At 37.7% G+C, this 72,089-nt stretch overlaps 1 pseudogene; it reads right to left on the bottom strand.

Moving 5' to 3' along the window:
- Window positions 1–49,612: 49,612 nt before the first annotated feature.
- LOC114630937 lies at window positions 49,613–49,954 on the bottom strand (annotated as a pseudogene).
- Window positions 49,955–72,089: the final 22,135 nt, after the last annotated feature.

Here is a 72,089-nt window from a genome sequence, read left to right as displayed (position 1 = left end):
AACTTGCATTCACTGTTTTTAGCTATATTGTAGTTGCCCTTAGCTCTGGAAGCACAAAGCATTGCTTTTCAGAAATCTTTCCTGTAGGAATTCTCAATAGGTTGTATTGCAAAAAGTGCTTTTAGCTGTATTGCAGCTGCCTTTAGCTATGGAAGTCAGATTGCATTGCTTTTCATGTTTCATTACAGTTGGTTTTCTCAATAGGTTGTATTGTTCATTTCTGCTGGAATCTAGCAATTTACTTGGTCAATCCATGCAAAACAATGAAATATGCGTGGCTGGGAGTTACAAGTGTTTATGTTTCTAAACAAACAATGTTCCTAACTGAAACACAACATGTAACTTGCATTCAATGTTTTTAGCAGTATTGTAGTTGTCTTTAACTCTGGAAGTAAGAATGCATTGCTTTTCGCAAATCTTTACAGTAGGTTTTTCTAAATAGGTTGTATGGTGCTTTTCTGCTGGAATCTAGCAACTTGCATGGATACTCTGTACAAACAATGAAATATGCATGGCTGGTTGATACATGTGTTTATATTTCAAAACAAACACAAAACCTACCTGAATCATCACATGTAACTTGAATTCATTGTTTTTAACTGTGTTGTAGTAGCCTTTACTCTGGAAGTAGGAATGCGTAGCTTTCCAAGAATCTTTACAGTAGGATTTCTCAAAAGGTTGTATGGTGCTTTTCTGCTGATATCAAGATACTTACTTGGACATTATATACAAAACAATGAAATTTTCATGGCTGGGGTGTAAAAATGTTTATGTTTCAAAACAATCACAGTTCCAGGATGAAACATCACAAGTGGCTTGCATTCTGTGTTTTTAGCTGTGTTTTAGTTGTCTTTAGCTCTGGATAAGAATGCATTGCTTTTCACAAATCTTTACAGTAGGTTTTCTCAATAGGTTGTATGGTGCTTTTCTGCTTGGATCTAGCAACTTACATGGACACTCTATACAAAACAATGAAATATGCATGGCTGAGTGATACAAGTGTTTATATTTCAAAACAAACACAGTTCCTCGCTGAATCATCACATGTAACTTGCATTCAGTGTATTTATCTGTATTGTAGTAGCCTTTAGCTCTGGAAGTAGGAATGCATAGCTTTTCAAGAATCTTTACAGTAGGATTTCACAATAGATTGTGTGGTGTTTTTCTCCTGGAATCAAGAAACTTAACTGAACATTATATACAAAACAATGACATTTTCATGGCCAAGGTGTAAAAGTGTTTATGCTTCAAAACAATCTCAGTTCCAAGTAGCTTGCATTCTGCGTTTTTAGCTGTGTTGCAGTTGTCTTTAGCTCTGGAAGTAAGAATGCATTGCTTTTCATATATCTGTACAGTAGGTTTTTTCAATAGGTTGTAAGGAAGCTTTTCTACTGGAATATACCAACTTACATGGACACTCCATACAAAACTGTGAAAAGAGCATGGCTGGGTCTTACAAGTATTTATATTTCAAAACAAACACAGTTCCTAGCTGAATTATCACATGTAACTTGCATTCAGTGTTTTTAGCTGTATTGTAGTTGCCTTTAGCTTTGGAAGTAAGAATGTATTGCTTTTTATATATCTTTATTGTAGGTTTTCTCAATAGGTTGTACGGTGCTTTTCTTCTGTAATCTAGCAACTTACTTGGACAATCTATACAAACAGTGAAATACGCATGGCTGGTTGGTGAAAGTGTTTATGTTTCAAAACAAACACAGTTCCTATCTGAATCATCACATGTAACTTGCATTCAGTGTTTTTACCTGTATTGTAGTTGCCTTTAGCTCCGGAAGTAGGAATGCATAGCTTTTCGAGAATCTTTATAGTTGGATTTCTCAACAGGTTGTATGGTGCTTTTCTCCTGGAATCAAGAAACATAATTGAACATTATATACAAAAGAATGAAATTTTCATGGCCGAGGTGTAAAAGTGTTTATGTTTCAAAACAATCACTGTTACAGGATGAAACACCACAAGTAGCTTGCATTCTTTGTTTTTAGCTGTGTTGTAGTTGTCTTTACCTCTGGAAGTAAGAATGCATTGCTTTTCATGTATCTGTACAGTAGGATTTTTCAATAGGTTGTAAGGATGCTTTTGTGCTGGAATCTAGCAACTTACTCTGACATTCTACACAAAACATTGAAATAGGCATGCTGTGTTGTAAAAGTGTTTATGTTTCTAAACAAACACAGTTCCTAGTTGAAACATCACATGTCACTTGCACTTAGTGTTTTTAGCTGTATTGTAGTTGCCTTTACCTCTGGAAGTAAGAGTGCTTTGCTTTTTGCATATCTTTATAGGAGGTTTTCTCAATAGGTTGTATGGTACTTTTCTGCTGGAATCTATAAACTTACATGGACATTCTATACAAAACAATGAAATATGCATGGCTTAGTTGTACAATTGTTTATGATTTAAAACAAAAACATCACATGTAACTCACATTGAGTGTTTTTAGGTGTACTGTAGTTGCCTTTAGCTTTGGGAGTAAGAATGCATTGCTTTTCATGTATCTTAACAGTAGGTTTTCTCAATAGTTTGTATGGTGTTTTCTGCTTGAATCATGCACATTACTTGGACATTCTATAAATAACAATCTAATATGCATGGCCAGGTATTCTCAACAGGTTGTATGGTGCTTTTGTGCTGAAATCTAGCAACATACATGGAAAATAAGGTGGAATCTAGCAACTACCTTGCACATTCTATACAAAACAGAGAAATAGGCTTGGCTGGGTTGTGAAAGTGTTTAAGTTTCAAAGCAAACACAGTTCCTATCTGAAACATCACATGTAACTTGCATTTAGTGCTTTTAGCTGTATTGTAGTTGCCTTCAATTTTTTTAAGTTGTATTGTAGTTGGCTTTAGCTCTGGAAGTAGGAATGCATTGCTTTTTGCGAATCTTTACAGTACGTTTGCTCAATAGGTTGTATGGTGCATTTCTGCTAGAATCTAGCAAATTACTAGGACATACTATATAAAACAATAAAATATTCATGGCCAGGTGGTACAAGTGTTTATGTTTCAAAATAAACACAGTTCCTAGGTGAAACTTCACATGTAACTTGCATTCAGTGTTTTTAGCTGTATTGTAGTTGCCTTTAGCTCTGGAAGTAGGAATGCATTGCTTTTTGCGAATCTTTAGAGTAGATTTTCTGAATAGGTTGTATGGTGTATTTCTGTAGAAATCTAGCAACTAATTGGACATTCTATACAAAAAAATGTAATATCCATGGATAGGTGTTGCAAGAGTTTATGTCTAAAAACAAACTGAGTTCCTAATGTAAACAACACATATAACTTACATTCAGTTTTTTTTAGCTGTAGTGAAGTTGCCTTTAGCTTTGGTATTAAGAGTGCATTGCTTTTCATGTATCTCTACAGTAGGTATTCTCAATAGGTTGTATGGTGCTTTTCTACTGAAAGCTAGCAACTTACTTGGACATTCTATAAAAACTATTGAAATACACATGACTGAGTGGCAAAAAAGTTTATGCTTCAAAGCAAAAACAGTTCCTAACTGAAACATCACATTTAACTTGCATTCAGTGTTTTTAGCTGTATTGTAGTTGTCTTTATCTCTGGAACTAAGAATGCATTGCTTTTCATGTATCTGTATACTAGGTTGTCTCAATAGGTTGGATGGTGCTTTTCTGCTGGTATCTAGTAACCTACGTGGACATGCTATAAAAAACAGTGAAATACACATGGCTGGGTTGTAAAAGTGTTTATGTTTCAAAACAAACACATTTCCGTACTGAAACAACAAATCTTACTTGAATTCAATTTTTTTAAGTTGTATTGTAGTTGGCTTTAGCTCTTGAAGTAGGAATGCACTGCTTTTTGCGAATCTTTACAGTACGTTTGCTCAATAGGTTGTATGGAGCATTTCTGCTAGAATCTAGCAAATTACTTGGACATACTATATAAAACAATAAAATATTCATGGCCAGCTGGTACTAGTGTTTATGTTTCAAAACAAACACAGTTCCTAGGTGAAACTTCACATGTAACTTGCATTCAGTGTTTTTAGTTTTATTGTAGTTGCCTTTAGTTCTGGAAAAGGAATATATTGCTTTTTGAGAATCTTTACAGTAGGTTTTCTCAATAGGTTATATGGTGTATTTCTGCTGGAATCATGCAGCATACATGTACATTCTATACAAACCAATGTAACATGCATGGCTGGGTGGTACAAGAGTTATGTTTCAAAACAAACACAGTTCCTAACTGAAATATCACATATAACTTGCATTCAGTGCTTTTAGCTGTATTGTAGTTGCCTTTAGCTCTGAAAGTAAGAATGCATTGCTTTTAACTTATCTTTAAAGAAGGTTTTCTCAATAGGTTGTATGGTGCATTTCTGCTGGAATCTAACAACTTCCTGGGAAATTTTATACAAAACAGTGAAATACGCATGGCCAGATGGTAAAAGTGTTTGTATCAAAACAAGCACAGTTCCTAACTGAAACATCATATGTAACTTGCATTCAGGGTTTTTAGTGGTATTTCAGTTGCCTTTAGCTCTGTAAGTAAGAATGCATTGCTTTTTGAGAATCTTTACAGTAGGTATTCTCAATAGTTTGTATGGTACTTTTCTGCTGGAATCTAGCAACTTATTTGGACATTCTATACAAAACAGTGAAATACACATGGCCGGGTGGTTAAAGTGTTTATGTTTCAAAATAAACAGTTCCTAACTGAAACATCACATGTAACTTGCATTCAGAGTTTTTAGCTGTATTATAGATTCTTTAGCTCAGGAAATAAGACTGCATTTCTTTTCACCTATATTTACAGTAGGTTTTCTCAGTAGGTTGTATGGTACTTTTCTCCTGGAATCTAGCAACATACTTGGACATTCTATACAAAACAATGAAATACACATGGCTGGGTGGTACAAGTGTTTAAGTTTCAAAACAAACACACTTCCTAACTGAAACATCACATTTAACTTACATTCACTGTTTTTAGCTGTATTGTAGTTGCCTTTAGCTCTGGAAGTAAGAATGCATTGCTTTTCATTTATTTTTACAATAGGTTTTCTCAATAGGTTGTACTTTGCTTTTCTGCTGTAATCTAGCAACTTACTTTGACATTCAATACAAAACAATGAAATACTCATGGCCAGGTGGTAAAAGTGTTTATGTTTCAAAACAAACACAGTTCATAGCTGAAACATAACATATAACTTGCAATCAGTGTTTTTAGTTGTATTGTAGTTGCCTTTAGCTCTGGAAGTATAAATGAATTGCTTTTCCCAAATCTTTACATTAGACTTACTTAATAGGTTGTATGTTGCTCGTTTGGTGGAATCTTGCAACATACCTGTACATTCTATACAAAACAATGAAAAACCCATGGCTGGGTGGAATAATTGTTTATGTTTCAAAACAAATACAGCTCCTAACTGAAACTTCACATATAACTTGAATTCAGTGTTTTTATCTGTATTGTAGTTGCCTTTAGCTTTGGAAGTAAGAATGCATTGCTTTTTGTGTATCTTTACAGTAGATTTTCTCTACAGGTTGTGTGTTGCATTTCTCCTGGAATCATTAAATTTACAAAGACTTTCTATACAAAACAATGAAATACGCATGGCCTGGTATTACAAGTGTTTAGGTTTCAAAACAAACCCAGTTCCTAACGGAATCATCGCATGTAACTTGCATTCAGAATTTTTAGCTGTATTGCAGTTGCCTTTAGTTCTGGAAGTAAGAATGTATTGCTCTTCGTGTATCTTTACAGTACGTGTACCCTATAGATTTATGGTGCTTTTCTGCTGGAATCTAGCAAATTACTTGGACATTCTATACAAAATAATGAAATACTCATGGCCTGGTGATAAAAGTGTTTATGTTACAAAACAAACACTGTTCCTAGGAGAACCATCACATGTAAATTGCATTCAATGTTTTTAACTGTATTGTAGTTTCCTTTAGCTCTGTAAGTAAGAATGTATTGAATTTCATGAATCTTTACAGTAGGTTTTATCAATAGGTTTTATGGTGATTTTCTGCGTGAATCTAGCAACTAACTTGGACATTCTATACAAAACAATGAAATACTCATGGCCGGGTGGTAAAAGTGTTTATGTTTCAAAATAAAGACAGTTCCTAGCTGAAACATCACATGTAACTTGCCTTCAGTGTTTTTAGCTGTATTGTAGTTGCCTTTAGCTCTGGAAATAAGAATGCATTGCCTTTTGTATATATTTACAATAGGTTTTCTCTATAGGTTGTATGGTACATTTCTCTTGGAATCATGCAACTTACATGGACATTCTATACAAAAAAAATGTAAAATGGATGGCCCAGTGGTACAAGTGTTTACTTTTCAAAACAAATGCAGTTCCTAATGGAATCATCACATGTAACTTGCATTCAGTGTTTTCATCTGTGTTGTAGTTGACTTTAGAGCTGGAACTATGAATGTGTTGAATTGTGCATATATTTACAGTGGATTTTTTTTCAATACATTGTATAGTGCATTTCTGCTGGTTCCTAGGAACTTACTTTGACATTCTATATAACACAATGAAATATATATGGCGGGATGGTACAAGTGTTTATGCTATAAACCAAACAAAAGTCCTAACTGAAATGTCACATGTAACATGATTTCAGTGTTTTCACCTGTGTTGTTCTTGCCTTTAGCTCTTGAAGTACAAATATGTTGCATTGCAATTATAATTACAGTAGGATTATTTAATACATAGTATAGTGCTTTTCTGCTGCAATCAAGCAATTTACTAGGACATTCGATGTAACACAATTAAATGTACATGGCCTGATGGTATAAGTGTTTATTCTTTAAACCAAACACATGTCCTATTTGAAATGTCACATGTAAAGTAATTTAAGTGTTTTCAGCTGTGTTGCAATTGCCTTTAGTTCTGGAAGTATGAATGTGTTGCATTTCTTTTATCTGTACAATAGGTTTATTCAATATGTTGTATAGTGCTTTTCTGCTGGAATCAATCAACTTACGTGGACATTCCATATAAGACAATGAAATATAAATGGCTGGATGGTACAAGTGTTTATGCTTTAAACCAAAATAACAAACTAACTCAAATGTCATATGTGACATTATTTAAGTGTTTTCTGCTGTGTTGTAGTTGATTTTAGAGCTGGAAGTTCGAATGTGTTGCATTGCGCAAAACTTTACAGTGGGTTTCTTTCAATAAATTGTATAGTGCTTTTCTGCTGGAATCTAGCAACTTACTTGGACATTCTATATAACAATATGAAATACATATGGCTGGATGGTACAAGTGTTTATGCTATAATCCAAACACAAGTCCTAACTGAAATGTCACATGTAACGCGATATAATTGTTTTCAGCTGTGTTGTAGTTGCCTTTAGCTCTGTAAGTACCATTGTGTTGCATTTCGCAAATCTTTACAATAGGTTTTTTCAATATGTTGTATAGTGCCTTTCTGCTTGAATTTAGCATCTTACTTGGACATTCTATATAACTCAATGAAATATATATGGACGGATTGTACAAGTGTTTATGCTATGAACCAAACACACATCCTAAGTGAAATGTCACATGTAATGTGATTTAAGTGTTTTCAGCTTTGTTGTAGTTTCCTTTTGTTCTGGATGTAGGAATGTTTTTCATTGCTCGTATATTTACAGTAGGTTTTTTTAAAAAATAAATTGTATAGTGGTTTTCTGCTGGAATCAAGCAACTTACTAGGACATTCTATATAACACAATGAAATATAAATGGACGGATGGTACAAGTGTTTATACTATAAAGCAAACACACGTCCTAACTGAAATGTCACATGTAATGTTATTTAAGTGGTTTCAGCTGTGTTGTAGTTGTCTTTAGCTCTGGAAGTACAAAAGTGTTGCATTGCATGTTTATTTAAAGTTGGTTTATTTAATACATTTCATAGCACTTTTCTGCTGGAATCTAGCAACTTACTACTACATTCTATACAACACAGTGAAATATACATGGCCGAACAGTGGAAGTATTTATGCTTTAAACCAAACACACGTCCTAACTGAAATGTCATATGTAAAGTAATTTAATTGTTTTCAGGTCTGTTGTAGTTGCCTTTGTCTCTGCAACTACGAATAACTTGCATTTCACACATCTTTACAGTAGGTTTTTTCAATACATTGTATAGTGCTTTTCTGCTGGAATCTTCCAACTTACTTGGATATTCCATAAAAGACAACGAAATATACCTGACCAGATGGTCCAAGTGTTTATGCTTTAAACCAAACTCACAAACTAACTGAAATGTCACTTATAACTTGGTTTAAGTGTTTTCAGCTGTGTTGTAGTTGACTTTAGAGATGGAACTATGAATGTGTTGTATTGTGCATATCTTTACAGTGGGTTTTTTCAGTACATTGTATAGTGTTTTTCTGCTGGAATCTAGCAACTTACTTGGAAGTTCTATATAACACAAAGAAATATACATGGCCTGATGGTACAAGTGTTTATGCTTTAAACAAATCATACAACCTAACTGAAATGTCACATGTAACGTGATTTAAGTGTTTTCAGCAGTGTTGTAGTTGCCTTTAGTTCAGGAAGTATGAATGTGTTGCATATCTTGTATCTTTACAATAGTTTTTTTCAATATGTTGTTTAGTGCTTTTCTGATGGAATCTAGCAACTTACTTGGACACTCCATATAATACAATGAAATCCAAATGGCCGGATGGTACAAGTGTTTAAAATTTAAACCAAACTCACAAACTAACTGAAATGTCATATGTAACATGATTTAAATGTTTTCAGCTGTGTTGCAGTTGACTTTAGACCTGGAATTTAGAATATGTTGCATTTCGCGTACCTTTACAGTGGGTTTTTTTAAAATACATTTTATAGTGCTTTTCTGCTGGAATCTAGCCACTTATTTGGACATTCTATATAACACAATGAAATATACATGGCCAGACAGTACAAGTATTTGTGCTTTAAAACAAACACATGAAGTGTGAACTGAAGTGTCACATGTAACATGATTTAAGTGTTTTCAGCTGTGTTGTAGGTTACTTTAGCTCTTGAAGTACGAACGTGTTGCATTGCATTTATCTTTACAGTAGGTATTTTCAGTACGTTGTATAGTGCTTTTCTGCTAAAATTTAGCAACTTACTTGGACATTCCATATAAGACAACAAAATAAAAATGGCCGGATGGTACAAGTGTTTATGCTTTAAACCAAACTCACAAACTAACTGAAATGGCATATGTAACGTGATTTAAGTCTTTCAGCTGTGTTGCAGTTGACTTTAGAGCTGGAACTTCGAATGTGTTGCATTTCTTGAGTATTTACACTACTTTTTTTCAATACATTGTATAGTGCTTTTCTGCTGTAATCTAGCAACATATTTGATCATTCTATATAACAGAATGAAATATACATGACCGGTCAGTACAAGTGTTTGTGCTTTAAACCAAACATATGTCCTAAATAAAATGTCATATACAATGTGATTTAAGTTTTTTAATCTGTGTTGTAGTTGCCTTTAGCTATGAAAATACTTTAGAGACTTTAGAGAGATGGAACTTAGAATGTGTTGCATTGCATGTATCTTTACAGTAGGTATTTTCAATACGTTGTATAGTGCTTTTCTGCTGGACGGATGGTAGAAGTGTTTATTCTTTAAAGCAAACCGACAAACTAAATGAAATGTCACATAAAACTTGATTTAAGTGTTTTCAGCTGTGTTGTTTTTGATTTTAGAGCTGGAACTATGAATGTGTTGCATTTCGTGTATCTTTACAGTGGGTTTTTTTTTTCAGTACATTGTATAGTGTTTTTCTGCTGGAATCTAGCAACTTACTTGGAAGTTCTATATAACACAAAGAAATACACATGGCCGGATAGTACCAGTGTTTATGCTTTAAACCAAACTCACAAATTAACTGAAATGTCACTTATAACTTGATTTAAGTGTTTTCAGCTGTGTTATAGTTGACTTTAGAGATGGAACTACGAATGTGTTGTATTGCGCATATCTTTACAGTGGGTTTTTTCAGTACATTGTATAGTGCTTTTCTGCTGGAATCTAGCAACTTACTTACAAGTTCTATATAACACAAAGAAATACACGTGGCCGGATGGTACAAGTGTTTGTGCTTTAAACCAAAGACATTTCTTAACTAAAATGTCACATGTAACATGTTTTAAGTGTTTTCAGCTGTGTTGTAGATGCCTTTAAATCTGGAAGTACCAATGTGTTGCTTAGCGCGTATCTTTACAGTAGGTATTTTCAATACATTGTATAGTGCTTTTCTGCTGGAATCTAGCAACTTATGTGGACATTCTATATGTAACACAATTGCCGTACAGTAGAAGTGTTTATGCTTTAAACCAATCACAGGAACTAACTGAAATGTCACATGTAAAGTGATTGAAGTGTTTTCAGCTGTTTTGCAGTTCACTTAATGCTGGAACTACGGATGTGTTACATTGCCCGTATCTTTAGAGTGGGTTTCTTTCAATACATTGTATAGTCCTTTTCTGCTGTATTCTAACAACTTACTTGGACATTCGATATAACACAATTAAATATATATGGCTGGATGGCACAAGTGTTTATGCTATAAACCAAACACAGGTCATAACTGAAATGTCACATGTAACGTGATTTAATTGTTTACAGCTGTGTTGTAGTTGCCTTTACCTCTGGAAGTACAAATGTGTTGCATTGCAAGTATATTTACAGTAGGTTTTTAAAAATACATTGTATAGTGCTCTTCTACTGGAATCAAGCAACTTACTAGGACAGTCTGAATAACACAATGAAATACACATTGCGGACAGTAGAAATGTTTATGTGTGGGACAGTAGGCTATGAGAATGCCAGAAAGCCTGTTAGGAATCTTTGATGCCCCAGAGACCTCGGCCTGAAAAGGGTTAGCAGGACAGAAGGTTGCTTCAGATTCCCAGGCCATATGGCCCTCTTAGCTTCTGCTTCCCACAAAGAGACCCATGACCCTTATCATGTAGGATAACACCTCCATTCAAATAAGGCATCCCCAAACTCTCACGCCAAACCAATAGGGGTTACCTGTAATTTCCCCCAAAACTGTATATATATATGTAACCCCAGAGCTATAATAAAATTACTACTGCTGTGTGGTGCAAGGTCTCCTGCTGTCGGAGTGCTTTCGTGATCCCTCGCCAGTTGCGCATTTCAAAGGACAACTCTCTCCTCTCTTCTCAGAGGGAAGAGCAAGCTGAACTGAAAGAGCTGAAACACTTTTCTTCCGTGGGCTTTTCATGAGCTACCCCCAGAAGGAGAGAACTAAAAGAGCTGATAACACTCTCTTGTTTTGGAGACTGGGATAGAGGTCCCGCTTCGAGCAACTGGAAGGCATGCTTGAGCTGTGCCCTAGTTCACAGTTGCGCTCTCCTTCATCACCGCTGCCGCCACCCCTGCCTCTGGGGTTTTCAGGTCGACTGGAGGCTGTTGTGGAACACGAGCCCCGCCCCGCCGGCTGCTGAAGACCCTGGGCAGGTTCGGCCGGCTCCTTCCACACCCCAGACCCCAGAGTCTGTTCGCCCACCCCCACGGGCCCGGCATGGAGCTGACACCAGCCTCTGCCGCCCCTGGTACCCTGCGGAGGTTCCATCAGCCCGAGATCCCTAGGCACGAGCACTGCCCGACATCTGGCACCATCAGCATGGGGCTTGCGACTGCAAGAACTGAACCACCCAACACAAGGCCGCTGGCCTCTCTACGCCAAAGCCGCCGCCAGCTGTGCTTTGGCACCGTCTCTGTTCTGCTCTACCTCCCTGATTGTGAGCTAGAAAAGCACCGCAAGAACTAACACTGCCAGAAGGTAAGCCCCTAAGCCTGGAGATGAATAATCTATCACTTCCTCCTGTACTTTTGGTCAAAGCCATTGCACGGATTTAAATAAGCCGAAGGAGCAACTGAAGCCTCCTGGCCAGGGCTACTCCCTGGTGTAGGCTAAAGGCTCCTCTGACCTCTACTTAAATCCTGACAGCCCATAACGGTTGTTGGCGGAGACCTTCTATCTAGAATCTCTTCATGACAAAAAGAAAAAATCTGGTAACGCAGCAACCAGTTAAGGGCTATTAGAGCGGTCGCCAGGACATCTCAAATCTGTGGACAGGCTTAACGTTTTGGACCCTTGAGGAATGCCCGGAGGCTAGCAAGCCGAAAGAATGTTCCCATTGGACAAAGCGTTTTCCCTCTTTTCTGTCATGGGCAATTCCACATCACATAAAAAACCACGCCACGTCAGGCAAATATGTGTCCTACTAGAATCCCAAGGGGTGAAAATAACCAAAAAAAAAAGCCTCCCTATTTTGGGAGGAAGTCCTTCAGATAGCCCCATGTATGGCTGAGGACAATATCTACAGCGCGGATTCATTGAGTAGAGTAGCCTCCCTTATCAAAAACAGAAACACCCAAGAAGGAAAAAGGCTTCCTCATGGTTTTCTGCCAATCTTAGCTGCGATTCGACAATGTATAGGGCCCTCTAAAAACAGGACAGATGGAGAACAATACAACTTTTGACACCCCTCAGTCAAAAGAGACCAAAGATCAGGGTCCCCCAAGTCACCCTACCTCAGACCTTGAAGCCCTTACCCAATTGATAAGAGAGATAAAATCCATCTACCCACCCCTTCCCCCTTATGCCTTAGAAGAAAGGCCAAACAGACCATCTGCCCCTCCTACTCCCCCCTCCCCAATCCAAAGGCAAGGCTCTACTAAAATGCCAAAGGAGCTCTTGCCTGCCTCCCCCCTCACTCCCCAACCAAAGAGAGATAAATCCCCTCCCCCTTCTGCAAGCCGCAAGAGTGAGAGACCTTCAGAACCTGCAGATAAAACCCTGCAAAATTCCATAGTCCCTTATACCCCGCCATCCATCACTCAACAGCTTTGCAATTTCAGGGACTCTCATAGGAAAACTAACCCTGCCTCCCATGCTACTCAGGAGTCTGATACAGAACCCGTAACTCAAACTACTCAAGCATTCCCAGTTAATATCAACCCTACCCAGGCTAAAGCGCTTAACTGGTACCCACTCCAGGCCTCAGACCTAAAAGAACTTAGGCAAGCAGTGAAGGAAGATGGCATTCATGCACCCTGGACAAAATCTCTCCTGCAGAGCCATATTGTCAACTTAAATATCCCCCAAAATTGGAGAGATATTTGCCGATCAGTCCTTCCTGGCCCAATGTTCCTACAATGGGAAGCCTACTTTCGTGATGAATACCTTCAACAAGCCAGGCAAAATCAGGAGAGGGATGATGACATCCCATGGAGTTTTAAAGAACTCTTTGGTCAGGAGGATTTCTCTACTGGAGCACAGCAGGCAACCCAGCCAGAGGGGTACTATGAGCAGGTCCGCCTCTGTACCATTCAGGCCTGGAACAGGCTAACTCCACCCTCAGGGTCACAAAACCCCGCCTACTCCCTGCTCTCCCTCCATCAGAAGCCTGGAGAATCCCTGTCTGATTTTATTCTCAGAACTAAAAAGAGCTTAGAAAGAAAAATCCCCAACCCCACAGCTAGGGACCTTCTCCTTAAAAACATTGTTTGGGAAGGCATGACCTCAGAGTCTAGGCTAGCTTTCCAGGGTCTCCGAGAAGAGCATCCTGATAGGTGGATTTTGGCGACTCGAGAAATAGGAACCTCATCACACCAGGTTGCATCCATAGCTCAGGCATTTGTAGCAGCAGTAAGGACAGATGGAATCTGCTTCAAATGCAGAGAGGCAGGACATTGGAGGGACGAATGCCCACTAAACTCCCCTCCTATAACAGACTACAATCCCCCTAAGGCCATCTGTCCCCGATGTAGAAAAGGTTTCCACTGGAGGAGAAACTGTACCGCCTGATATGATAAGGATGGCAACCCAAGAGAGCCTTTAAATTTCAAACGGGGCAACCCTCAGCCCCGACAGTAAGAGGGACAACTACTCCTGTAGAAACCTTATGGGTGTCCAGTATCTCACAAGGATCCCACCCAAAGTTGACCATTAAAATAAATAATAAACCATTCAAGTGTCTTATTGATACTGAGGTAGATCAGACAATCTTAAGGCAGCAAGAAGTCCTGAAAGACTGGCAATTGATCCCTGGGCCCCAGCTCCTAGGCATAGGGGGCACCTCTCATGCATGTATCACTAAACAGACCTATAGGTGGGAAGACCCGGATGGGGCTACAGGCCTCATATGCCCCCTGGTGGCTCAAGTGACCACCAATCTCTTGGGGAGAGATATCTTACAAGCTCTAGATGTGGTTCTTACCACCCAACCAGAAAGAGACCACATTAAGATAGAAGATATCACTTGTGAAGAAAATAGTACCCAAGGAGACCCAAATAATCCCCCTCCAAATCACCCCCAATTCTAGAGGCCACTGTCAGATTTGATACTCCCTGCCTTTATTGGCTCTCTGACGAAGCCATCTGGGTCCCACAGTGGCCTCTATCAAGGGAGAAACTTAAAGCTCTCAAGGAACTTGTGGAGGAGCAGCTGTCTCTACAACACATCCGCCCCTCCCGCAGTCCATGGAACACCCCTGTGTTTGCTATAAAAAAAAGCTGAGGGGGGTGGAGACTATTACAAGATTTGAGGGCACTTAATAAGACCATGCGAATCTGGGGCTCCCCGCAAAGGGGGCTACCCCACATCTCAGCCATCCCTGCCAATGTTCCCCTGTTAGCAATAGACATAAAAGACTGTTTCTTTTCCATCCCTCTCCACCCCCAGGACTGTGAACGCTTTGCATTTTCAGTGCCCCCCATTAATAACTCTGGCCCAGCCTCACGATACGAATGGACTGTTCTTCCCCAGGGAATGGCTAACAGTCCTACAATTTGCCAGGAGGCTGTAGCCACTGCATTAAAACCCTATTTGGACAAAGGATTCAATGCCTATCATTACATGGATGACATTCTTCTATGGGAAGACGAGTCTACCTCCCCCTCCCAACTTAAAGACCAGCTAATACCTTTCTTATCTGCTCTGGGATTTAAAATAGCCCCTCACAAAACCCAACTTATTCTTCCTATCGCATTTTTAGGGACAGAGATCTCCCTTACTTCAATACGCCCCCTCAAACCCACCCTTTCCTTCCCCCAAAAATTAACTCTTGCCTCCCTCCAGAGTATTTTGGGCAACCTTAACTGGCTTCGACCTCCCCACAAGCACCCTTCAACCCCTCTTTAACCTCCTGAAAGGAGATAAAAGTCCCTCCTCCCCAAGGATACTGTCCCCAGAAGCTATCCAAGCCCTAAAATCTGTCAATTCAGCCCTAAAAGATATGGCTCTTGCTAGATATAACCCAAGAATGCCTGTACATCTCCTTATCTTTAACTCCTCCCCCACCCTTCTGGGAGCCCTTTACCAGCCACAGGGGGTGCTGGAATGGCTCCATACCCCGATGGGTGGTGCAACCAGAGTCTTAAATGAAGTGGATGCACTCGCCAATATGATTAAAAATGGCAGAGATAGAGCCTTACAAACGCTAGGAAAAGAACCTGACGTTCTTATCACCCCCTTCTCCCTCTCCGATGTTCAGTGGCTAATTAAAAATCATTCCCACTTTGCTATCAGCTTAATAGGGTTCCCAGGACAAATTGACAATCATCATCCTGATGAAAAAAGGGCCTCTGCCCTCCCTCTGTTACGGTGGCTACCCCCCAAACTATTCTCCAGAGAGCCCATAGCAGGAGCCCCCTCAATATTTACTGATGGAGGAAAGAGTGGAGCTGCAGCAGTAATATACTACTTCCCTGAAGATGAGCCCCCTATCCTCCGATTCAAAGAGCTCCCACACCACTCCCCCCAATATAAAGAACTATATGCCATTTACCTAGCTCTAAAGGAAGTCAAAGGCCCCTTAACCTCTTTTCAGACAGTGTATATGCTGTCAATTTGCTTCCCTGGTTGTCTAGATCATTTGTCAAACTAGATGACAACCCACTTTCCCCCCTACTCATACAGGTCTCTGCCCTCCTACAGAAGAGAGCCTCCCTCATCTATATCTAGCACATCCGATCTCACAGTCCCCTGCCGGGTCCTGTATCCGAGGGAAATGCATTCGCTGACCAAATTGCCTCAACAGGAACATTCATAGCCTCCACTGAGCAGGCAGACCAATTTCATTCACGCACACATACAAATCTAAAGGGGCTTCATGCTTGCTTCCCCCACATCCCCCTTGCTCAGCTCCAAAGAATAATAAAAACATGTGCCTCGTGTGCTTCTCTTATTACCACCCCAGCTTTACAAACCATGGGCACTAATCCCCGAGGTCTCAAATCTAATGCTTTATGGCAAATTGATGTTACTCATGTTCCCCAATTCGGCAGACAAAAATATGGTTTTGTCACCATAGATACTTACTCACATTTCATATGGGGTACAGCCTAGAAGGGTGAAAACTCAAGAAAGTTAATTTATCATATGCTCTCTAATTTTCCATCATGGGCATTCCTCAACAGATAAAAACTGATAATGGCCCTTCTTACATTAGTGCTCAATTTAAAGCTTTCTGCGCACACTGGGAAATAGCCCATCATACAGGAATCCCCTACAACTCTCAGGGCCAAGGAATAATAGAAAGAACACACCAGACCCTGAAAGCCCAACTCCTGAGACAACAAACCACCACTTATCCCCCTAATGTACAATTGATGATGGCCCTGGCTACCCTAAACATATTTAACATCTACAAAACCTCCAGATACCCCCCTATTTCCCTCCATTGGCAAACACCAGAGCTAGCTCCCCCTATCCTGGTATGATGGTGAGATCCTTTGGATGGAATTTGGAAGGGACCAGACACCCTCCTTACAACCGGGAGGGGTTTTGCTTGTGTCTTCCCACAGGACCAACCCAAGCCTATCTGGGTCCCTGCCAGAAATGTCTGACACCACCCCGCCAACCAAGAAGATGGCCTGCCTCTCACTGATGGACCAACATCCAAGGAAGAGGAGGAGAAGGCAGAGGAGATACCACGCCCAGAGGAGCAACAGGATCTCCTGGAAGGACATTCATGACCTAATGACAACTGCCCAGGCCATGTGCCCTCCACAAGCCCCCCTCTCCTCCATTCTTTTGGCAGTTTTCATCATACTTCACGCTAACTCTGCTACCGCCCAGCCACTCCCTAGCCTTCCCAACACCTACCATTGGAGATTCTATGCCAGGGAAACCTACAACAGACACAACAAGGTTATAGGAACCCAAGACTGCCCACTTGAAGGGTGTTGAACCAGAATTGAGATCCCCCTACACCCTGAATCCATCTCCACTACTCCCAGCCCTTTTCTCTGCTTCCCTTACCGAAACACAGGTGAATGTCTCCAGGAGGTCTCCACATATGGAGGTTGCAGATATTGGAGCTGCAGGATGGAGTCCACCAGCCGTGGTGGCACCATGCTCACCAACATTAAAACTTACTTTCAGCTTTCCATCAGTGATCCCTGGAACGAACGTTGGTGAACCGGAGTCATGGGTAAACTTTACCCCAATGGCTATGCCAGATACCCAGTGGCTGACCTACATGTCTCCTGTGAACTTGTCCCTGCCCCCCAAATCTGCCTTTACCCATGCTAATATTATCCAACAGGAAAACCAGCCTCAGGAGGAACTACAAGCTACCCTCTCCTGGCTACAGTACATTCAATATACAGCAGACCTCCTTCTCTTAACAACCCACCCCAATTCTTCCCAATGCTTTTTCTGTGCCTCTCTCTCCCAGCCATTATTAACAGCTGTTCCCATTAACTTTTCCCTTTATGATCTCCACGGACCCCTGCCTGCGAGGAAAGCACAGGATGTTCCTCACTTTGACCTACCCCCACCTCTTTGCCTTGTAGGGTCCTCCTCAAAACCCCATCTCACATGTGCCCGTGACATCGCCATCACCAAATCAGTATGTGTTAGCCCTCCTGCCCTCCTCTGGTGCAAAGGCACTACAGGTGCCTGTATCAACCCTCATTTTCAGGGCTCCTGCACCCCTGTGATTGTTGTCCCCCAGGTTTATCTCTATGAACCAGAAGAACTCGCCTTGCAGATGGAAGGAAGCCGAAAGAAGAGAGAAATCTTCATCCCTCTGCTCATTGGACTAGGCCTTGCTGTTTCGATTGGGGCTACTGGAACTGCTGGAGCAGCCCTTGTCCAAACATAGCATCTGGCTGGCGACTTTCAGGACAAGCTTGACCAAACAATGGCCTCTACTATGGACAGCCTTGAGTCCCTTCAATGCCAGATAACCTCTTTAGCAGGAGTGACTCTCCAAAACTGGAGGGCCCTGGACTTGATGACTGCTGAACATGGGGGGACTTGTGTTTTACTTGGGGAGGAATGCTGCTTCTATGTCAATGAATCTGGGCTGGTAGAACAAGATGTACAAACACTCAAAGAACTCCAGGGGAACCTCCGGGCATGCTATACTCCCAACACCCCCACCCCTTGGTACTCTAACCCCTTGATGGCTTGGATTCTTCCCCTCCTTGGCCCCGTACTAGCCATTGGAGCTCTACTTCTCCAGGCACCTTGCCTCATTCAATTTTTAAAGCAACAAATGAGTAACATTGCAAAGGTAACCACCAATCAAGTCTTAGTTCAATATCAAACTGTTCCCAACATAGGGGACACTTACTCTGATGACACCTCTCCTTTAAAAAAGAAAAGGGAGGAATTGTGGGGCAGTAGGCTATGAGAAAGCCAGAAAGCCTGGTAGGAATCTTTGAAGACCCGGAGACCTCGGCCTGAAAAGGGTTAGCAGGACAGAAGGTTGCTTCAGATTCCCAGGCCATATGGCCCTCTTAGCTTCTGCTTCTCACAAAGAGACCCATGACCCTTATCATGTAGGATAACACCTCCATGCAAATAAGGCATCCCCAAACCCTCAAGCCAAACCAATAGGGGTTACCTGTTCTTTCCCCCGAAACTGTATATATATGTAACCCCAGAGCTACAATAAAATTACTACTGCTGTGTGGTGCAAGGTCTCCTGCTGTCGGAGTGCTTTCGTGATCCCTCGCCAGTTGCGCATTTCAAAGGACAACTCTCTCCTCTCTTCTCAGAGGGAAGAGCAAGCTGAACTGAAAGAGCTGAAACACTTTTCTTTCGTGGGTTCTCACGAGCTATCCCCGGAAGGAGAGAACTAAAAGAGCTTATAACATTCTCTTGTTTTTGGAGACTGGGATGGAGGTCCCGCACAGCGCACTGGATGGCGTGCTTGAGCTGTGCCCTAGTTCACAGTTGCGCTCTCCTTCATCGCTGCTGTCGCCACCCCAGCCTCTGGGGTTTTCAGGCTGACTGGAGGCTGTCTTGGAGCACGAGCCCCGCCCAGCCGGCTGCTGAAGGCCCAGGGCCAGCTTTGCTGGCTCCTTCCATGCCCCCGACCCCAGAGTCTGTTTGCCCATCCCCGCAGGCCCGGCCTGGAGCTGACGCCAGCTGACGCTGACCCCGGCACCCTGCGGGGGTTCCGTCAACCCGCGAACCCTAGGCGTGAGCACTGCCAGACACATCTATCCATATCTGTCTGTCTGTCTGTCTGTCTATCTTTTTAGTGTGTGTGTGTGTGTGTGTGTGTGTGTGTGTGTGTGCGTTTGTGTGATGAAGATCTCAGGCATTATCCATAATTCCAAAATCATGAAACAACTGAGAAACTTTGCAGTTTATATATAGATAGATAAAATGTAGCATCTTCATAGGATGAAATAGTAATGCAATGCCCACTCAGCTGAAATATTGCTTTCATATGTTGAATTAACCAAGGTTAACCATGTTCTTAAAAGTGAAATAAAAATTTCATGTAATAAAGAGATGATGTATTTTAAATTGTAATGTGTTATTGATAACACTTTCATCTTACATGATTTTGCTCTGTTCTATAGAGGACATCAGTCATTCTTGAGCCCACTATATCCAAAGTGTAGATGTGACCTGTCTTTGGTGATTTTGTAGCCGTCATGGTTATTGTATCCTCTGTTTCATGGTAGAGTGCTTGTATTCATGTAGACATGAAGCAGTACCTTCTGATTACATCATGGAGACAGAGCAATTTACCTCCGTTATCTTATACATAGACTTTTATCATTACAAATCATCGTAAGAAGGAAAAATTCTCAGTAGAATAAGATAATCTGAGAGACAGCACTCACTAACATTTTTGTAGTATATTTTTTATAGTTTTTCCATGTTATCAATAGTTATTATTTTTAATATCTTAATACATCCAAATTAACTATCAGATTTTTTGGCAAACACTCACACAGAAAAATAGAATATGCATAGGGTTCAGTAAAACCTGCTGATTATGTTAATAACCAGCCACCTTGACATCTCTTCCCCATAGACTAGGGTGCATCTATGCTTCATCTATGCTTCAGAATATTTGCACTGTAACAACAACTTTCCAAAGGATAGAAACCATTCACAGTACTTGTCATATGATTCCATTTAATTGACATATCTATAAGAGGGCAATATGTAGAGATAAAAATCCATAATAGCCTTTGCTTATGTTTAGGAGACTAGTGAATGTTTGCTATGGAAGAATTTAGTAACTGAATTGGATGATAACTGAAGTACTAAATTATTTAATAGGTTAATTGAATATAATAGGAAATACTATGCAACACTACATTACTTAATGGAAACAAATAAAATTATTAAATTGCTAGCAATTACTTATATTTATGCAACTATAGTGGCACATACATTTATTTGTCATGAATCTTACTTTAGTTTAAATTCTACTATATGTGTGCACATGCAGCAATTTTATTCAACCTACTACTCTCTATGCAATAATTTCTTCTTCAATTAACAGTATTAGTAATGCACAATTAGGAAGCAGTAGGCTTTCTAGCATGTATAGAATTTTACATCTATCACATTTGCAATTTTATAAGTTTTAGAATGTTGCTCATCTTTTATGAGACTCAATTTTATATCTCGAATTGAGGAAAAATATGTTTGCATTTTACATAGTTTATTTTGATGAAAAAGGGTCAGGCTACATGAAGATGATGCTATCTTTTATAAGCTCTCCTTTTTCATAGTAATGGGATGCATATTTTTAATTCCATTTGCTGTCAGTAAGAAGTTATAGATCAACTAAATATGAATCACAACAGGATTTTCTTTTTCCTTATGCAAAATGGCAATAAATAAGTTGGTTTAATTCTGACTTCTTACTATTAATTTGTTGACACTATGAAAATAATAATAGTAAGTTTACATTTTCTTAGTAACAAACAAAAAACCTAAATATCATTGCAGATATAAATAAAATTTTAAGACTCATTGTTTCTATTTTTTATTAGATAGTCGTTACTAAATCATGAACGTTAACTTACAGATATCAGACTAGTTTGTCTCTGTTGTTTTATGACAGAAATAGTTACTATTTAATAAGGATTAAATGTATTTTTATTGTTTTCATATATACAAAAAGATGCTCATTTGCTGTCTTCTTTAAAATTTTTGTAAAAACTTGATCATTTGTAAGCATTGATCATGGAGTTGGTCTGAAAGAAAGAACAAATTAATCATTTTCAGAATCTAATTTGACCTTTCTTCATGACTAAACATATGTCTGTAGTTCTTTAAATGATTATATTTTATTTTATAGCCTATCATTTTGATCTTATTACTGTTAATGCATTTGTTGAGGAAGATTTATTCTCTTAAGACATATAGAGAAGAACTTTAAGATACTCCCAAAACAACATAACCAAATCTTCTAACTGCAAATGTTTGCTTGACTAACAACAGGTTGAGATTCCTTTAGTTTCAAATTTTAACACTTCTGCCAGTAGGTTGAACCTGTACAATGGGAAGGCCATTGTGTTTTAATGAATTCATTTGAGTTCAAGTTTCAGTTGCTTCTCCTCCTCTCTATAAACATTAATTGATAGTAATTCCACCCTTGAAGCCCTAGCAAATGGCAGAATTATTTATCCTGTAATATTAATGGGGCACATCAAAACTATGACACGTAACTCAGACTCTTTATTTCAGCAATTTTCTATCATATTTACTTTAACTGGCACCCCTAGAGCTTGAATACTTTATTGGCTTACATTCAATATGCTATTGTTACTTATGAGTTAAGCAGGTACACTGATTGCATTAATAAAAATTGATAAGTAGGCAGGTTATCCTTCCTAATTTATTTCCATGGCAACAGACAAGCAACGGTGCCTTTTTCCTAGGAGTAAAATGTTAATAATCAAATGTGCCTTACCCAGATGAATATATAACACAGCTTACTAATATAAATGACTTGATATTGTATATATTACTGAAGGAAAATAGACATTAGTTTTACATCTAAGTCACTGGGCAGATATGCTCAGGAGAATGAAAGAAATGAGAACATTCTTCTGAAATATCAAAATTGGTCATTAAAGTAATGCATTTTAAATAGTATTGACAGCGAACAATTTAATTTCTCTGACATTCATATTGTTTACTTGGGAGGTGCTTTCATCACAGAAAAATGTGGTATTACATAGTTATTTTGACACCTCAGAAAATAATGGGTCCTGCAGAAAAGTTCAATTAAGCAATAATCCCCTGGAAGACGGTCATTACTACCAGTTAATCATTGGTTTGTTAGTTAATGGCCCAAAGCAAAGCTGAGGGCGGTTAAGACTCTAACAAATGACTTGTGAATTGTAGCAGAGAGGGATTTTAAAATGTTTTTCCCCTGGTTATAAACCAACTTTAATGGTTTATGATAGCAGTAATGTGCTTTTTAAGACTTATTATAGCACCACACAGTCTGAACCAACTGATACTCGCAGTACGATAACTATTGATTTTCCAATGATGCTTCTTAATATTGTAAATTTGCAGGTGAAGTTTTTTAAATGAATACCCTTATATTGTTCATTTGCTACAGGGAGATGCTGTGTTAACCAAGTTATAAGAACATATTCTTCCCTTCCAGTGGTTTTAAAGTGACAAACATTGTTTAAATTCCTGTTTGTGATAATTATATATTTCCAAATGTTTGCTTGCAATGTTTTAAGTTTATCTTGAAATGAAATTGTCTATGGAGCTTTTGCTTGAAGGGCCTAAAATTACAGAGAGACTTCACTCTGGAATTTTGCCTATCCCACGGCTCCCACAGGAGCAAAATGTCAGTAGTTCTTTTGGTCTGCATCCATGTGCTCATGCGTTCACGAACAATTTAACAGAATAAATGTGCTATGTACAGGGTTTCTTTACCTAACATCAGCGATGTCTTATCACTTCTCTTTTTTTAATCTGCAGGAAATTAGACTTCATTAGTTTGGGTACTTGCCTTACAAAACTGCCTGTAATGAAACCACAATAGCTTCTTAGATGTAGGGCAGCTTCATCTGCCATCAGAAATTGGATTTTCTATTTTGCTTCAGTTAAGTTAGGAAACATATCAGTAACAATCACTACTGGTCAATTGGTGAAATGAATAATTTTGACCATAGTTAAAATTTTGAAAGAAATTTATTAACTGATTTCTTTGTGATTAATGAGAAAACTATTCTGTAGCTATTGGAAATGACTTACGATATAGGTCATAGAGAAGAGAAATTCGTCCATTCATATCTACATGAACTAGGCATACATTAACAATTAAATCTTTGGATAAACAATCTACAAACTCAGAGCATCTTTTAAAATTTTTCTACTATGTTTACATGGGTAATTTCATGTGTAGAAATTGTATCCTATGTTTTTCTCTAAATATAAAACAACAAAATTCCTCTTCCTCTCTCTCTCTCTCTCTCTCTCTCTCTCTCTCTCTCTCTCTCTCTCTATCTTCTGAATGTTTACACATACATAAACATATATATATATATATGTGTGTGTTTGTGTGTGTGTGTGTGTGTGTGTATACACATCTTATGGAGAGGCTAATATTTGATGACAGAAATTGGCTTTCTTAACTTTGTTCATGAGTTAAATGAGAAGCACATGTGTAACTGTTCTCTGTGCTGTGATACATATGTATTCCTGGCAAATATGGTGTTCAGAACAATTGAATCATTATTTTTTGAAATGTCAAAATACTTATGTAATACCACATTTTTCTATGATATAAGCAACCCCCAAATAAACAAAATAAGCATATTTTCATATTATATAAAAATAGCAAAACTAAGAACAATTAACTTGAAGATCAAACAAAGTGAGCTTTTAAATAGCATAGTCATTTGAAATTAAAGTTTTAAGACTTACAATCATTATACTGTTATTAAAAGAACACTTACCATTCTGAAATGTGGTATTAAAGCTTTATACCCCTAAGACTAAATATAATCTAAACACTGAGAGAATTCTTATATGCTTCACAATACATTTCAGTATCAATATCAAGAAAAGATAAACAAAAGTGCAATAAAATTGTTTATTATTTAATAGTAGCATTGGCAGTAATTCACACCCTTTACAGTGCTGTACTGGGATTTTGAGGCTTCATGAATTTGTAGCATGTTTTTCAGTCATTACCTTTAACTTATACTATTTATTACTCATTGTTACTTTTTGTCTCTTACTAATGTCTCTTTGTTTTCAGAAGAGATAAAATACTTTAGATAAAGAATTGATGATACATAAATAATGACTACTAGCACAATAAAGAAATGCTGTCAGCAGAATTTCTTCTGTCTCTTTCCAACTTAATTGGGAATGAAATGCAGTGTGTACATTATGTTGCTCCAATTAATTCAAATCATTCCTAATTGGTATCTCTTAAATAACTCCCTCCTGAGTCTACAGGGGAAATTGAATCAAGCATTAAATCAGGAAGTCAGCTCTATCTTTAAATATATTGTTATTCATAATCAAATATGCTGTGGGGGTTTAACTAAGAAAAACTCTCCTCTTGTTTGTGATTAAGGTGATCTTAGTTAGTTGAAATTATGGGTAAGTTAAAAAAAGGTGAAAATTCATATGAATATCTATTTTACTGTGGTCAAATGGAATTGGGATTACTTGGAGTATTTATGATAGACAGTTGGGTATTGAAATTTAAACTTGGCAAAGCAGAAACTGTTTGACTATGTACATAAAATACGATCTATTACTGTGAGTGATGATACAGAGAAATTGATCATGGCATGCTATCTTCAAGAACATGAATAAGTGGGAAGAGGTTTAGTGCCCAAATAGTAATAATAATTATGTAGAGCATGTCTACCAGATGCATATGGGATAGAGCCAGCAGATGTGAGCTACACATTGCCCTTATCTTCAGCTCCATTGCCTTTCCTCTAGAGGAGGTATGTTGGGCCTCAGAACATCCAGTCTTATGTGGCCCTAGGAGCATACATATTAGATCCTATCTCAACTATTCCCTGCCAGCCAAATCCACCTGGGACACAGTTAGCAGCAGAGAGCCGTCCTCTGTCACTGCCCACAGATGCATTTTCAGTCTTGCTGGGCCCCAGAATCATCCAGATTAGACCCTTCTGAACCAGATCCCTTCAGGCAAGGTTCATCTGGGGCACAACCAACAGAAGTGAGCAGTATGCTATTACTTGACTTTCCTTGTCAGGCCTAAGGCTCTGTTCTCTCTACCAGGAGTCCTACTGTTACCAGAAAAATCCAGCCAACACCAGGAACAATAAGATGACAAAAGGATATCATAAGACTACAAACAACTAGAGCGGGGGCACTATGGCACCTCAAAGAGACCAAATATGCTACTACAGTAAGCACTGATATCCTAACCCAGTCAAAGCACAAGAAGATCCCCTTAAATTCAATCTTGCAAAAAATGATAGAGGCCTTTAAGAAAGAAATTAATGAATTACTTTAAGAAATACAGGAAAATACATTCTAACATGTAAAGAAAATGAATAAAAATGTTCAAGACCTGAAAATGGAAGTAAAAGCAAAACAAACAACAACAACAAAAAAAAAACCCAAAACCAACAAAAACAATAGTAACAACAACAAAACCACAATTGTGGAAACAGAAATCTTAAGGAAAAGAACAGAAACTAAAGATATGAGCCAACAGAAAACACGAGGAGGAAGAGAGCATCTCAGGTGTAGAAAATATGATTGATATAATAGATATGTAAATCAAAGAACATATAAAATCTAAAAAGTGATTCTGTCACCAAATATTCAAGAAATCTAGAACACTATGAAAATACAAAACCTACGAGTAATAGGAATAGAAGCAGAAAACTCCAATTCCAAGGCACAGAAAATATTTTCAAAAAAATAAAAGAAGAAACCTCCCCCAACCTAAATAAATGCCTATAAACATACAAAAAGCATACAGAACAACAAATAGATGGGAGAAGAATAAAATCCTCAAGGCACATAATAATCAAAACATAAACTATGTATGACAAAGGAAGAATATTAAAAGATACAAAGAAAAACACCAAGTAACATATGAATGCAGACCTATGAGAATCACAACCAACTTCTCAATAGAGACTTAAAAAGACAGAAGGTCTTGACAGAAACTTTTACAGGCCCTGAGAGACAGAATTATGCCTAGACTGCTACGCCCACCAAAATTTTTGATCACCATAGATGAAGGAAGCAAGATATTTCATGTGAACATCAAATATAAACAATATTTATCCACAAATACATTCAGAAGATATTAGAAGGAAAACTCCAACCCAAAGAGGCTAACTACACCAAAGAAAGCACAGAAAATTAAAACACACACACACATACACATCAGCAAAAGAAGGGAAGCACACCCACACAAACACACCAGCACACACAGAGAGACTAAAATTCAATTCTACAATAAAAAAGCACAGGCTAATAAATGGATGCAAAAACAGGATTCATCATTCTACTGTATATGTGAAGCATAACTCAGCAAAAAAGATAGACATTACCTCTGGGTAAAGGGCTAAAAAAGTTTCTCTAAGCAAATGCACACAAGAAGCAAGATGGTGTACCCATGCTCATTCCTAATAAAATATACTTATAACCAAAATTAATCAACAAAAATTGGGAAGACAGTTCATACTCATCAAACAAACAAACAAAGAAATTCACCAAGATGACATCTCAATTTGGAACATCTAAGCCACAAATGCAAGGACACCCACATTTGTAAAAGAAACATTCCTGAAGGTTAAATCACACATTGAATGCCCCACATTAATATTAGGAGACATCACCACCCCACTCTCACCCACAGACAGATAATTGAGAAAGAAACAAAACAGAGAAATAATAAATCTAACATTATGAAAAAGATGGACCTAACCAATATCTACAGAACATTTCACCCAAACGCAAAAGAAATATGACCTTCTTCTCAGTATCTCATTGAAACTTCTCCAAAATTGACCAAAACAAGCTTTAACAAATATAAGAAAATCTAAATAACCCCTCATATGTTATCAGACCACCATGACTTGAAACTGGACTTCAACAACAACAGAAACAGGCTTTGTAAAGCCAGAAAACCCATGGAACCTGAACAATTCTCTACTGCATCAGGAAATTAATTAATTAATTAATTAAAGGCTTTATGGAATTCAATGAAAATGAAGTAAAACAGAAAAATTGATGAGAAAAAATGAAAGCAGTGCTAAGAGGAAAGTTTGTAGCATTAACTACATTCATGAAGAAACTGGATATATCCTATTCTAGAAACTCAAGTGCACACCTAAAAGCTCTAGAACAAAAATAAGAAAACATACCCAGGAGGAGAAGATGATGAAAAATAACCAAATTCAACACTGAAATCAATAAATTATAAATAAAGAACAATACAAATAATCAATATAATCGATAGCTTGTTTTTGAGAAAACATGATAGACAAACCAAACTAACAGGAAGAGAAATAGTATACAAGGGAAACAAAATGAGAAAAGAAAAGGGAGTCATAACAACAAACACTGAGGAAATCCAAAGAACTATTAGGTCTTACTTGAAAATGCTATCTACCACAAAATTAAAAAATCTAAACAAAATGGACAATTTTCTTGATAGATTTTACTTACCAAAGTAAAACCAGATTAGGTAAAGAATTAAATAGTCTTATAACCATTAAAGAAATAAAAGAAGTCATTTAAAAGTTTCCTTCCCACCACCTCCCCAAAAAATAAAAACCAGAGCCAGATGGCTATAGTCGAAAATTCTACCAGATATTTGAAAATGCGCTAATACCAATACTCCACAAACTAGTCCTCAAAATAGAAACAGAAAGAACTCAGGAGGCCACAATCAGCCCTATACCAATACCCCATAAGACTCAACAAAGAAAGAGAACTTCAGAGCAATTACTTTTGTAAACTTTGTAGCAAAAATACTCAATAATATACTAGCAAACTGAATCCAAGAACACGTCAAAAACATCATCTACCAAGATAAAGTACATTTTAATGCCAGGGATGTAGGGATGCTTCAGCATATGAAAGTTCATCAATATAATCCAATATATACACAAACTGAAAAGAAACACACATGGTTATCCCATTAGATGCTGAAAATCCTTTATCAAAATTCAATACCATTTCATGATAAAATTCTTGGAGACATCAGGGAAACAACGCCTATTTGCAAACACAATAAACGCAAATTACAGCAAGCTGATAGCACCCATCAAGTTAGATGGAGAAAAACCTAAATCACTTCCACTAAAATCAGTGACAAGACAAGACTGTCTACGCTCTCCTTCTCTAGCTAGAGCAATAATACAACTAAAGGAGATCAAGGGAATACAAACTGGAAAGGTAGTAGTTGAAGTATCACTAAGTGACTCCCAATATTCTACCAGAGAATCTGTAGAGCTGATATACACCTTCAACAAAATGTCTGGATGCAAAATTACAGTTAGCCCACCATATGAATCACAATAGCAAAATAATTCAAACAGAATAAAAATGAGGAATGATACTAGAGATTGTCCTCTTACATCCATGGTTGTGTGGGCCATTCATACTGCCCTATACAGATGCACTTCATACAAAGATGAACAAAATAAAAAAATCAATTGTAAAACAAACAAACAAAAAACCCAAACAAACATATAAACAAAATTAACTTTAAAACAACCAGTAGCCCTCCTATATACAAACAAAAAAACAGACTGAGATCAAAATTAGGGAAACAACACCCTTCACAATAGCCACAAATCATATAACCAAGCAAGTGAGAGGCCAGTATAACAAGAACTTTAATCAGTGAAGGAAGAAATTGAAGAAGATGTCAGAATTTGGAAAGATCTCCCATGCTCATTGGAGAATTAACACAGTAAAAAGGACCCTCCTACCAAAATAAATTTATAGACAATTGAATTCCTAACAAAATTCCAACGCTATTCTTTATATGCTTTGAAATATCAATTCTCAACTTCATAAGAAGAAATAAAAATTCAGATATCAATCTCCAACCTGTTTAATAAAAGATCTTCAGAAGGTATGTACACCATCATTGATTTCAAGCTACCTACAGAGAAGTAGTAATAAAAACTGTATGATATTGGCATAAAAACAGATTGACCAGTGGAATCCAATCAAAGACTCAGAAATTAAACTTGCACACCTATGGACACTTTTTTTTTAAACTTAGAAGCCAAAAGGCTACAATGGAAAAAAGAACTCATCATCAACAAATGGTGCTTTTCTAACTGGACACTTGCTCAGCTCTGTTTATAGCAGCTTAATGATTGCCAGAAACTGGAAACATTAGACAGAGCTCAGGGAGTCTTGTGGAAGAGTTGACTTGAAGGATTGAGAGAACAGGATGGATCAAAGTTACCACAAGATGACCTACAGAGTCAACTAACCTGGGCCCATGGAGGCTGACAGAGACTGAACCAGTAACCAAAAGTGTGCATGGACTGGACCTAGGCCACCTATACATATGTAGCAGATGTGCAGCTTGATCATGTGTGTCCCCGAACAATTGGAGTCATGTCTCTGACTCTGTTCCATGCATTTGGGTCCCTTTATTCTAGCTAATACGCCTTTCCTGGCCTCACTGGGAGAGGTTGCTCTTTTTCCTGGTGAGACTTGATGATCCAGGAAGAGTCTGTATCCATGGTGAGGATTTTCCTTTCTCTGAGGAGAAGGGGGAAGGATACGAGAAGGGGGGTGAGAGGCTAGCACTTAAAGGAGAGGCAGGAGAGTGGATGTGATTGGGATTTAAAGTGAATAAATTAACAAATAAACAATAAAGAAGCAAATAAATAAAAAATATGTGGAAAAAGAGATATCACTTTCCAGGATAAGCCACAATGGGAAAAAAATAAGGGGCATGTTTGTAATAAAACAATTCCTTATCTATTGCTTAGAGCACAACTTGGAAATGGCATCCTCCAAAGACTACAATTTCCAAATGTATTGAAAAATATACAGTCTCCAGAAAGAATATCTTATAAAATACATATAAAGAACCTATAATTATTAGTTGCAAAGCAGAAGAGCTAGACATTAACAAATATTTTAATGTGATCTGAAAGAAAATTACATTTATATTATTTTCCCCTAGACTGCTTTTAGAAAACAATGCATAAGAATTAAATAGAGGCAAATTACTTCAATGTAGAGATATTATTTTTACCATTAGTAAAATAACCTCCAAGAGATTTATGTAGAAGCTTAATGATGCAGTTTGCTATAAGCATGAGAGATTACATCCAATAATCTCTTACATCCCTACTGTTTTCTCCCTACAATGCCTTAGGTACTGAGAATCTGTACTGCCAGAGCTAAAGTGGGGAATTTTAAACAGTGACTGTGAGGATGGCGATTATTTTAACATCTCTCAAGTCTCAATGTTCATAGTGAAAAACCAGTATAATAGTACTTCATAGTATGCCTGCTTGAGTTGGCAGTGGGATATGAATGAGATTATCTCTTATGTGTTCAGGTAACACCATACATATGCTAATATGCTTATACATGTCACTACTGGTAAAGGCTTCCTAACTATTCAGCAGACCTATGCAATTTTTCTGTTATCCTAAATAGACTATTTCTTAGCATCTCTTAAAGATAGGTTAGATATAAAAAAAATAAAACCTGTACTACGTAACAGAAAAAGAAATAGCATTGTATAATATCTTGTGTTCTAGTCCACATGACTAACCTAGATGATTTTTTATTTCTTTCTAGTCTGGCTAGATACAGTGGTTTTTTGTGAAAAGTCTGAAAGCCAAGTGTCTAAACGATCCATCCCTGGAATTGAAGGGAAACATTTGGAGAGTGACAACATATACTTGTACATTTATCTGCAAGGAATAAAGGTTAAATTAATTGTCACCAAATTATTATAGCTTGTGTTATTTACTTAATATAGGAGTCAAAAATCCTTAAAAATTGTGAAAGATATTTGGTAAAGATACGAACTTTGTATATATTAAACCTATAGCAATGAGCATAGTATTTAGGAAAAGCTATACAAAGTACACCAGCTGGTAAAAAAGTTCCAACTTAGAAAATATAGAAATTAGAAACTCTGAAGCAGAAATCCTGGGAAAATCATCAGAATGCACTTAGTTTTGTCTGCTATTTATCTGTCTCAATACAATTACACTACAATTTCATTTCTTTTTGATTAAGAAACTTTAATTGACAATGTACTTTTCATTGTATATATTCTGATTATATTTATCCCTTCCCCTAAATCTCCCAGATTTCCCCCATATCCGCACCCATCCACATTTACATCCTTTCTTTTTCTCTCGCATTAGAAAACAGGCATTTAATTGTTAATACTCTTTTTGAGAAAATGTCTAGTCAAATATTATTATAAAGTGTTAAAAAATTTATAAACAAACTATGATTGGGAATTCATAACATAAGAAATAAATTCCATTTGTTTTCACCATCTTCAGGGTTAACTGTTATCATAGTTATCATTAAGTCAACTAAGGCACATGACCATAATTTTTATATGAAAGTATCAGGTCCCTTTATCTTCTTCATTAGGTGAAAGAATCACTCCTTCACGTTTGAAGAATACTCTGCCACCTTGAGTTCTTTCCTGATAGCTTATATTTCTCTTGGATCTAGCAAGACCATTACCATGTGAGACACTATATGAAGTTAAAAGTAGAAATCTAACTTTCCCAATCCAAGTTTAGTGTAAAGTCAGTGTAAAATTAGCAATGTAGATTTTGAACGATTTTGAATTATCAAGAGACAATAGGTCCTTAAAACTAAATTTTGTAAATAATTAATAGCAACCATAGAAGCTTTTAAGCATTACAAAGCAGAGAAATTAGCATGTGCTTCAGGTATATGACTTTGTTATTGTGTCCATTTATAGGCATACAGATAAATCATTGTTCTTTAACATGACTATTAGAAATGGTGACAATATTAAACTTTTATACTATAGTCAAAGAATTTTAAAGTTCAGCATTATCCTTTTGTCATGACATGAGCATGCAATTTATAAAAATGAACCTACTTATATGGAAAATCTCAGTTTTCCAGATCACATATCTAAACAACACATGAAAGCATAAATTTGCCATAGTATTCTTCGTCCACTGGTCCCCTTGCTTCTGTCATATTTCAGGTGGTCATTGATAACTGACTTATATTCAATTTAACCAAATACTTACATATTGCAAATTAATACATAATTCAAATACTTCTCTTCATATAAGGCTGTCTGGAAGAGAAGGATATATACATTGAGCTCTTGGGAATCTTCGTGGCATCTCTTGTTAGTTGAACCAGCTTTCAGATGCAACATGTCAGAGAGCACTTCTGGCAATTTCTTCTCATGGACTGGTCTTAAAGGTAATAATTTTCTCTTGCATTAATATATTTCCAAGTTGACATCCACAGCTCAGATACTTCTCCTTTGTGGGAGGTGAATGATTTGTGTGCAGATACTCACACACACTCTCAAATTTTAGTTCTTCTGTCTAGAAATATATGCAGTTCACAAAGGAACTAATGAATAATTTAGATACCCTTGGAGAACAATGCCTTCCTAGTAGTCACTATTCTTGGACCTGTAACAAATACCTAAAAAATCACGTTCTAAGAAGGGGAGATTTACTTTGGCTCAAAATTTTAGTATGGACTCTTGAAAGTTGATTACTTCTAATGCTTTAAATCTTATGTGAAATGTAATATAATGGCAATGGGACAGAGGTTTCTCACATCAATCAGACAAGGTAATTGAGAAAAAGAGTAAACAAACGCAACAAAAGACAAGAAAGGGTATTTTAGGGCACAACTCTATTGATATACTTTCTTCAGAGAAGACACACCTCTACCCATCTCCAATTATAATTTTCTTAATCAATCTACAAATCAATGCATGGATTAAGTCAAAGTTCTTAGTATCTAGTCAAATTTCCAAAAGCCCATAAGCTGGCAACATTGTCTTTATTTTATGATAAGATTTTGAGTGAATATTTTGTTTTAGCTTTATTTTTTCTTTTTATTGAAAGTGGATTGTTTTCCCATATAATATATTCTAAAGTTTTTCTCCCTCTGTTCTTCCCAGTTCCTCCCATCTCGCCTCCCAACAAAATCTACCCCTTTCTGTCTCTCAGAAAATGAATAGATTTCTAATGAATGAAAGTATAATATAATTAGTATAGCATTATACTATATTATATGTAAGATATATAAATATCATGTTTGTATTTAGCATAACATGATAAAAAAAACAATGACACCTCATAATAGGATAAAAGAAGCAAACAGAAGGAAAACAACCCAAGAAAAGGCAGAAGAATCAGACATAAATACTGAAATATCCTCATTCTCATACTCAGGATTTCCATAGAAGCATTAAACTGGAAGTCATAATATATATATAAAGGGCCTGTGGTATAAAAATAAAGAGTATATATAGTAAAGTTATAATACAATTTAAACAATTAAAATAGTATATATAAAGAAAGGCCCTGATATTACAAGAAACCCTGTAGATGCTGTGGAGGAGTTTACTTTCAGTTGACTATGTGCTGCTTGACATGCAGATTATTCTTTATAGCCATCAGTGCCCCCCTTAACAAATTTTCTGAATATGGCCATTCTTAAAATACTACTATCTAGGCATTTGACCCACTCAAAAGTGCTTCTGTATTTCTGAAAGCTAATCTCCAGCTTCAGAATTATATCACACCTATTATGAGTCTTAAAAATTATACTATTTTGCATTTATTAATTCTTTGATATGTACATTATGGATCCCAGGCTTTCCTCTTAACCCTCCTCTTTCTTTAGTTAAGCTCTGCTTCCCAATATGTTCACCTATATTTCATCAGATTTTTCTATTTTAAAATTTGTCCATTGACAATTTTAAACATTTGTATAGCATATTCTCATAACTTAAGCCATCCCTTCCTCTCTAATCTCTCTCCCATCCTTATTATACTCCTGCCTTCCTATAAGTCCCTTCATCACATATATTTTGTTTGTTTTGTTTTGTTTTCCTCTGTTCTTTTTCTTTAGACCCATTGTTACCAGGTCATGTTTGTGACCATGAACTTGGGACTATTCAATAGACTTGTTGACTTCCTTAATGATTACGTGATTACAGACTACAGTTATCCTTCTCCCAGCATCTTTCAGAAGTCAATGACTCAGTCAATGGGTTTGGTTTGTAGGACCTCATGAGTTCCTCCTTTATTCATAGGGCTGAGAAGTACTTTAAAAAATGTTCAAATTCCTTAGTGATGCAAATCAAAATGTCCCTGAAATTTCTCCTTACACCAATCAGAATGGCTAAGAACAATAACTGAAGTGACAGCACATGTTGGTGAGAATGGAGAGAAAGAGGAACACTCCTCCATTGGTAGTAGGATTGCAAACTGGTACAACCACTCTGGAAATCAATCTGGAGGTTACTCAGAAAATTAGAAATAGATCTATCTGAAGACCCAAATATACAACTCCTGTGCATGTACCCAAAAACTTCCCCACTGTGGAGAGCTGTGGTGAGCAGTGACAGTATTCGCCATTATATGATGGCGCTGGCATCTGGTGCTCTCACCAGCTTAAAGATAAATTGCCATGTGCAAGTGGAAAATGGACGCCAAGTCACGGCCCATCCCAGGGCATATATGTGCTTCTGGGCAAGCAGCCAACCAGAAATAGACATGCCGCTCCAGGGTGTATTTAAGCGGTGCCTTTTCGGGGCCCGGGGTCTTTCCTCTTCACATCGCAATAAAAGTTTTGCTGCAGAAGGACCCTGGTGTCTGTGTGCATTCTTGCTGGCGAGATTATTGCGCAGGACAGTTGGCACCGAAACCCAGGACACTCACCATCACCGGCACCGCCCGAGGAAGATCCCCCGTTCATGGGGTGGGTTCAGAACTGCAGAACAAAAGTAAGCTCTGAGAGGTATGTTTGGCCTTGATTTTTCCCATCTCACTCCCCAATTACAAGGTGCCATGGAGGCTCTCATTCTGGTTGTGCCAGCGTTCATTGTCTTCCTTTTGATTTTGTTTTGTTTCCACTGATTCTCTTGTTAAATTCCGCCGCTGCCTGAGCTGGTACCTCCCCCCTCCCAGCGGCCGCTTCAGGCGGCCGTTTGGCACGGTTAGTCGGACGTAGATAAGCCGTGCTGCCCCTCCCCTGAGTGTCAGATTCTCTCATAGATAAGAGAGCAGCATGGGGGCTTCACATTCTATTATTACAGCGGTCCAGACGCTCTTGGGACAGCATAAATTGAAAGTCTCTACAAAAACGTTAGAGGGGTTTGTGAAGGAGATCGATTGCGTAGCACCCTGGTATATATGTTCGAGATCGCTGACGCTCACCTCCTGGGACAAACTGGAGGGCGATTTAATTAGGGAACAACAGAATGGGAAGTTGAAGCCTGGGACGCGGCCACTGTGGAAACTAGTAAAATCGTGCTTACAGGATGAAAAGTGCAGCCCGGCTATCGTGGCAGGCCAGGGAGTGTTAGACGAATTACAGGACAGCATGTCAGAAACAGAGCTTGGTAAGCACTTAGGAGCTCAGAAAAAAAAAGGAAGCTCAGAAAGAAAAAAGGATAGGCATGCCTAAGAAAAAGGACCCTCCCAAGGACGCTAGATCCGCGGGAGTGAGAGATAAGGGAACGGAAATTTCCCTGGGAGAGGAACGTACGAAGGAGAAAAAGCCTCTATATCCGGTAAAGGATTTGGAGACTTTGAGATTAGATAGCTCTGAGTCAGAGGAGTTAAGTCCTTCCGAGGAGAAAGACTCAGATGAAAAAATAGTCCGCTATGAGGCGGAAGGATACCATCTAGATGGGAGGCTGCTGCCGCCAAATCGAGAACAAAAGGAGGCGGGGATTAGAAACCACGCGTGCGGCTCCCCCGCCCGTGGTGATCTCCCAGCCAGCACTCCCGGCCGCAGCTCCCAGCACTCCTCCGCCCTATGCGGACGGGTGCTGCTCAGATTCCTTTCTTTCAAAAGAAGATAAAAGAAAAATGCTTCAAGCTTTTCCAGTGTTTGAAACTGCAGAGGGAGGTCGCGTCCACGCACCGGTAGAATATGCTTCTATTAAAGAACTTGCTGAATCAGTTCAGAAGTATGGGTTTGATGCCAATTTCACAATCATGCAGCTCGAGAGATTTGCCGCTATGGCAATGACTCCGAGTGATTGGCAAAATACAGTAAAAGCTGCCCTCCCTAACATGGGACAGTATATGGAGTGGAAAGCTTTGTGGCATGACACCTCTCAGACGCAGGCAAAAGCCAAAGCTAACGCGGAAGGCAATCAAAGACAATGGACATTTGACCTGCTAACAGGGCAGGGACAGTTTGTTAATAATCAGACAAACTACGATTGGGGAGCATATGGCCAGATCTCCGCTGCTGCTATTAAAGCATGGAAAGCCCTCTCTAAGGGGGGGGGGGGCTGGGGGAAATTTAACAAAGGTATTGCAAGCCCCCCAGGAGTCATTCTCAGACTTTGTGGCTAGAATGACAGAAGCAGCAGGCAGAATTTTTGGAGACCCGGAGCGAGTCAGACCACTAATAGAACAGCTAGTATATGAAAATGCTTCACCAGAATGCAAGGCAGTAATTACCCCTAGAAGAAGCAAAGAGTTAACAGATTGGATAAAGGTCTGCAGGGGGCTTGGAGGCCCGCTGACTAACGCTGGCCTGGCTGCAGCTATCTTGCAAAGCCAGAGCCACTCAAGTCCTGGCAGCCGTAAAGTATGCTATAACTGTGGCAAACCGGGTCATTTGAAACGAGAGTGCCGTGCTGCCATGCAGAAAAGACTGGGACTTTGCAATAAATGCAGGAAAGGTTATCACTGGGCTAATGAGTGTCGTTCGGTCAGAGATACTCAAGGAAAGCTTATTCAACATGATCCCCCACCATCGGGAAGAGAGGAAGGTATTCCAAAAAATGGATTTTCGGGCCCCAGATCCCAGGGCCCCAAGAAATATGGGATACAAGCATGCAGCCAGGGGACACCTCTAGCTGCAGAACTACAAGAAGTTTCACAGGATTGGACCTCCGTTCCACCTCCCAATTCTTACTAACACCACATGAGGGCGCACAGCTTGTCTCAATTGATTTCAAAGGTCCCCTGCCTGAGGGTAGTGTCGGCCTTATTCTAGGTCGTTCCTCCCTAACATTGAAAGGGGTCGTGGTTCACCCTGGAGTGATAGACCAAAATTATACAGGAGAACTTCAGGTTCTCTGTTCTTGTCCCCAAGGCATATTTTCTATTTCCCCTGGGGATAGGATTGCTCAATTGGTTATTTTCCCAAGTTTGCATGATTGTTTCCCATCAACCGGGGTGCCTAGAGGCACCAATGGGCTTGGTTCTTCAGGAACTGACTTTGCTCACCTGGTAGTCGATCTTAAAACTAGACCCACTTTAAAATTAATGATAGAGGGGAAGAATTTTGTAGGAATTTTAGACACAGGAGCTGATAAAAGTATTATTTCCTCCAACTGGTGGCCTAAGGTGTGGCCTGTTACACAATCATCCCACTCCTTACAAGGGTTGGGATATGAGGCCAGCCCTGCAGTCAGTTCACGCTCCTTGACTTGGCAGACACCAGAGGGTCAGACAGGAAGCTTTATACCTTATGTGCTTCCTCTCCCTGTTAACCTCTGGGGAAGAGACATTTTGCAAGACTTGGGACTGACATTGACTAATGAGTATTCACAACAAGCCATAGAAATTATGAAAAGGATGAGATATAAGGAAGGAAAAGGCCTTGGCAGAAAAGAATAAGGAAGATTAAACCCAATCTCGCAAGAAAGCAATACAGGAAGACAAGGTCTGGGTTTTCCCTAGTTGCCATTGAGGGCTCTATGCCCATACCCTGGCTTACGGAGGAGGCTGTGTGGGTTCCTCAGTGGCCCTTATGCTCTGAAAAATTGGAGGCCGCTACTAAATTAATTGAACAGCAAGTTAAAAATGGCCATTTAGAACCTTCTACTTCCCCTTGGAATACACCTATTTTTGTCATAAAAAAGAAATCAGGAAAATGGAGACTTCTCCATGATTTAAGTGCCATTAATGCGCAGATGCAGCTGTTTGGCTCAGTGCAACAAGCCCTACCTCTGCTCTCTGCTTTACCTAAGCAGTGGAGGATAATAATTATAGATATTAAAGACTGCTTCTTCTTCATTCCCCTACACCCACAAGACAGACAGAGATTTGCATTTACATTACCTGCTATTAATCACCTTGAACCTGATAAGAGATATTGGAAAGTTTTGCCTCAAGGCATGGCCAATAGTCCTACTATGTGTCAACTGTATGTACAAATGGCCCTTGAACCCGTTAGGAAACAATTTCCTTCCCTGCTTTTGATTCATTTTATGGATGATATTCTAATCTGCCATAAAGAGCTGACCATTTTGCAGAACTCATATCCTTTATTAATTGCTGCATTAAGACAGCGGGGTCTGCATATTGCCACAGAGAAGGTTCAAATTTCAGAAATTGGTTCCTTTTTAGGGACAGTTATTTACCCTGAGAAAATAGTTCCTCAAAAATTAGAAATTCGCAGAGATCATTTACATACCTTAAATGATTTTCAAAAATTGTTAGGTGATATAAATTGGTTAAGACCATTTTTGAAAATTCCCTCTGCTGAATTGAAACCTTTGTTTGACATTTTGGAAGGAGATTCTCACATTTCCTCACCAAGAGCACTAACACTGGCTGCAAGCCGTGCCCTGCAAATAGTAGAGGATGCTTTACAGGAAGCCCAGCTGAAACGCATTGATGAGACTAAAACTTTTAATTTGTGTGTCTTTAAAACCAGACATTTACCAACTGCTGTGTTATGGCAGGATGGGCCCTTATTATGGATCCATCCCAATGCATCCCCTGCAAGGATTATTGAATGGTATCCAGATGCAACTGCTCAGCTTGCCCTTCGAGGATTAAAAGCAGCTATTACTCATTTTGGGTGGGAGCCTAAAGTTCTGGTAGTACCTTACACTGCACATCAGGTTCAAATATTAACTGCTACCTCTGATGTTCAGGCAGTGTTAGTCACTTCCTTTAATGGCCAAATAGATAATCATTATCCTAAACATCCTATTTTACAATTTGCCTTGAGTCAGGCTGTTGTTTTCCCACATATTTTATCTCAAGAACCACTCCCAGATGGGGTAGTGGTATATACAGATGGGTCAAAAACAGGAATAGGCGCCTATGTGGTTAATGATAGAGTTACATCTAAACAATATAATGAAACTTCACCTCAAATTGTGGAATGCTTAGTGGTACTGGAAGTCTTAGAAACCTTTCCAGGCCCCTTAAATATTGTATCTGATTCCCTATATGTGGTAAATGCAGTTAAAGTCTTGGAAGTTGCTGGATTAATTAGGCCCTCTAGCAGGCTTTCAGAAGTTTTTCAAAAGATTCAATCTATCTTGGTTAATAGGAGGTATCCTGTTTTTATTACACATATTAGGGCTCACTCAGGTCTACCAGGTCCAATGTCTCATGGAAATGACCTGGCGGATCAAGCCACAAAGTTGGTTGCTATCGCCCTATCCCCAAAATTGGATTTGGCCAAAGACTTTCATAAAAAATTTCATGTGACAGCAGAGACATTACGTCGTCGATTTGATATAACTAGAAAAGAAGCTAGAGATATAGTTACTCAGTCAGAATTGCTGTCAATTTTTACCTGTGCCTCATGTGGGAATTAATCCATGAGGAATTCGACCATTGCAGATTTGGCAAATGGATGTTACCCATATTCCATCTTTTGGGAGACTTCAGTATTTACATGTTTCTATTGACACCTGTTCTGAAATCATTTTTGCCTCCCCTTTATCGGGAGAAAAGGCAGCACATGTTATCCAACATTGCCTTGAGGCCTGGAGTGCCTGGGGAAAGCCTAAAATTCTCAAGACTGATAATGGACCAGCTTATACGTCTCAAAAGTTTGGACAATTTTGTCGCCAAATGGAGGTGACCCATCTGATGGGCCTTCCATACAATCCTCAAGGACAAGGCATCATAGAACAGGCTCATCGCACTCTAAAATCTTATCTAATAAAACAAAAAGGGGGAGTTGAGGAGGCTCTACCCTTAGTGCCACGAGTAACCGTTTCTATAGCACTCTTTATTCTTAATTTTTTAAATTTGGACAGTCAGGGCCATTCGGCTGCTGACTGCCATTGTTGAGAGCCTGACAGGCCAAAAGAGATGGTCAGATCGAAGGATGTCTTGACCAGACAATGGAAAGGCCCGGATCCTATTTTAATAAGATCCAGGGGAGCTGTTTGTGTTTTTCCGCAGGAAGAAGACAATCCATTTTGGCAACCAGAGCAACTGACTCGAAGGCTCATGGCAACTGAAGATGACCCCCTGAAGGATTCATCTGCAGACGTTTCCAGTCCTAATTTGGATCCTCCAGATTTGGGTTCCTAGTATATGGGGGGAACAATGATGGGCTATATTATCTGCTTTTCCTAAACCCATACCTGTTAGACATGATGCCGTGCTGTTTCCAAGATTTCTTACAACTAATAAAACCATGGGGTTGCCTTATCTTCCCTATGATAAAACCCATTCCCCCCTGGGGGAAAATCGCTCCTTGCCTGAACTGGGCTCTCTCTGCTTTCAGATTACTGAGACAGGAAACTGTATAACTCTCTCGAAGAGAGCCTTGGGGTGGTTTTATGACAAGAGAAGCTGGGTTAAATTAACAACTAAAAAGAATAATAATGAAAAGGATAATAGTTATGTCAATGAGTTCTCACAGTCCTTTTTGCAACCGGCCATTTGGATAAATGGAACATTTTTATCACCCAACTTTACTGATGGGAAGCATCCCCGTCAACCTAAGGTCTCCCCCTTTTGTAGTCAAGAAGATGAGGGAGTTGTTCTGTCCTGGTCTGATTGTCAATCCAGAGTAACACGATGGACAGATACCAATGAAACCTTTTCCTTTTCACCCAATATGTTGGTGGATCCTGGAGCTAACGCGGTGATGAGAGAGGGCCCTTTTCTACAGGGCCCTAGTATGAATCCCTTCCACAAATGGCTACTTTGTGGGATTAATGGCAGTTGTACCGACCTCAACTCCCTAGCCTTTCTCCAGGGCGGAGCGGCAGGAAGGGCATCCTTTACGGGAGTTATTAACGGAACTATGGTGAAGCAGAGTTCAGATCAGGCCCCTCAGTTGACAAATGCTACTCAGTTAATTACTGGAGTTAGCAAGATTATTGTAAATCAAACGGTATTTTCACCTACCCCAGTGTGTGTCTTTCCCCCCTTCCTGTTTATTCTTTCAAATTCTTCATTTGAAAACTGCACTAATGATTCATGCATGATGTCTCAGTGCTGGGCTGTTGGACAAGCTAAGCGTGCCATGGTTGCCAGGGTGCCACAATGGGTCCCTGTTCCTGTTGAAACCCCTTCTACCCTATCATTATTCAGACAAAAAAGAGACTTTGGTATAACTGCAGCCATAGTGATGGCGATATCAGTTAGTGCCATTGCAGCTACGGCTGCTGGGATTGCTATGGCAACCAAAGTCCAAACAGATGCAGCTTTAAGTCAGCTATCCACTGCAGTGGCAGAGGCGGTCAACATCCATACTTCTACGAGTGCTGAATTGAAAGGTGGATTGATGATTGTTAATCAGTGCCTAGACTTGGTAGAAGAAAGGTTAGATATTCTCTTTCAACTGGCACAATTGGGATGTGAAAGAAATCTGGGAGCCCTCTGTATTACTAGTGTTCAATATGAAAACTTTACTCGAGCAGCTAATTTGTCCAGACAATTGTCTCGTTACCTAGCAGGAGAATGGTCAGAAGGATTTGATGAACTTCTCGAGAAGTTGCAAGCAGCAGTGGTGGCCATCAACTCAACGCGTGTGGACCTTTCACTGACTGAAGGACTCTCCTCCTGGATTTCTTCAGTCTTCTCCTTCTTTAAAGAGTGTGTGGGAGTAGGCCTGTTTGGTGCAGCCCTGTGTTGTGGATTAGTGTTCATACTCTGGTTGGTTTGCAAGCTCAGAGCTCAACAGAAACGTGATAAGGTCGTTATTGCCCAAGCACTTGTGGCCTTAGAACAAGGTTCATCTCCCGAAATCTGGTTGTCTATGTTAAGGAAATAGCCAGTGTTTAGGTCCTCAGCCAATGCACCCCAAAGGTTCAGCCCATTGCACTGGGTCGGTGAGGAGTCTTGGCCTGGCTGGTCCTTGTCTGTGTAGCTCTGGTACCTGTATATTGAGGCAAACAGCCCTTGCACCCCTGGGAGATGGCTCCATTGCACAGGGATGGGTGTTTGCATCTCTTTCTGTCTCCCTTAGCCCTTGCACCCAGAGGACTTGTGTCCATTGCACCTGGTAGGGTTGGGAAGACTGTGCTGACAGATGCTACTATGCCTCCGGGCCAGCTGCCATTGGTCCCAACGACGGGAATAGGTTGACACCATAAGCCAGAAGCACCACTAGCTGTGAGTCCACCCCGTGACGGGCCTTGCAAGTGGCCACAACCTGGGGTGCACATTCAGAGAATGCCAGGTGTGGGTGTGCAACCCTCGCTGCCTAAGACAGGGAACTCACCTTTCATTGGTGCTGGTTATAGATTCACGTCAGCTAGCCTAAGACACGGGGCATTGGCCAGTGCCTGTGATTCTTATTAAAACAAAAAGGGGGAGATGTGGAGAGCCGCGGTGAGCAGTGACAGTATTCGCCATTATAGAATGGCGCTGGCATCTGGTGCTCTCACAAGCTTAAAGATAAACTGCCTTTGTGCGAGTGGAAAATGTGCTCCAAGTCACGGCCCATCCTCAACCAGTAGACACGCTGCTCCAGGGTGTATTTAAGCGGTGCCTTTTCGGGGCCCGGGGTCTTTCCTCTTCACATCGCAATAAAAGTTTTGCTGCAGAAGGACCCTGGTGTCTGTGTGCATTCTTGCTGGTGAGATTATTGCGAGGGACACCCCACCATGCCCCAAGGGCACATGCTCCACTCTCTTCACAGTGACCTTATTTGTGATAGCCAAAAGCTGGAAACAACCCAGATGTCCCACAGGGAAGAATGGATACAGAAAATGTGGTTCACTTACACAATGGAATACTACTTAACTATTAAGAATGAGACATTATGAATTTGGCAGGCAAATGGATGGAACTTGAAAATATAATCCTGAGTGATATATCTTAGACCCAAAAAGACATGCATGATATGTACTCACTAATAAGTGGATATTAGCCATAAAAAGTACAGAATACCTAGAACACAACCCACAGAAGTCACAGTTAACACACCAAAGAGTCCAAGCAAGGATGCTTCAATCCTACTTAGGAGGGAGAAAAAAGCAAAGGGCAGAGGGAGGGAAGGAACTGGGTGGGAGAGGGGAGTGGGAAGGGCAGGGGAAAAGGAGAACATTGTCAAGTTTTGTGGGGGGAACAGGAGTGAAGCCTCAAGGGACAGCATAATGGATGGTAATACATAACCTGAGGAGGTAGGAGGTGGGGTGATCCTCTAGAATGTACCAGAGACCTGAGAGGTGAGAGCATCTCAGGCCTCAAAGGGAAGAACCTTAGAAGAAATGCCCAGCAGTGGGGAGAGGGAACTTGTACAATCCGCTGCCAGTAGAAAGATAGGAAACCCAGTGGAGGCATGAGGTTGCCATCTCACAATCAAAAACTCTGACCTGGAATTGTTCCTGTCTTAAAGAACTGTAGGAACAAAAGTGGAGAAGAGATAGAGGGTAAGAAGGTTCAGTGATTGGCCCAAATTAGGACATATGTTAAGGTCTCCAAGGTCTGACACTATTACTGAGGTTATGATGTACTTACAGACAGGAACCAAGAAGGGCATGACTGCCCTCAGAGAGGCCCAACAAGCTGCTGACTCAGACATAAGCAGATACTTAAACCCAAACAATAGTTTGGAATAGAGGACCACTGTGGTTGATTTAGGAAAAAGCTGGAAGAAGTTGAGGAGGGGAGACCCCATAGGAAGGTCAGAATTCTCAACATACTTGGACTCCAGAAAACTTTTAAACACTGAGTCACCAACCAGGCAGCATATCCTAGCTGGTTTAAGACCTCCGACACATATACAGCAGAGGACAGCCTGGTCAGGCCTCAATTAGAGAAGAAGCACCTAACCCTTGAGACTTGAGGACACAGGAAATACAAAGGCCTGGAGGAGTGTCTGGGTGTGTGTAAGGTGTGGCAACATCCTCTTGGAGATGGGGGAGGAAGAACGGGATAAGGAACTCTTGGAGGGTAGACAGGGAAGGCAATACTGACTGGACTGTAAAAAAAGATCAAAGAATAATAATTTTAAAAATCTTTGAAATTAAAAAAGAACACTTAAGCATTAAAGCAATATCTTAGGGTATTGACAATTTAACTCAACACTAATTGTAAGTTTCCCTACTTAGTATCTAACTTTTTTCGCTGTAAATTTTTGGCAATATATATAGAAATAGTCATGCATTTTTTTCTTTTGGTATAAGTCTCAAGTCTCAGTAAAGAACACTTGGTTTCCCCCATGTATTTGTGCTAGTAATGCACTTGTGGATACATCTAGGTTAATATTGTGTTAATCATTTTCACATCTAGATAAGACTGTTGACACCACTTCACACCCAGCATCATGTAGAGTAAGTATCATTTTGTATTAACCAGAAGGAGGAAATTTATAACTCAGATATAGCTTAATTACTTTAAGTCTTGCAGTTAACGTATGGGATTATCTTCAACAATATTATCTTAGCAATTAATTCAGGTAAGCAAGCAAGCAAGCAAAAAAAAAGTGAATGGTGACCTGGGAATTTTAAGTTATGTCTTTTATTGGCATGACCCAATAAATTTAATTAGGGTTGCTTACTTAATATAGATTAGAAGTTATTTAATGTATTTAATGGATCATAAACAACTTTTTTTTAATTTTTTAATTGGATGTTTTATTTACATTTCATATGTTGTCCCCTTACCCCATACCCCACCCACCCAGGAACCCTCAATCCCCTCACCCCTCCTCCTTCTTCTCTGTGGATGTAACCTCTATCTACCCTCCCCCACTCCTACCGCCCCACCCTCAAAATTCCCACCCCCTGGGGCGTCGAGCCTTCATGAGGTCAAGGTTCTCTTCTTCCACCTATGCCCAGCAGGGCCCTCCACTCTTACATATTCAGCTAAAGCCCTGGATCCCTCCCTAAGTGCTCCCAGACTGGTAGTTTAGACCTAGGAGCTGTGGTTGGTTGGTATTGTTGCTCTCCTCATGGTGCCACAAATCCTTTCAGCTCCTTCAGTCTTCACTCTAACTCCTCCATTGAGAACCCCATGATCAGTTCAATGGCTAGTTGTGAGCATCTGCCTCTGAATATGTCAGACTCTTGAAGACCTCTGAGGAGACATCCCTATCAGGCTCTTATCAGCATGCACTTCCTGACTTCCACATCAGCATCTACCCTTGGTGACTGCACATGGGATAGATACTCGGGTGGAGTTGTCTTCAGATGGCCCCTCCTTCAGTTTCTGTCCCTCACTTTGTCTCCATATTTGCTCCCTTGAGTATTTTGTTGCTCCTTCTAAGAAGGACCGAATCACCCCCACTTAGTCTTTCTTCTTTATGAGCTTCATGTGGCCTGTGAGTTGCATCTTGGGCATTTCAAGGTTCTGGGCTAATATCCAATAATCAGTGAGTGAATACTATGTGTGTTCTTTTGTGATTGGCTTACCTCACTCAGGATGATAATTTCTAGTTCCATCCATTTACCTAGGAACCTCTCGAATTCATTGTTTTAATAGCTGAGTAATAGTCCACATTTTTTGAATCCATTCCTCAGTTGAAGGACATCTGGGTTCTTTCCAGCTCATGGCTATTATAAATAAGGCTGCTATGAACATAGTTGAGCATATGTCCTTGTTATATGTTCGAGCATATTCTGGGTATATGCCTAGGAGTGGTATGGCTGGATCCTCAGGTAACGCTATGTCCAGTTTTCTGAGGAACCACCAGACTGATTTCCAAAGTGGTTGCACTGTCTTGCAGTCCCACCAACAATGGAGGAGTGTTCCTCTTTCTCCACACCCTCGCCAGCATCTACTATCACCTGAGTTTTTAATCTTAGCCATTCTGACTGGTGTGAGATGGAATCTCAGGGTTGTTTGATTTGCATTTCCCTGACGACTAAGGATGCTGAACATTTCTTTAGGTGCTTCTCGGCCATTCAAGTTTCTTCCGTTGAAAATTCTTTGTTAAGCTCTATACCTCATTTTTTAATAGGGTAATTTGGTTGTCTGGAGTCTAATTTCTTGAGTTCTTTGTATATATTGGATATTAGCCCTCTATCAGATGAAGGATTGGTAAATATCTTTTCCCAATTTGTTGGTTGTCATTTTGTCCTATTGACAGTGTCCTTTGCCTTACAGAAACTTTGCAATTTTATGAAGTCCCATTTGTCAATTCTCGATCTTAGAGCATATGCCATTGGTGTTCTGTTCAGGAATTTTTCCCCTGTGCCCAAGTATTCGAGGTTCTTCCCTACCTTCTCTTCTATTAGTTTCAGTGTATCTGGTCTTATGTGGAGGTCTTTAACCACTTAGACTTGAGCTTTGTACAAGGGGATAAGAATGGATCAATTTTCATTCTTCTACATGTTGTCCTCCAGTTGAACCAGCACCATTTGTTGAAAATGCTGTCCTTTTCCCACTGGACAGTTTTAGTTCCTTTGTCGAAGATCAAGTGACCATAGGAGTGTGGGTTCATTTCTGGGTCTTCAATTCTATTCCATTGATCTTCCTGCCTGTCTCTGTACCAATACCAGGTAGTTTTTATCACTATTGCTCTGTAGTACAGCTTGAGGTCAGGGATGGTGATTCCTCCAGAAGTTCTTTTATTGTTGAGAATAGTTTTCGCTATCCTGGGTTTTTTGTTATTCCATATGAATTTGAGAATTTCCTTTTCTAACTCTGTGAAGAATTGAGTTGGGATTTTAATGGGGATTTCATTGAATCTGTAGATTGCTTTTGGCAAGATGGCCATTTTTATTATATTGATCCTGCCGATCCATAAGCATGGGAGATCTTTCCATCTTCTGAGATCTTCTTAGATTTCTTTCTTCATAGACTTGAAGTTCTTGTCATACAGGTCTTTCACTTGCTTGGTTAGATTCACACCAAGGTATTTTATATTATTTCTGACTATTGTGAAGTGTGCCATTTCCCTAATTTCTTTTTCAGTCTGTTGATCTTTCATGTAGAGGGAAGCTACTGATTTGTTTGAGTTGATTTTATAACCAGCCACTTTGCTGAAGTTGTTTATCAGGTTTAGGAGTTCTGTGATGGAAGTTTGAGGGTCACTTAAGTATACTATCATATCATCTGCAAATAGCGATATTTTCACTTCTTCCTTTCCTATTTGTATCCCTTTGACTTCTTTTTGTTGTCTAATTGCTCTGGCTAGGACTTCCAGTACTATATTGAATAGGTAGGGGGAGAGTGGGCAGCCTTGTCTAGTCCCTGATTTTAGTGGGATTGCTTCAAGTTTCTCTCCATTTACCTTGATGTTGGCTACTGGTTTGCTGTAAATTGCTTTTACTATGTTTAGGTAGGGGCCTTGAATTCCTGATCTTTCCAAGACTTTTATCATGAAGGGATGTTGAATTTTGTCAAATGATTTCTCAGCATCTAGTGGGATGTGTTTTTTTTCTTTGAGTTTGTTTATATAGTGGATTACATTGATGGATTTCTGAATATTGAACCATCCCTACATTCCTCCCCTGCCTGGTCCTTTGGGCTGGGACAGATACAGAATCAGTCTGCTCCTGTCCTGTGGAGATACTGAATTCTGAGTCATCCTAAAAGAGACACTGCACTCAGAGCAGCCGTTAAGAACTCCATCTCACTCCCTAAGCCCCAGAGATACCTCTGGGAGCCAGGGACATTCGGGACACAGCAGCTACCCAAACCCCGCCCCCTCCAGAATTCCACTTCCCTTCCTCCCCTGCCTGGTCCTTTGGGCTGGGGTAGACACAGAGTCGGTCTGCTCCTGTCCTGTGGAGATACTGAATCCTGAGTCATCGAGGAGCCACTGCACTCAGAGCAGCCGTTAAGAACTCCATCTCACTCCCTAAGCCCCAGAGATACATCTGGGAGCCAGGGACATTCAGGACACAGCAGCTACACAAACCCCGCCCCCTCCAGAATTCCACTTCCCTTCCTCCCCTGACTGGTCCTTTGGGCTGGAGCAGACACAGAATTGGTCTGCTCCTGTCCTGTGGAGATACTGAATCCTGAGTCAACGAGGAGCCACTGCACTCAGAGCAGCTGAGGAGCCACCGCACTCAGAGCAGAAGGATTTCCAGATCCAAGAGGTGGCCTGAGTCCCAGGAGTTCTTCCACTCAGGAGATTAGGAGCATAAGACCACAGAGACATCTGGACTCTGAGGAGCTCTGCAACAAGCAAGATAGCTGGAAATACAGACTCCAGTCTTACACATGAACAACTTTTGCAGTGAGTAAACCACTGATGAAAATTATATTCGTTTCCTTATCAATTATTGAGTGTCAGTAGGTCCTTGGGTTAGAAAAGTCCTCATGGATTATCTGAAACAAAACAAGACAGTGAAGGCACCTAATTAGTACCAATTTCAAATGAAATTAGTGGTTCTACTTCATTTATTTTACTCCAGGGCAGGCCTGTATTTCTATTTTCATCATATTTTCTCTTTGTTTTTTTTAAAGAAGCCATTAACATAAATATCTTTATTAAAATTAATTTTGAAAACAAGAATAATGACAGCATTGTTTCACTTTTTTTTCAACCTTTTTCTGACAACAGAAGACAGTTGTAGTCTCAGACGGGCTTTATCTGGCCATTGCTTTCACCTGGAGTGGCACCGGAAAAAGGAAAACTCCCCTGAAGGATTTCAGAACCTTTGTAGGATCGTTAACTACATGAGAACCACAGCAGCAGAAAGGGTATCTCAGTAGACTACAGCCACAGAATCAGCACAAGGATGGCTGCTTCTTCCCTGGCCAGTAGGTTTAAAGGAAACTTGAGCTATTGTTAATTCAATTTCAACTTTTTTTTTTAAATTTATGCCAGCAAATTGAACTCAAGGCCTTACAGCTGAGCTACAGTGCCCCCTAGACTCCAAACTACAATTTGTTTTAGAAACAAGCTCTCCTGGATTCAAAGGATACTTCTACCTAATTCCCAGGTACCTAGGATCACAAGCTTTATGGGAGAGTCTTTCTTAATGCCCATACTTTTGGAATTCCCACTCTCTGTTGTCCAGCGGACACACCTGCCTCATTTTGAGTCATCGAGAGATGCACTGGAAATGAAAAGCATGGTTACAGACTCCCCATGCAACCGTACACTCTTCAGAAGTAGCTGATGCCTGGTTGGCCTGACATTCGATGCAAAGATCCATAATGTGGTTCCTGCAGATGACACAGTTATCAACCACAATATCCCAGGCCCAGAGGGCTACTGCATTCCACTTTTTAACTTCAAAGCGCTTCTTGCTCGCGCCACTGTTGGTGCTGCTGGGGGTATCCACATCCATCGCTGCCGCCATTTTGGAAACACACTCCATATTTTCTCTTTGAAGATGGGAGATTATATGTTTTCTTATGTTTATTATTTTATTCTGTCTATTTCTAATTCCACCAAAGGTGGAAACATTCAAAAATCTTGTATTTATTGTTTTAATTTGTGAAGGTCAGGGCCTTTTCTCCCATTCTGACAATGCTGTTTGTATTTTTTCCAGACCAACCTCATATCTTACCATTCTGTCCTCACATGTATCCCTGGATCTGTGTTTATTATAAGACAGAACTGAGTGTTCTGGACATTTACTTTATTTGATTAACAGGTTAGCTATGCATTACTACTACATTTTTTGCAATTCATTCACAATGCAGAATATTCTGTATTAATAGTCTGAAAGGAGAAAAATGATGGGAAGGCAAGAGGAGAATGAGTGCGAAATCACAGGAGAGTGTATACATGTAGCAATTTGTCAAAACCTAAGAAACAATAAAATACCTTTCTAGCATGTCTCTGAATGAGTTTAGTGTTTGCTTTTGAGCAGAAAGTAAGGCACATAAGGGATTCTAACCTTCCATGTAAATCTATCTTAGATGCACATTTTACTGTACCTTCCTAGACCAAGAAATTTTAAAAAAATTGTATCAATATGTATCCGGTCCCTCTCCTATAAATGCCAAATTAATTTTGAAAAAAAATAACATTTTAGATGTGGAAGCTCTTACTAACCTTGTGAAATCTCAATGACTGTAGATTTATAGAACATAGATTATGGGAAAAATTCTGTGCCATTAAGAAAAATTTCTGAAAAAATATTTTGGGGTGATGACTTAGGGTAATATTTAAAGAGCTGTTTTATACTAAAAAGAATCGATCCACATGAAGACAATCCCACTAGATCTGGTTGTATACAGTTACAAAACAGGGAATATTTCCCCATCTTTCACTTAAGTAATATGTAGTACATAGCCATGCTAGTAGATAATCTTTGGAGATAGCTGTTAATGTATTTTAGATGCTTTATCTTCTGAATTTCAGTGGTAGTCTATCATTTGCTTTTGAATATATACCAAAAAATTACTAAACTGAATTTGCCTGGCCAGTCTGTGGCATAGCCAGGACTAGTGACCCTTGAGACATGGTTGCTTATTGTGGTAGGGTAGTGGTCAGGTGAGCTTAGAACCAAATAGAAATTAGTACTTTCTTGCTCTGTTTACTCAACAATAACATTAGTGTCATAAATGCAATATGCTTGGGTGACATCTCCATTCTAGCCGCCAGTATCACCTACTCCATAGCATGTTCGTCAAGGTTATAGCCAAGGGAGTAATGTGAATTTGAGGTATATAGCCTAAGAGAAACTATATTTTCAAATCCTTCAAGTGTGTGACTTACAGGGTGGGTATAATCCTGACTCCATATACTTAATGGTATTCTTGAGCCTTGTAGATCAGTTCACTGTCCATTGTTTCCTATGTGGAGTTTGTTAATATTCTTAATTTGTTAAATATGGATATTTGATATCCCTAATAATTGGCATAAATTGGCCCCTTATCCACAGGTGTCAGGACTGGAAATCTTTGCTAAAAACATCTCTCTAGATCTGAATCCAGGCCAAGGTCTCTGAGACAAGCATTTGTTTTTTAGGCTATGAGGAGAGTGACTCTGTACTGAGTATCCTTCCACAACAAAGTAATCCTTTGCTGTTTTACAAATGTTCCTTATGTGAAAACATTATTAAAAGGATTTTTCTACTAACCTACATTTCTATTCAATCTCCCTTACAGAGAGCAATTCTGCCTAGTGACCCATGATTTCCTGGTCAGCCTCTTCCATTTACACTCCACAAACCAAATGCAATTCAAGTTATATGCACCCATTGACACTTTTCAAGTACAAGGGAAAGTATTCAAATGGCCGGAGTGTTTGACTTTTTCTTAATCGGTTTCCAGTGTTAATTTGAGTTAGATGTAGCTCAGTGATTGAAAATCAAGCTGTATTTTAAACATGTCTTTGCTAAACACTGCAGAATTACATTTTCAATGATGGAGAGAGGTTTATACAGAAAAAGAAGCAAGTCTAATTGTTATTGAGATGCAGTTTCACAGACATTCTTGGAACAGTTCCTCGAAGAATATTACTTTGCACTCAGCTAATTTATTTGCTTAATGGGAAGTTAAAAGAAAATTAAAATCAAGAAAATAAAAATATGGCACTGCTTTGGATAAAACATTAATAAAATCAAGTACATATGTAGATATATAGATATATCCACATATACAAACATATGTGCACATGCATGTGCATGCACACACACACACAAAAACAAATAATTGAAGTTGTATGTTCTCATTGAAAGTTTTCAAGTAGAAATGAAAGTATCAAAATGGCTATATGTATGTATGAATAGGATATGACTCTACATGTTTGGATAAAAGCTTACTTTTATCCAAATACAGTTGATATATATATATATATATATATATATATATATATATGCACTTCCCGACATTTATGCTTTAAACCAAACACACGACCTAACTGAAATGTACATGTAAAGTAATTTAAATGTTTTCAGCTGTGTTGTAGTTGCCTTTATCTCTGGAAGTACAAATGTGTTGCATTCCACATATCTTTCAGTAGGATTTTTCAATACGTTGTATAGTGCTTTTCTGCTGGAATCTTGCAACTTACATGGACATTCGATATGACACAATGAAATATGCATGGCTGGATGATACAAGTGTTTATGCTTTAAACCAAACACATGTCCTAACTGAAATGTCACTTGTAATGTGATTTAAGTGTTTTCAGCTGTGTTGTAGTTGCCTTTTACTCTGGAAGTACAAATGTGTTATATTTTATGTATATTTACAGTACGTTTATTTAACACATTGTATAATGCTTTTCTGCTGGAATCAAGCAACTTATGTGGACATTCCATATAACACAATGGAATATATGTGGAAGGATGGTACAAGTGTTTATCCTATAAAGCAAACACAGGTCCTAACTGAAATGTCATATGTAACATGACTTAAGTGTTTTCAGCTGTGTTGTAGTTGCCTTTTGCTCTGGAAGTACAAATGAGTTGCTTTGCGTGTATCTTTACAGTATGTATTTTCAATACATTCTATAGTGCTTTTCTGCTGGAATCTAGCAACTTATTTGGACATTCTATATAACATAATGAAATATATAAGGACAGATGGTACAAGTGTTTATTCTTTAAACCAAACTAACAAACTAACTGAAATGTCACATATGACTTGATTTAAGTGTACTCAGCTGTGTTTTTGTTGATTTTAGAGCTGGAACTATGAATGTGTTGCATTGCGTGTATCTTTACAGTGGGTTAGTTTCAGTACATTGTATAGTACTTTTCTGCTGGAATCTAGCAAATTATTGGACGTTCTATATAACACAAAGAAACATACATGGCCAGATGGTACAAGTGTTTGTGCTTTAAACCAAACACATGTCCCAAGTAAAATGTCACATGTAACATGATTTAAGTGTTTTCAGCTATGTTGTAGATGTCTTTAACTCTGGAAGTACCAATGTGTTGCTTAGCCCGTATCTTTACAGTAGGCATTTTCAATATGTTGTATAGTGCTTTTCTGCTGGAATCTAGCAACTTACATGGACATTCTATATAACACAATGAAATATACTTTGCTGGATGTTAGAAGAATTTATGCTGTAAACCAATCACACGAACTAACTGAAATGTCACATGTAAAGTGATTGAAGTGTTTTAAGCTGTTTTGCAGTTCACTTTTGAGCTGGAACCAGGAATGTGTTGCATTGCCCGTATCTTTACATTGGGTTTCTTTCAATACATTGTATAGTCTTTTTTTCTGCTGGAATCTAGCAACTTACTTGGACATTCAATATAGCACAATTAAATATATATGGCCGGATGATACAAGTGTATATGCTATAAACCAAACACACTTCCTAACTAAAATGTCACATGTAACTTGATTTAAGTGTTTTCACCTGTGTTGTAGTTACCTTTAGCTCTGGAATTACAAATGTGTTGCATTGCGCATATATTTACAGTAGGTTTTTTTAAATATATTGTATAGTGCTGTTCTACTGGAATCAAGCATCTTACAAAGACAGTCTGAATAACCCAATAAAATGTACATTGCCAGACAGTAGAAATGTTTATGCTTTAAACCAAACACACATACTAACTGAAATGTACATGCACAGTAATTTAAGTGTTTCACCTGTGTTGCAGTTGCCTTTCTCTCTGAAAGTATGAATGTGTTGCATTGCAGGTATCTTTACAGTAGGTTTTTTTCCACATGTTGTATAGTGCTTTTCAGCTAGAATCTTGCAACTTACAGAGACATTCGATATAACACAATGAAATATACATCGCTGGATGGTACAAGTGTTTATGCTTTATATCAAACACATGTCCTAACTGAAATGTCACATGTAATGTGATTTAAGTGTTTTCAGCTGTGATGTAGTTGCCTTTAGCTCTGGAAGTACAATTGTGTTGTATTGTATGTATATTTACAGTACATTTATTTAATACATTGTATAGTGCCTTTCTGATGGAATCAAGCAACTTACTTGGGCATTCTATGTAAAACAATGAAATATATATGGACGGATGTTACAAGCATTTATGATATAAAGCAAACACACTACCTAACTGAAATGTCAAATGTAACATGGTTTAAGTGTTTCAGCAGTGTTGTAGTTGCATTTAGCCCTGGAAGTAGGAATGTGTTGCATTGGGAGTATATTTACAGTACGTTTTTTTAACAAATTGTGTAGTGTTTTTCAGCTGGAATCAAACAACTTACTAGGACATTCTGTATAACACAATGAAATATGCATTGCTGGACGGTAGAAGTGTTGAGGCTTTAAAACAAACACAGGTACTAACTGAAATGTCACATGTAAAGTGATTGAAGTGTTTTAAGCTGTTTTGCAGTTCACTTTAGAGCTACAACTACAAATGTGTTGCATTGCACTTATATTTACAGTAATTTTTTTAAATACATTGTATAGTGCTTTTCTTCTAGAATCTAGCAACTTACTATGACATTATATATAACACAATGAAATATACATGGCTGAACATTAGAAGTGTTTATGCTTTAAACCAAACGTATGTCTTAAATGAATTGTCACATGTAAAGTGATTTAAGTGTTTTCAGCTGTGTTGCAGTTGAATTTAGAGATGGACCTTCGAATGTGTTGCATTGCTTGTATATATACACTAGGTTTTTTAAATACAATGTATAGTGCTTTTCTGCTGGAATCTAGCAACTTACTTGAACATTCTGTATAACACAATGAAATATTCAAGGCCAGACAATACAAGTATTTGTGCTTTAAACCAAACACATGTCCTAACTAAAATGTCACAAGTAACATAATTTAAGTATTTTCAGCTGTGTTGTAGTTGCCTTTAGCTCTGGAAGTACGAATGTGTTGCATTGGGCATATCTTAACAGCAGGTTCTTTCAATATGTTGGATAATGCTTTTCTGCTGGAATCTTGCAACTTACTTGGACATTCCATATAAGACAAGTAAACATACCTGACCAGATGGTACAAGTGTTTATGCTTTAAACCAAACTCACAAACTAACTGAAATGTCACTTGTACTTGATTTAGGTGTTTTCAGCTGTGTTGTAGTTGACTTTAGACATGGAACTACGAATGTGTTGCATTGCGCATATATTTACAGTGGGTTTTTTTCAGAACATTTTATAGTGCTTTTCTCCTGGAATCTACCAACTTACCTGGAACTTTTATATAACACAAAGAAATATAAATGGCATGATGGTACAAGTGATTATGCTTAAAACCAATCACATGACCTAACTGAAATGTCACATGTAAAGTGCTTTAAGTGTTTTCAGCTGTGTTGTAGTTGCCTTTAGTTCTGGAAGTATGAATGTGTTGCAATTCTTGTATCTTTACAATAGGTTCTTTCCTTATTTTGCATAGTGCTTTTCTGCTGGAATCTAGAAACTTACTGGGACATTCAACATAACACAATGAAATATACATGGCGGGATGCTACAAGTGTTTATGCTTTAAAGCTAACATGCTTCCTAACTTAAATGTCACATGTAATGTGATTTAAATGCTTTCAGCTGTGTTGTAGTTGCCTATATCTCTGGAAGTACAAATGTGTTGCATTGCATGTATATTTACAGTATGTTTTTTCAATACATTGTATATTTCTTTTTGCTAGAATCTTTCAACTTACTTGGACATTCCATATAAGACAAGGAAGTATACCTGACCAGATGGTACAAGTGTTTATGCTTTAAACCAAACTCACAAACTAACTGAAATGTCACATATAACTTGATATAAGTGTTTCCAGCTCTGTTGTATTTGAATTTAGAGCTGAAACTACAAATGTGTTGCATTGCACACATCTTTACAGTGGGTATTTTTCAATACATTGTATAGTGCTTTTCTGCTGGAATCTACCAACTTAATTGGGCATTCTATATAACACAAAGAAATACACATGGCCGTATGGTACAAGTGTTTATGCTTTAAACCAATCACACAACCTAACAGAAATATCACATGTAATGTGATTTAAGTGCTTTCAGCTGTGTTGTAGTTGCCTTTAGTTCTGGAAGTATGAATGTGTTGCATTTCTTGTACCTTTACAATAGGTTTTTCAATATGTTGTATAGTGCTTTTCTGCGGGAATCTACCAACTTACTTGGACATTGTATATAACACAATAAAATATACATGGCCAGATGGTACAAGTGTTTATGATATAATCCAAACACATGTCCTAAGTGAAATGTCACATATAATGTGATTTAAGTGTTTTCAACTTGTTGTAGTTGCCTTTAGCTCTGGAAGTACGAATGTGTTGCACTGCGTGTATCATTACAGTAGGTATTTTCAATACGTTGAATAGTGCTTTTCTGCTGGAATCTAGCAACTTACTTGGACAATCTATATAACACAATGAAATATATATGGATGTATGTTACAAGTGTTTATGCTTTAAACCAAACTCACAAACTAACTGAAATGTCATATGTAACTTGATTTAAGTGTTTTCAGCTGTGTTGCAGTTGACTTTAGACCTGGAAATTCGAATGTGTTGCATTACATGTATATTTACACTAGGTTTTTTTCAATACATTGTTTAGTGCTTTTCTGCTGGAATATAGCAACTTACTTGAACATTCTATATAACACAATGAAACATACATGGCTGGACGTTATAAGTATTAGTGCTTGAAACCAAACACATGTCCTAACTAAAATGTCACATGTAAAGTGAATTAAGTGTTTTCAGCTGAGCTGTAGTTGCCTTTAGCTCTGGAAGCAGGAATGTGTTGCATTGCGAGTATATTTACATTAGGTGCTTTTTAAACTTTGGGTAATGCTTTTCTGCTAAAGTCTAGCAACTTACTTGGACATTCTATGTAACACAATGAAATATACATTGCTGGAAGGTTCAAATGTTTATGCTTTAAACCAAACACACATCCTAACTAAAATGTCACATGTTAAGTGATTTAATTGTTTTCAGCTGTGTTGTAGTTGCCTTTAGCTCTGGAATAGGAATGTGTTGTGTTGTGCATATCTTTATAATATTTTTTTCAATACATTGTATAGTGCTTTTCTGCTGGAATCTAGCACCTTACTTGGACATTCTATATAACACAATGAAATATATATGTCCGGATGATACAAGTGCTTATGCTATAAACCAAACATACATCCTAACTTAAATGTCACGTGTAAAGTGATTTAAGTGTTTTCAGCTGTGTTGTAGTTTCCTTTAGCTCTGGAAGTAAGAATGGGCTGCATTGCATATATCTTTACAGTAGGTACTTTCAGTAAGTTGTACAGTGCTTTTCTGCTGGTAGCTAGCAACTTACTTGGAAATTCCATATAAGACAATGAAATATACCTGACCAGATGGTACAAGTGTTTATGCTTTAAAACAAACTCACAAAATAACTAAAATGTTACATATAACATAATTTAAATGTTTTCAGCTGTGTTGTTGTTGACTTTAGAGCTGGAAGTATGAATGTTTTGAATTGTGCATATCTTTACAGTGGGTGTTTTTCAATACATTGTATACTGCTTTTCTGCTGGAATCTAGCAGCTTACTTGGACTTTCTATATAACACAAAGAAATATAAATGGCAAGATGGTACAAGTATTTATACCTTAAACCAATCACACTACCTAACTGAAATGTCATATGTAACATTATTTAATTGTTTTCAGCTGTGTTGTAGTTGCCTTTAGTTTTGGAAGTCTGAATGTGTTGCATTTCTTGTATCTTTACAATAGGTTTTTTCAATATGTGTATAGTGCTTTTCTGCTGGAATTTAGCAACTTACTTGGACATTCCATATGAGACAATGAAATATAAATGGCCGGAATTTAGAAGTGTTCATGCTTTAAACCAAACTCACAAACTAACTGAAAAGTATTATGTAACGTGGTTTAAGTGTTTTCAGCTGGATTGCAGATGACTTTAGATCTGGAAGTATGAATGTGTTGAATTACGCCTATCTTTACAGTGGGTTTTTTTCAATTTATTGTATATTTATTTTCTGCTGGAATCTAGCAACTTACTAGGACATTCAGTATAACACAATGAAATTTAAGTGGCCGGAGTGTACAAGTGTTTATCCTATAAAGGAAACACATGTCCTAACTAAAATGTCACATGTAATGTGATTTAAGTGTTTTCAGCTGTGTTGCAGTTGCCTTTAGCTCTGGAAGAATGAATGTGTTGCATTGTGCATATCTTTAGAGTAGGATCTCTCAATAGGTTGTATATTGCTTTTCTGCTGGAATCTAGAAACTTACTTGGACATTCTGTCCGACACAATGAAATATACATGGCCGGGTGGTACAAGTGTTTTTGCTTTAAACCAAAAACACATCCTAAATGAATTGTCACATGTAAAGTGATTTAAGTGTTTTCAGCTGTGTTGCAGTTGACTTTAGAGCTGGAAGTTCGAATGTATTGCATTGCTTGTATATTTACACTAGGATTTTTTAATACATTGTATAGTGCTTTTCTGCTGGAATCTAGACTCACTTGCACATTCTATGCAACACAACGAAATATACATTACTGGAGGGTACAAATGTTTATGCTTTAAACCAAACACACATCCTAACTGAAATGTCACATGTAACGTTATTTAATTGTTTTCAGCTGTGATGTAGTTGCCTTTAGCTCTGGAAGTATGAAAGCCTTGCATTGCACATATCTTTAAAGTAGGTTTTTTTAATATGTTGTATAGTGTTTTTCTGCTGGAATCCTGAAACTTACTTGGACATTCTATATAACACAATGAAATATATTTGGCCGGATGATACAAGTGTTTATGCTATAAACCTAGCACAGGTCCTAACTGAAATGTCACATGTAATGTGATTTAAGTGTTTTCAGCTCTGTTGTAGTTTCCTTTCTCTGGAAATACGAATATGTTCCATTGCATGTATATTTACAGTAGGTTTTTTAATACATTGTATAGTGCTGTTCTACTGGAATCAAGCAACTTACTAGGACATTCTATATAACATTATGAAATATACATGGATGGATGGTACAAGTGTTTATTTTATAAACCAATCACAGGACCTAACTGAATTGTCACATGTAAAGTGATATAAGTTTTTTCAGCTGTGTTGTAGTTACCTTTAGCTCTGGAAGTACGAATGTGTTACATTGTGCATATCTTTACAGTGGGTTTTTTCAATACAATGTATAGTGCTTTTATGCAGGAATCTTGCAACTTACTTGGACATTCCATATTAGGCAATGAAATATACCTGACCGGATGATACAAGTGTTTTTTCTTTAAACCAAAGTCACAAACGAACAGTAATGTCACATAAAACTTGATTTATGTGTTTTCAGATGTGTTGTTGTTGACTTTAGATCTGGAACTATGAATGTGTTGCATTGCACATATCTTTACAGTGTGTTTTTTTCAATACATTGTATAGTGCTTTTCTGCTGGAATCTAGCAACTTACTTGGACATTTTATTTAACACAGAGAAATATACATGGCCGGACGATAGAAGTGTTTATGCGTTAAACCAATCACACAACCTAACTTAAATGTCACATGTAAAGTGATTGAAGTGTTTTCAGCTGTTTTGCAGTACACTTTTGAACTGGAACTATGAATGTGTGGTATTGCCCCTATCTTTACATTGGGTTTCTTTCAGTACATTGTGTAGTCCTTTTCTGCTGGAATATATCAACTTAATTGGACATTCAATATAACAGAATGAAATACACATGGACAGATGGTACAAGAGTTTATGCTTTAAAACAAACACACATCCTAACCGAAATGACACATGTAATGTGATTTAATTTTTTTTTCAGCTATGCTGTAGTTGTCTTTAGCTCTGAAAGTACAAATGTGTTGCATTGCATATATAATTACAGTAGGTTTTTTATAATACATTGTATAGTGCTGTTCAACTGGAATCAAGAAACTTACTAGACAGTCTGAATAACACAATGAAATATACATCGCTGGACAATAGTGGTGTTTATGATTTAAACCAAACACATGTCCTAACTGATATGTCACATGTAATGTAATTTAAATGTATTCAGCTGTGTTGTAGTTGCCTTTATCTCTGGAAGTATGAATGTGTTGCATTGCATGTATCTTTACTGTAGGTTTTTTCAATACCTTGTATAGTGCTTTTCTGCTGGAATCTTGCAACTTATTTGGACATTCCATATAAGACAAGTAAATATACCTCACCAGATGGTACAAGTGTTTATGCCTTAAACCAAACTCACAATCTAACTGAAATGTCACATATAACTTGATGTATGTGTTTTCAGCTGTGGTGTAGTTGACTTTAGAGCTGGAAATAGGAATGTGTTGCATTGGGCAAGACTTTACAGTGGTTTTTTTCCAATACATTGTATAGTACATTTCTGCTGGAATCTTGCAACTTAATAGGACATTCTATATAACACAATGAAATATACATTGCCGGACGGTGGAAGTGTTTATGCTTTAAACCAAACACAAGTCCTAAGTGAAATATCACATGTAATGTGATTTAAGTGTTTTCAGCTGTGTTGTAGTTGCCTTAATCTCTGGAAGTAGGAATGTGTTGCATTGCACATATCTTTACAATAGGTTTTTTCAATAAGTTGTATAGTGCTTTTCTGCTGGAATCTAGCAACTTACTTGGACATTCTATATAACACAATGAAATATATATGGACAGATGGTACAAGTGTTTATGCTTTAAACCAAACTCACGAATAACTGAAATGTGACATATAGCTTGATTTAACTGATTTCAGCTGTGTCGTTGTTGCCTTTAGCTCAGGAAGTATAAATTTGTTGCATTGCCCATATATTTAAAGTAGGTTTTTTTTAATACATGGTATAGTGCTGTTCTACTGGAATCAAGGAACTTACTAGGACAGTCTTAATAACACAACGAAATACACATAACCAGATGGTACAAGTGATTATTTTAAACCAAACACAGGACCTAAATGAAATGTCACATGTAAAGTGATTTAAGTGTTTTCAGCTGTGTTGCAGTTGACTTTAGAGCTGGAACTTCGAATCTGTTGCATTGCTTCTATATTTACACTAGGATATTTCAAGAGTTTGTATAGTGCTTTCCTGCTGGAATTTAGCAACTTAATGATCATTCTATATAACACAATAAAATATACACGGCCTGATGGTACAAGTGTTTGTGCTTTAAACCAAACACATGTCCTAACTAAAATGTCACATGTAATGTGATTAAAGTGTTTTCAGCTGTGTTGTAGTTGCCTTTAGGTCTGGAAGTATGAATGTGTTGCATTGTGCATAGCTTTACAGTAGTTTTTTTCAATATATTGTATAGTGCTTTTCTGCTGGAATCTTGCAACTTAGTTGTCCATTCCATATAAGACAATGAAATATACCTGACCGGATGATACAAGTGTTTATGCTTTAAACCAAACTCACAAACTAACTGAAATGTCACATAAAACTTGATTTAAATGTTTTCAGCTGTGTTTTAGTTGACTTTAGAGCTGGAATTACGAAACTGTTGCATTTCACATATCTTTACAGTGTGTTTTTTTTTTTCAATACATTGTATAGTTCTTTTCTGCTGGAATCTAGCAACTGACTTTGACATTTTATATAACACAAAGAAATATACATGGCCAATGATACATACAAGTGTTTATGATTTACCAATCACACAACATAACTGAAATGTCACATGTAACATGATTTAAGTGTTTTCAGGTGTGTTGTAGTTGCCCTTAGTTCTGGAAGTATGAATGTGTTGCATTTCTTGTCTCTTTACAATAGATTTTTTCAATATGTTGTATAGTGCTTTTCTGCTGGAATCTAGCAACTTACTTGGAAATTCCTTATAAGACCATGAAATATAATGGCTGGATGTTACAAGTGTTTATGCTTTAAACCAAACTCACAAAGTAACTTAACAGTCATATGTAACATGATTTAAGTGTTTTCAGCTGTGTTGCAGATGACTTTAGAGCTGGAACTTCCAATGTGTTCCATTGCTTGTATATTTACATTAGGTTTCTTGAATACATTGTATAGTGGTTTTCTGCTGAAATCTAGTAACTTACTTGAACATTCTACATAACACACTGAAATATACATGGCTGGATGGTACAGGTATTTGTGCTTTAAACCAAATACACATCCTAACTGAAGTGTCACATGTAATGTGATTTAAGTATTTTCAGCTGTGTTGTATTTTCCTTTAGCTCTGGAAGTATGAATGTGTTCTAATGTGAGAATATTTACAGTACATTTTTTAATACATTGTATACTACTGTTCTACTGGAATCAAGCAACTTACTAGGACATTTTATGTAACACAATGAAATATACATGGCTGGATCGTACAAGTGTTTCTGCTTTAAACCAAATACACATCCTAACTGAAGTGTCACATGTAAAGTAATTTAAGTGTTTTCAGCTGTGTTGTAGTTGCCTTTAGCTCTGGAAGTACGAATGTGTTGCATTGCACATATCTTTACAATAGGTTTTTTTCAATACATTGTATAGTGCTTTTCTGCTGGAATCTTGCAACTTACTTGGACATTCCATATAAGACAACAAAATATACCTGACCCAGTGATAAAAGTGTTTATGCTTTAAACATAACTCACAAACAAACTGAATTGTCACATATAACTTAATTTAAATGTTTTCAGCTGTGTTTTAGTTGACTTTAGGGCTGGAACTATGAATGTGTTGCTTTGCGCATATCTTTACAGTGGGTTTTTTTTCAAAACATTGTACAGTGCTTTTCTGCTGGAATCTAGCAACTTACTTGGACATTATATATAACACAGAGAAATATACATGGCCAGATGGTACAAGCGTTTATGATTTAAACCAATCACAGGAACTAACTGAAATGTCACATGTAACTTGATTTAAGTGTTTTCAGCTGTGTTGTAGTTGCCTTAAGTTCTGTAAGTATGAATGTGTTGCATTGTGTGTATATTTACAATAGGTTTTTTAATACATTGTATAATACTGTTCTACTGGAATCAACCAACTTACTAGTACATTCTATATAACACAATGAAATATACATGGCCAGATAGTAGAAGTGTTGATGCTTTAAACCAAACTCACAAACTAACTGAAATGTCATGTATAGCTTAATTTAAATGTTTTCTGCTGTGTTGTAGTTGACTTTAGAGCTGGAAATATGAATGTGTTGCATTGGCCATATCTTTACAGTGGGTTTTTTTCAAGACATTGCAAAGTGCTTTTCTGCTGGAATCTAGCAACTTACATGGACATTCTATATAACACAAAGAAATATACATGGCTGGATTGTACAAATGTTTATGCTACAAACTAAACACACATGCTAAGTGAAATGTCGAATGTAAAGTAATTTAAATGTTTTCAGCTGTGTTGTAGTTGCCTTTATCTCTGGAAGTACTAATGTGTTGCATTTTACATATCTTCACAGTAGGTTTTTTCAGTACATTGTATAGTGCTTTTCTGCTGGAATATTGCAACATACTTGGACATTCTATATAATGCAATGAAATATATATGGCTGGATGGTGCAAGTGTTTATGCTGTAAACCATACACTGTTCCTAACTGAAATGTCACATGTAACATGATTTAAGTGTTTTCTGCTGTGTTGTAGTCGCCCTTAGTTCTGGAAGTATGAATGTGTTGCATTTCTTGTATCTTTACAATAGGTTTTTTCAATATGTTGTATAGTGCTTTTCTGCTGGAATCTAGCAACTGACTTGGACATTCCATAAAAGGCAATGAGATATAAATATCCAGATGGTACAAGTGTTGATGCTTTAAACCAAACTCACAAACTCACTGAAATGTCACTTTACCGGGATTTAAGTGTTTTCAGCTGTGTTGCAGTTGACATTAGAGCTGCAACTTCGAATGTGTTGCATTGCTTGTACATTTACACTAGGTTATTTTAATACAGTGTATAGTGCTTTTCTGGGGGAATCTAGCAACTTACTTGAACATTCTATATAACACAATGAAATATACATGGCCGGACGTTAGAAGTGTTTGTGCTTTAAAACAAACACATGTCCTAACTAAAATTTCACATGTAACATGATTTATGTGTTTTCAGCTGTGTCATAATTGCCTTTAGATCTTGAAGTACTAATGTGTTTCATTGCGCATATCTTTACAGTAGGTTTTTTCAATACATTGTATAATCCTTTTCTGCTGGGATCTAGCAACACACTTGGACATTCTATATAGCACAATGAAATATAAATGGCAGGATGGTACAAGTGTTTATGCTTTTAACCAAACACATATCCTAACTGAAATGTCACGTGTAAAGTAATTTAAGTGTTTTCAGCTGCTTTGTAGTTGCCTTTATCTCTGGAAGTACAAATGAGTTGCATTGTGCGTTCCTTTACAGTAATTTTTTTTAATAAATTGTATAGTGCTGTTCTACTGGAATCAAGCAAACTTACTAGGACATTCTATATAACACAATGAAATATACATGGCAGGATGGTACAAGTGTTTATGCTGTAAAACAAGCACACAACATAACTGAAATGTCACATGTAATGTAATTTAAGTGTTTTCAGCTGTGTTGTAGTTGACTTTCACTCTGAAAGTACAAGTGTGTTGCATTGTGCACATCTTTACAGTAGGTTTTTTGAATATATTGTATAGTGCTTTTGCTGGAATCTTGCAACTTACTTGGACATTCCATTTAAGACAACGAAATATACCTGACCTGATGATACAAGTGTTTATGCTTTAAGCCAAACTCTCAAACTACCTGAAACTCACAAACTAATTGAAATGTCACATATAACTTGATTTAAACATTTTCAGCTGTGTTGTAGTTGACTTTAGAGCTGGAACTATGAATGTGTTGCATTGCGCATATCTTTACAGTGGATTTTTTATCAATACATTGTATCAAGCAACTCACTTGGACTTTATATACCACAAAGAAATATATATGGCCAGATGTTACAAGTGTTTATGCTTTAAAACAATCAAACGACCTAACTGAAATGTCACATGTTGCTGGAATCTAGCAACTTACTTGGACATTCCATATAAGACAATGAAATATAAATTCCCGGATGGTAAAAGTGTTTATGCTTTATACCAAACTCACAAAATAACTGAAATGTCATATGTAATCTGATTTAAGTGTTTTCAGCTGTGCTGCAGTTGACTTTAGAGCTGGAACTTCGAATGTGTTGCATTGCTTGTATATTTACACTAGGTTTTTTGAATATATTGTATAGTGCTTTTCTGCTTCAATCTAGCAACTTATTTGAACATTGTATATAACAAAATGAAATATACACGGGTGGATGGTACAAATGTTTGTGCTTTAAACCAAAAACATGTCCTAACTAAAATGTCACATGTAACATGATTTAAGTGTTTTCAGCTGTATTGTAGTTGCCATTAGCTCTGGAAGTACTAATGTGTTGCATTGCCCATATCTTTACACTAGGTTTTTTCAATACATTGTATAGTGCTTTTCTGTAAATTTTTAAAACATTGTATAGTGCTGTTCTACTGGAATCAAGCAACTTACTAGGACATTCCATATAACAAAATGAAATATACATGGCCGGATGGTACAAGTGTTTATGCTATAAACCACACACAGGTCCTAACTTAAATGGCACACATAATGTGATTTAAGTGTTTTCAGCTGTGTTGTAGTTGCCTTAAGCTCTGGAAGTAGGAAAGTGTTGCATTGTGAGTATGTTTACAGTAGATTTTTTTAATATATTGTATAGTGCTGTTCTACGGGAATCAAGCAACTAACTAGGACAGTCTATATAACACAATGAAATATACATGGCCATATGATACAAGTGTTTATGCTTTAAACCAAACACATATCCTAACTGAAATGTCACATGTAAAGTAATTTAAGTTTTTCACCTGTGTTGTAGTTGCCTTTAGCTCTGGAAGTACGAATGTGTTGCATTGCGCACATCTTTACAGTAGGTTTTTTTCAACACATTGTATAGTGCTTTTCTGCTGGAATCTTGCAACATACTTGGACATTCCATATAAGACAATGAAATGTAACTGAACGGATGATACAAATGTTTATGCTTTTAACAAAACTCACAAACTAACTGAAATGTCACATATAACTTGATTTAAATGTTTTCAGCTGTGTAATAGTTGCCTTTAGTTCTGGAAGTATGAATGTCTTGCATTTCTTATATCTTTACAATAGGTTTCTTCAATATGTTGTATAGTGCTTTTCTGCTGGAATCTAGCAACTTACTTGGACATTCCGTATAAGACAATGAAATATATATGGCTGGATGGTACATGTGTTTATGCTTTAAACCAAACTTACAAACTAACTGAAATGCCAAATGTAACCTGATTTAAGTGTTTTCAGGTTTGTTGCAGTTGACTTTAGAGCTGGAACTCTGAATATGTTACATTGCACATATCATTACAGTCAGTTTTTTTCAATACCTTTTATAGTCCTTTTCTGCTGGAATCTAGCAACTTACTTGGACATTCCATATAACACAATGAAATATACATGGCAGGAGGGTACAAGTGTTTGTGCTTTAAACCAAACACATGTCCAAACTAAAATGTCATATGTAATATGATATAATTGTTTTTATCTGTGTTGTAGTTGTCCTTAGCATTGGAAGTACGAATGTGTTGCCTTGTGCATATCTTTACAGTAGGTTTTTTCAATACATTGTATAGTGCTTTTCTGCTGGAATCTAGAAACTTTCTTGGACATTCTATATAACACAATGAAATATTTAATAGCCGGATGGTACAAGTGTTTATGCTATAAACCAATCAGAGGTCCTAACTGAAATGTCAAATGTAAAGTGATTTTAGTGTTTTCAGCTGTGTTGTAGTTACCTTTAGGTCTTGAACTACGAATGTGCTGCATTGCATGTATACTTACAGTAGATTTTTTTTAATACATTGTATAGTGCTGTTCTACTGAAATCAAGCAACTTACTAGGACATTCTATATAAGACTATGAAATATACATTGACGGATGGTACAAGTGTTTATTGTATAAACCAATCACAGGACCTAACTGAATTGTCACTTGTAAAGTTATATAAGTGTTCTCAGCTGTGTTGTAGTTGCCTTTAGCTCTGGAAGTACGAATGTGTTTCATTGCAGGTATATTTACACTAGGTATTTTCAATACCTTGTATTGTGCTTTTCTGCTGGAATTTAGCAACTTACTTGGACATTCCATATAAGACAATCAAATATTAATGGCCAGATGGGACAAGTGTTTATCCTTTAAACCAAACTCACAAACTACCTGAAATGTCATATGTAACGTGATTTAAGTTTTTTCAGCTGTGCTGCAGTTAAATTTAGAGCTGGAACTTCGAATGTGTTTTATTTCGCATATCTTTACAGTGTGTTTTTTCCAATTCATTGTATAGTGCTTTTCTGCTGGAATCTAGAAACTTATTTGGACATTTTATGTAACACAATGAAATATACATAGCCAGATGGTACAAGTGTTTATGCTTTAAACCAAACACATGTCCTAAATGAATTGTCACATGTAAAGTGATTTATGTGTTTTCAGCTGTGTTGTACTTGCCTTTAGTTCTGGAAGTATGAATGTCTTGCATTTCTTGTATCTTTACAATAGGTTTTTTCAATATGTTGTATAGTGCTTTTCTGTTGGAATCTAGCAACTTACTTGGACATTACATATAAGACAATTAAATATAAATGTCCGGATTGTACAAGTGTTTATGCTTTAAACCAAACTCACAAAGTAACTTAACTGTCATATGTAAAGTGATTTAAGTGTTTTCAGCTGGGTTACAGTTGACTTTAGAGCTGGAACTTCGAATGTGTTGCACTGCTTGTATATTTACACTAGGTTTTTTTTTTTACATTGTATAGTGCTTTTCTGCTCGAATCTACCCACAAACTTCAACATTCTGTATAACACAATGAAATATACACGGGTGGATGGTACAAGTGTTTGTGCTTTAAACCAAACACATGTCCTAACTGAAATGTCACATATAACTTGATTTAAGTATTTTCAGCTGTGTTGTAGATGACTTTAGAGCTCTAACTAGGAATGAGTTGCATGGCAACTCAAATCAAGCTATATGTCACATTTCAGTTATTTGTGAGTTTGGTTTAAAGCATAAACACTTGTACCATCTGTCCATATATATTTCATTGTGTTATATAGAATGTCCAAGTAAGTTGCTAGATTCCAGCAGAAAAGCACTATACAACTTATTGGAAAAACCTACTATAAAGATATGTGCAATACAACACATTCCTACTTACAGAGATAAAGACAACTACAACACAGGTGAAAACACTTAAATCACATTACATGTGACATTTCACTTAGGACCTGTGTTTGGTTTAAAGCATAATCAATTGTACCGTTCAGTCATGTATATTTCATTGTGTTTTATATACTTTTGGAGTAAGTTGCTAGATTACAGAAGAAAAGCACTATAAAATGTATTGAAAAAAACCCACTGTAAAGACATGGGCAATGCAACACATTTGTTGTTCCAGCTCTAAAGTGAACTGCAAAACAACTGAAACCACTTCAATCACTTTACATGTGACATTTCAGTTAGTACCGTTAGTACCGGTGTTTGGTTTAAAACATAAACACTTCTACCGTCTGGCAATGTATATTTCATTTTGTTATATAGAATGTCCCATTAAGTTGCTATATTCCAGCAGAAAAGCACTATATAATGTATTGAAAAAAAACCACTGTAAAGACATGCAACACATTCAGATTTCCAGCTCTAAAGTCAACTACACCACAGCTGAAAACACATAAATCAAGTTATATGTGACATTTCAGTAAATTTGTGAGTTTGGTTTAAAACATCAAGTTACATTTTTGCTTTAAACCAAACTCACAAAGTGACTGAAATGTCACATGTATAGTGATTGAAGTGTTTTCAGCTGTTTTGCAGTTCATTATAGAGCTGGAACTACGAATGTGTTGCACTGCCCTTATCTTTACAGTGGGTTTCTTTCAATAATTTGTATAGTGCTTTTCTACTAGAATCTAGCAACTTACTTGGACATTAGATATAACAAAATGAAATATACATGGCCGGACGGTACAAGTGCTTATGCTTTAAACCAAACACATGTCCTAACTGAAATGTCACATGTAATGTGATTTAAGTGTTTTCAACTGTGTTGTAGTTGCCTTTAGCTCTGGAAGTATGAATGTTTTGCATTGCAAGTATATTTACAGTAGGTTTTTTTAATACCTTCTGCTGGAATCAAGCAACTTACTAGGACATTCTATATAACACAATGAAATATATATGGCCGGATGGTACAAGTGTTTATGCTATAAAACAAACACAAGTCTTAACTGAAATGTCACAGGTAACATGATTTAAGTTTTTTCAGCTGTGTTTTAGTTGCCTTTTGTAGTATGAATATATTACATTGCATGTATCTTTATAGTAGATAGTTTCAGTACAGTGTATAGTGCTTTTCTGCTAGATTTTAGCAACTTACTTTGACATTCCATTTAGACAATTAAATATAAATGGCCGGATGATACAAGTGTTTATGCTATAAACCAAACACACATCTTAACTGGATTTTTTAATACATTGTATAGTCCTTTTCTGCTGAAATCTAGCAACTTACTTGGACATTCTATATAACACAATGAAATATATAAGGTCAGATTGTACAAGTGTTTATGAAATAAACAAAACACACGTCCTTACTGAAAGGTCACATATAAAGTGATTTAAGTGTTTTGACCTCTGTTGTAGTTGCCTTTAGCTCTCGAAGTACAAATGTGTTGCATTGCATGTATATTTATAGTAGTTTTTTTAATACATTGTATAGTGCTGTTCTACTGGAATCAAGCAACTTACTAGGACAGTCTGAGTAACACAATGAAATATACATTGCTGGACAGTAGAAGTGTTTAGGCTTTAAACCAAACACAGGTCCTAACTAAAATGTCACATGTAAAGTAATTTAAATGTTTTCAGCTGTGTTGTAGTTGCCTTTATCTCTGGAAGTATGAATGTGTTGCATTGCAAGTATCTTTACAGTAGTTCAATACGTTGTATAGTGCTTTTCTGCTGGAATCCTGCAACATACTTGTTCATTCCATATAAGACAACGAAATATACCTGACGGGATGGAACCAGTGTTTATGCTTTAAACCAAACTCACAAAGTAACTGAAATGTCACATGTATAGTGATTGAAGTGTTTTCAGCTGTTTTGCAGTTCATTATAGAGCTGGAACTATGAATGTGTGGCATTGCCCCTATCTTTACATTGGGTTTCTTTCAATACATTGTATAGTCCTTTCTTTTGGAATCTAGCAACTTAATTAGACATTCTATATAACACAAAGGAATATGCATGGCTGGATGGTACAAGTGTTTATGCTTTAACCCAATCACAAGACCTAACAAACTGTCACATGTAACATGATTTAAGTGTTTTCAGCTGTGTTGTGGTTGCCTTTCGTTCTGGAAGTACGAACATGTTGCATTTCTTGTACCTTTACAATAGGTTTTTTCAATATGTTGTATAGTGTTTTTCTGCTGGAATCTGGCAACTTACTTGGACATTCCATATAGGACAATGAAATATAAATGTCTGTATGGTACAAGTGTTTATGCTTTAAACCAAATACATATCCTAACTGAAATAGCACATGTAAAGTGATTTAATTGTTTTCAGCTGTCTAGTAGTTGCCTTTAGAGCTGGAACATCGAATGTGTTGCATGCTTGTATATTTACACTAGGTTTTTTCAATACATTGTATAGTGCTTTTCTGCTGTAATCTAGCAACTTACTTGAACAACCTATATAACACAATAAAATATACATGGCTGGACAGTACAAGTGTTTGTGCTTTAAACCAAACACATGTCCTAACTAAAATGTCACATTAAACATGATTTAAGTGTTTTCATCTGTGTTGTAGTTGCCTTTAGCTCTGGAAGTACAATTTATTTGCATTGTGCATATCTTTACAGGCAGTTTTTTCAGCAACTTGTATAAAGCTTTTCTGTTTGAATCTAGCAACCTACTTGGACACTCTATGTAACACAATGAAATATGCATTGCCGAATGGTACAAGGGTTTATCCTTTAAACCAAACATAGGTCCTAACTGAAATATCACATGTAACATGATTTAAGTGTTTTCAGCTGTGTTGTAGTTGCCTTTACCTCTGGAAGTAGGAATGTGTTGCATTGCACATATCTTTACAGTAGGTTTTTACAATACATTGTATAGTGCTTTTCTGCTTGAATCTAGCAACTTACTTGGACATTCTATATAACACAATGAAATATACATGGCTGGATGGTACAAGTGATTGTGCTTTAAACCAAACACAGGTCCTAACTGAAATATCACACGTAACATGATTGAAGTGTTTTCAGCTGTGTTGTAGTTACATTTAGCTCTGGAAGTACGAATGTGTTGCATTGTGCGTATGTTAACAGTAGGATTTTGTACTACATTGTATAGTGCTGTTCTACTGGAATCAAGCAACTAACTACCACATTCTATATAACACAATGAAACATATATGGCTGGATGGTACAAGTGTTTATGCTATAAACCACA

The sequence above is a fragment of the Grammomys surdaster genome, unplaced genomic scaffold, assembly GCF_004785775.1.
Source record: "Grammomys surdaster isolate TR1022 unplaced genomic scaffold, NIH_TR_1.0 348, whole genome shotgun sequence".
NCBI lineage: Eukaryota > Metazoa > Chordata > Mammalia > Rodentia > Muridae > Grammomys > Grammomys surdaster.
Note: the sequence above shows the minus strand (reverse complement) of the source record. Positions and strands in the feature narration are given on the sequence as shown.